This window comes from Pleurodeles waltl, chromosome 1_1 (assembly GCF_031143425.1).
Source record: "Pleurodeles waltl isolate 20211129_DDA chromosome 1_1, aPleWal1.hap1.20221129, whole genome shotgun sequence".
Lineage (NCBI taxonomy): Eukaryota > Metazoa > Chordata > Amphibia > Caudata > Salamandridae > Pleurodeles > Pleurodeles waltl.
This window is the reverse complement of record NC_090436.1, coordinates 498,696,574-498,768,662: the sequence shown is the minus strand read 5'-3', so window position 1 is coordinate 498,768,662 and position 72,089 is coordinate 498,696,574.

Here is a 72,089-nt window from a genome sequence, read left to right as displayed (position 1 = left end):
CATATCAGACCCATGTTCAATCATGGTTAGCCTCAAATCGTCCCTAGATCCTTGACCTCAGTTGTCACGTTGCACTTGCTGGTGCTATATTCTCTCAAATGTTTAAAATAATCATACCTCTGGTTTCCCTTATTAGACTTTTGTTATTTTGGTTGCATTTTATTCAATACATGTTCTCTATGTTTTATAAATTGGAAATAGATTTTTACTGTATTGTGGTTTTGACTTTTTAACTGCTTTGGTACTGCCAAATGCTTTAATCATTTTCTAAAAGTTAGGGGGCCTGATTTAGATATCAGGGATGGGTTACTCCATCACAACAGTGACAGATATCCAGTCCGCCCAAATATAAATCCCATTATTTCCTATCAGATTTATATTTTGGCGAACAGGATATCCTTCACTGTTGTGAAGGAGTAAGACGTCCTCCGATAACAAAATCTGGCTCTAAGCTTCTAAACTAAGCCTGTTTGCTTTGTGCCATAGCTACCACAGTGAGCTCAAGCACTAATTACTGAAACCTTTGAGTGAACCTAACAAGTTAGTGATTACTAATAAATTAGTTTCACACATTGTTCATATGGCTTCCATTGCTCCAGTTGTTCTGTTTTCTTATGCTGACCCTCTATTCTATGTGTTCTTTTGCTATTTAAAAATGTGGTTAGAAAAAACAGTTTTTACAAATTAAATGCCATTGATTTATATGTACCTGATACAGAGTATGCCTTTATTCATAAATTATCAATAATCCATGTTGTTATACTGTATATGCAAATGTTCTAAAATAGAATTTATTCAAACCAACCTTCAGTTACCATAAATATTAATGTAAATTACTCCTTCAGGAACTCTGTCATACATTCTACATATTCATATTCAACTACCTAAGGGATTAACTTATTATTCTTTTGTGTACTATTAACAACTGCCTTCCACATCATCCATTTGCACAGTACGTTACACTACTGCTTTCACAACAAAATGATCTTTAAAAGGAAAAGGCCGGCAAGAGCACTTCATTTCCCATCATCCATCTGCATAGAAAGTGAAATCTCTGGTTTTCTTGTAAAGCCATCATTAAAATAAGAATCAAGATAAGGGGAATAGTTTTCCATTATTCATCTACAGAAGAAGTGACAGCACCACATTTGCCATCATCCATCTGCTTAAGAAGTAACATCATCATGGGGACTTAATTTCTCATCACCTATCTGCACTGGATTTCTCATCAGTGATTTCCCACTAAACACATATGGAAAGGAAGACACCAGGAAAAAGGAGTTGATTCCTCATCACCCATCTGCTTAGGAAGCAACATCACATCCTGTCTTCTTCTGTCAACTCCTCAGGACATCCCACCACTTGGGCATCACAATCAAAGGGCAGATATAGACAAAAGCAATGTCTGTTTGGGCTGGTTAAGGCCAGGAAGGAACTTGGGAGGAAACCACTCCACCACTGAAATCTAGAAGGTAAGAAATAATCATGTGCTTCACCCATCCTGCCACTATTAAACCAAGATAAAAATGACACAAGCACTCACACACATGCTCACAACACATCCAATCAATTTTATTCATCTCTTAATAACTATTTATTTCCACACTCCCTCAAACTACAGAACACAAATTTCAATTCATGCCTGTTAACACTCGCATGACAATACTCTGAGCAAAAACGTCTTCATTGACAACCTAATGCGTTAACTAATTTTTAGTCCTGCCACCTCTAAGTCCAATGCGAGCACCCTTCTAAATGATTTAAATGCTTGCTTGAAAAACTATGTGAACATCCAGGCCAATCAGCAATGAAACCACAGAAGTGCAAGTCACAACCTGGAGCACCCTGATACCCTGAGGTCCTCTTTCACAATAAATGCTCCATCAACCAATCAATCAATCAATCAGTCAATCAGGTATTATTTGTATAGCACGGCTTGTCACCCAAGTGGGTATCCAGGTGCTTGCTGCTGGTGTTTATTCGAAAAGCCAGGTTTTCAGTCTCTTTTTGAAGTGGGCCAGCTTGGGTCTGGTGCTGAGGGGGAGGGTGACCCAGTCTTTAGGGGTGAGGTGGGCGAAGGCGCGTCCTCTGGCACGTCAGTGGTGTATGCGTGGTATCTTTGCGAGGGCGATATGTGCCAATCGGAGGTTCCTGGTTGGTTGTTGGAGGTGTAGCCGGTGGTTCAGATAGGTCGGTCGTTGATATGGAGGGCTTTGTAGGCATGGGTCAGGAGCTTTAAGTGGCATCTTTTCTGGATTGGGAGCCAATGGAGGTCCTTCAGCTGCTGGGTGATGTGGATTCTCTTTATTGGGTTGATGATCAGTCTGGGAGCTGCTTTCTGAATTGTCTGGAGTCTTTGCATGACTTCAGTGGTGGTGCCTGCATAAAGTGCATTGCCATAGTCCATTCAGGTGGTGATGAGGGTGCCACTGTCTTCCTTGTGCCAATAGGGAGCCACTTAAAGATCATTTAGGGCATGCACAGCATGTGGAAGCAGGCTGAGGAAATGCTGTTGACCTATTGTTTCATGGAGAGTTCGCTGTTGAAAATGATTGCTAGGTTGTGGTTGTAATCTTTCAGTGTGTGAGTGGGTCAGAGCTCTGCTGACCACCAGGAGTCATTCCTGAAGGTTGAGTGTCTGCCCAAGATCAGCACCCCAGTTTTGTCCGTGTTGATCTTAAGGCAGTTGTCCTTCATCCAGGGAGATACTTTCTACAGACAGCTGTGGAACTTGGTCATCATCCTTTGGGATCTGTTGAGAGCGAGAGGATGAGCGGTGTGTCGTCAGTGTTAGAGATGAAGGTGATATTGTGTGATCTCACAATGTCTGAGACTGACGTAATGTAGATGTTGAAGGGTGTTAGGCTTACGAAGGATCTCTGAGGGGTGCCCCAGATGGTGTGCTTGACCTGTGAGGTGAAATGGGAAGGTGGACTCTCTGGGTGCATCCCGTGAGCAAGGATGCTATCCATCTGAGCGTATCACCTGTTATCCCGAGCTGGTGTACTCAGTTGATCAGTGTGTGGTAGGACTCGGTATTGAAGGCAGCACAGTTTGTGCAGTATCAAGGTGGCTGCTTCTCCTCTGTCGAGCAAGGTGTGGATGCCATCTTCTGCGGCGATCCAAGCTGTCTCAGTGCTGTGGTTGGCTCTGAAGCCTGATTGGGAGTGGTTTAGATGTTCAGTGAGTTGGAGGTTGATGGCCTTCTCCAGGACTTTGGTGAGGAACGGGAGCAGAGAGATTGGGCAGTAATTCCTGAACTCACTGGAGTCTGCAGAAAAGTGGATCTGATCTCTGTGTGTTTCCAGTCTTTTGGAATTGTGACCATGGTTAACAAAGCATTGAGGATGGTGATGAGATGGTGGCTGATCTAATTTCTTCCACAGTTGAGGGTCGTGGGGGACAGGGGTCGGTGGGTGCTCCCAAGTTGATGGAGCTCATAAGTGTGATCATGTTCCTTGTGCCGAGTTGTTCCATTGTGGTGAGCGGGTGGTCGGCAGTGGAGATTGAAGGGGATGCTGAGGAGTTTGGAGGTCTGGGGATCAAAGTTACTGTAGATGGTTACGATCTTGTTGTGGAAGTGGCCGGCGAGGGCATTGCAGAGTTCTTGTGAGGGGGGATTAATTTTTCGATAGGTGATGGGCAGGCAAACTCTCTGACAATGGTGAAGAGTTCCTTTATTTGGTTGGCGCTGTCCTCAATCTGGCAGGTCATGGCCTTTTTTTCTGGCTTAGATGTGGCAGTGGTAGTCGTTGAGGGCATGGTCTTGCTGTTGTGCCATCTTCTCTCCAGTTGTTTGCACCTGTGTTTTGATTTGCTGAGTTACAGAGTGTTCCAGCTGGCCTTTTGGGTGGTTCTGTGGGTCTTGGCTGGTTTGAAGAGCAAGACCAGGTCAGCGACACTGATGATCCTGTTCTGTAATGCCTGATCCAAGACCTGAGAGAAAAGGTAACAAAACCGAACTTCTGAGGACCTCATGATACTGACAAAACGTCACAAAACACACAGGCAGGTAATCTTATAATCCAAAGCAAAATAATATACTACACTATCAATGAAGCCACTAACAGAAGCAAATATTTTTTAGATAAACAGGCACTGCATAAACCTCCTGCCTTGCCTGCCTATCCCTTGCTCCATAAACAATTGCAATGCTATCAACCTCTCCTTCAGAAAAAAATAAAAGTTCTGACAGCGCCTCAACAGCACCAAGCTTACTTCTTCTCTTATGCCCGAAGTCCACAATGTCCATCATTTAAAGCCATGTCTTTCACAGATCTCACCAACATGGTCAGCTCCCTCAATGCCACTTTCTCTGAAGATGATATCTTATCCTTTGCCTTCATCAAGGCCCTCTTTAGGGAAAGCTCTATGTTCTCTATACACACCATTGTCAATGCCTCCCTCAATAAAGACATATTTCGAAAAGCTCAGCTTCTCCCACCCATAAGGAACCCTACATAAAACCTAGATGACCTCACCAGATAACGACCCATTAATCACCTAACCTACCATTCATTTGCAAAGATCATTGAAAAAGCAGACTATACTCATCTCCAAGTTCACTGCTAACCATCTTCTGCATGACTATCTATTCAGCTGAAGATCACTACTACAATACATATCAATGATGATGCCATCCTGATCACAGAGGAAGATGACCCCTGCCTCCTTATATTGCTGGACCTCCCAGCTGCCGTTAACATAGTCAACTATTCAATCCTGATCTATTCCATGGAGTCAGATTCACTGGCAGTGTCCTTTACTAGTTTGCATCCTACCTTTCCAACCAACACTAGTTTGACCTCTATGACTACCAGGTCCCAAAAGATGACTATCACCTGTGGAGTCTCCCATGGATCCTTAAGGTCTCCTATAGCCTTCAACTTCTACATGAAACCCCATGGGGTTCTACTCACAGGCAATAGCATCACCAAAATACTTACAAAATACAAATCGTCTTGGAAGTCTCTTCCACTCTAGACATCCTATTCATCAAATACTAATTGCACTTCATTTAGACCTCAATGTCCTGTGCCAACCTGATACTCAACCTAATCAAGGCAGAATTCCTGTTAATTGACAAGAACAACAAGCAATAAATAGAGCAATCATGGCTCAATAATAAGAACCTTGATGGCTTTAAACCCCAACTTACACCAATTGCCTTCTGAACGGATCCCATGGGGAAATATTATTAGCCAGACGCTTTTACAAAGAATCCATCACCCGAGCAAAAAAAACCTGGGAAGACACAACTTGGCAGAGTTTAGTGGATGCTACTCAAACTAACAATAATAAATTGTTTTGGGAATTGTTAGGCAAACGAGAGAAAGAGGGTAGGATTGGTGTGAGAAGCCACATACAGCCTGAAAAATGGGTTGACCATTTCTCTGGCTTATATAGGGAAATCGAAACTCCCACAATCTTAATTACAGGGGAAGCAGGCCAAGATTTTCCACCTACCCCCGATGAGTATTGTGGCCCAGCTCCTCTTGTAGGGGGAACACAGGGTCTCAAGAGCCACATCTGCTTTACCATTAAAGAAACAGCCAATGCTATTGGTTCTTTAAAACTTGGGAAAGCCCCAGGCCCAGACAAAATTCCGGGGGATCTCTACTCATCAGAACCAATAGTCTGGACTTGGTATATCAATACACTCTCTAATAAAATTGCCGAAGGGGGGCAGATCCCCATGACATGGAAGGGAGCAGAAATTATCCCCATCCATAAAAAGGGTGACGCAAACCTTCCGACAAATTATAGACCAATCAGTTTAATTGACAACATCCAAAAAATATTTGCCAAACAACTCCTAGGTAGATTAACCAATTGGGCCAAAGACCAGAATATTCTTTCCCCTCTCCAAGCTGGATTTCGTCCAAAGACCAGTACAGTGGACCAGGTTTTTAGACTGGCCATTCTGTACTGGAAGTACACAGCCCTTGCCACACAACCATTATACATTGCCTTTGTCGACCTGAGATCAGCATTTGACCTGGTCCCGAGGGAAAAATTGTGGGAAGTGTTACAAAAAATAGGGACTCCGGCCAATCTAATCCAACTTTTAAAACGGTTGCACGAGGATACATATGCGCAGGTGAGATGGGGGAACCTAGGCGAATTAACGGATAAAATCCCCATAAATAGGGGTGTTCGCCAGGGTTGCGTATTGGCACCATTTTTATTCTCTATTTTTATCAATGAGGTTGTACAGATTTTAATGACGTGCTAGAATGATGCCCCCACCCTATGCGCCCAAAAAATTCCAATCCTTCTCTTTGCCGATGACTCTCTCCTTAATTCCAAATCTCCCATGGGCCTTCAAACTCTTATCAATAGATTTAACTCCTTCTGTTGCGACTACGGCCTAGAGCTAAACCATAAAAAGACTAAGCTAATGGCGTTCCGCTCAGGAGTGCGGAAGAAATGCACTATCCATCTAGAAGGGAACCTCCTGGACAAAGTATCCTCCATTGATTACCTGGGTGTAAGGATTGCTGATAATTTAAATTGGGGAGAACAGATCAATAAAAGTGTGGGTCGTTAGCAGCATGGCGCGGCTTCAATCCTGCGCTTTTACAGGGGCACGACAGCTAAAACTGTCTCCCCGGCAATTAAGATCTACATCGCCAGAGCACAGGGCGCTGCCGCATACGGAGCAGAGGTCTGGGGTTTTTCTGACTGTAACAGGCTCACTATTAGTGAGAATAGTTTTGCAAGGTCTCTGTGTGCTTGTCCTTCTAGTACTCCACTGTTACCTCTGTTCTTAGACTTAGGCCTGAGACGCATAGCCGATCTAATCATCTTAAGACCATTATTATATTGGATACGACTATGGACCAACCCCCAATTAGATGTTTATAAGACCTCACTCCACGACCTGCTAATGTGCCCCAATTCAACTTCTATTCCCTGGGTCAAACATGTATCCAGTTGGTTTAACAAACTCGGCCTCAGCCACTTTTGGGAGGAACCCCATAAACTAGAAAAGGCTCATTCTATTGCGCTAAAACGCATATATTGGTCCTATGTATACAATGACCATATTACTCATAGAACTCATGGCACTTTAACAAATCACTTAACAGATTTTATATGGTATCCACAATTTGAACCCTACCTAGACAATATTCCTGACATCCTTGGCAAAAGCTTATATGCCAGATTCCGTTTCGGGTCGCTGCCATTGAAGACATTGATGTGCAGATGGGGTACAAAAACAGATACAAGTACATGCCCAGCCTGTGACGCAAAATCAGAAACGGTTGAGCACTTTATGTTTTTTTGCCCTGCTTACTCTCTTCCCAGGTCTAAGTGGATCTGTCATATCTGCCGCGATATGGGGATAAGAGATTGTGCCTCTGCTTTGAGGATTTTAAAAAGTCACCATTCCACGGTCTTAATACTTGCTGTCAGTAAATATTTATTAGTAGCATGGCGAATACGAAATTCCATTGTAAAGACTGTGTCTTAAATTAGAGCCTTACTTTTATTTTTTATTCTCTTACTTTTACAAGGATTACAGGAAAGGGGCTGAAATCGCATTATGTGTATTATGTGTACTGAGAATCTTTTAATTATAGTATGCTTAGTAACCTATGTTCCACAAAATTCTATTCTTGTTTTTATAACATTTTTACTATTATTGGTTTTATCCTTATTTATTATTATTGTATTTTTGCTTTGATGATTGACTGATCGAATAAAGCATATGTCAAACACACCAATTGCCAAGTCACATCTTGGATAACCCAAAAGGAGCATACTGCCAGAAAATAAAAGCAGCCTGGTATGAGCTCTCTCTTCTAAAGAAAGTTACACTTTTTTTTCAAGGAGGCAACTTTGGAACTGCTGTTTAAGTCCTTGTACTTTCACAGTTTGATGGTAGTAGTATCCTCCCCATTGTCTCCCTGACTCCACAATGGTACCCCTTAAGGCAAACTAAATGCCTCAGCATGTCTCATTCAGGACCAGCAGAAGTATTATTCTATCATCTACCTCCTGATGTAATTCCATAAGCTGCCCCTGCCAACCCACATCATCCTCAAAACCAGCATATCATTTACAAGCCATCATGACTAGCACACTGCTTATCTTGTGGACAAGCTCACCATCTTTGAAGATTGTTGGCACACCAGCAGCCTGACCACCATCAGCTAAAAAATAAGAAATGTAAAAAAGAAAAAAAAAAAAAGGTAGCAGGCCTTTTCCACCTATGCACCCAGGATCTGGGGCAACATCCCTCTATTATAATGTCAGTTTAGGAAACAATTGAGTACACACCTCTTTGAAAAACAAAACAGCAAGGGGCGCTAACAATCCAATAACCAGCTACCTCTCACATTGCTTCTTGACTGCATGCTTGTCTCTGACGCTGAACAGCACTCAGATAACTTTCCAGCTAGGTTCGCACAACATAGATGTCACATATATAGACCTACATAAATGCACATAAAAGAGAGAAAGCTTACTGGTGCTTGTGTTCTTGATTAATCCCAAAATGTTAATTAATTCATCTTGAAGTTTATTTATTAACTTCAGTGAATGCAAATTATTCTTTCCTGGATGGTGGTAATAAACATTCACAATAGACTTACTGAGAAGAATAATCCAAAAAAGTTTAAAATTACAACTTCACCTTAATGTAATGTTACCCCTTTTTGCTGGCCACATGCTGGTACAAATTGTAATGCTGGAAAGTAACACCAGAGACAGGTTTTCAGGCATCAAATAATGTAAAAAAAATTGACTGGGGCAAGACAGCAACAAACCACACCTACCACTATCACCTAAAGTCTATTCTAACCCGCAAATTGCAACCAAGGCAAAAAAAAGAAAAGGGGAAACAGATGCACGAGTAAGAGGGAACAGCCACTGCAAATCTGCAAATCCTACATATATATATATATATATATATATATATATATATATATATATATATATACATACATATATATCTATATATAACTTAGTGGTCCCACTAGGTAGTTGTAGTTAGGACCATGTTTCCATAAAAAAGCATTTTTTGACTTACCTATTTGACGAATCTTCAAAAAATTTCCCAAATACAGTGTCCAGGTGATTCTTGTTGTGCACAGAAAGTTTCGAGGTGATCTGTCAAGCGGGGCCAAGAAAAAAGGGGTGTCAAAAAAGTTTTGTTTCCCAAGGTAATTCCCATAGGACCTTTAGACGTGGCTACAGCCCAAACCACTGGACGGAATTGCACCAAATTTGACAGAAAGATAACTTTCAGCATGCAGATTGTGCTTTCACTTATATGGTGTAAATCCATTTAGTATTTTTGGAAAGATTTATGGAAATCCAAAATTGGTATCTCTGGCTGTGGCGACTTTGCAATTATTTAGCAAATATTTAGTGAAAACTCACAAATGTTTGTGAATGTGCATGCAAAAAGAAGCACTGTAATGAACTGACTGCAACCTCACTAGAAAGTTGCAGTCACCATTTTATTTCACAGGACACTGTCCCCGAGGGTGGAAATCCTAATAAAAAGTGGCTTAAGGGGTCAGAGTGAAGGTACCCTGAACCTAGGGATGTGATATAGATGTATTTTATGGGCAAATTGTGGGTTTAAAATAATTTTGCATCGCCACGCGATGTATTCACGAATACAAAAACATTTGAAAGAAAAAACAGACTAATTCTTACACTAATTCATTCACCCATGCATGAACACATACATGCACTTAGAGTTTTATGCGCCCACTCACACACCCACTCAGACACTCATGCACCCACTCAGACCCACTCATAGACTCACACACACACTTTCATACCCACTCAGACACTCACACACCCATTCACACATCCACTGATAGAGTCAGGCCCTGTGGCCAACCGGTGCTACGCACGACCAAAGGCCATGTGTGGCATGGGATTGGGTGCTTATAAGGGCTTGGATGCAAGGCCTGGCTGCAGGCCAGGCCTTACGACCAACCCCCACCACACATGGCCAAAGGCCTTGCGCAGCGGGGGTTGGAATAACATATAGTAATTAAAATTAGCTTACATTTTAAAACCATAGTAATTCACTGAAAAAAACAAAGGTTACAGGGACTTTATAGTTAGGTTCTGAATTCACTCGTACAAAACCATAGAAATTCAGCAGTTATAGTATGAGTTCTTTCAAGTAGCCATAACTCGTACCCTAAGTTAACTATAACTCGCGTCTTCACCACGCACAGCTAATTACTCCAAGTATTATATCATTGATGAGAGCTTGCACGGTATCTTTGATATTATCACTGCAACATCTGTAATACAATTATTGATAAGAAAACTATGCATGCCAAGGCCGCGAGTTATAGTTACCTTATGGCACAAATTATAGTTACTCTAACTATAACTGGTGAATTTCCATGGTTTTGTACATTTGAAATGTGAGCATAACTATGAAGTCCCTGTAACCCTTGGTTTATAAGTGAATTTCTATGTTTTATTTAGCTCTATTTCCTAACTATAATGTCTACATCTGAGTGAGTGTCTGAATGGCTGTCACAGAGTGTGCAACAATGAATTTGTGCATATATATTTTCCTTTTATCGTCAGGGTTCACAACTTCATTGCAATGTTGCACCGCGGCTCCCCGGAGCACTGCAATGGAGTCACGACTCTACTATCATAAAAGAAGGCCTTTTTGCCTTTTTAAACTTATAAATAATTTGTCAGCAACATATTCATCCCACCTTTGGGGTCAGGGAACCTCTATTCTGACCCCTTGTATTGTTTTTGCCAATAAATCCATCCTCCAGGACCGTTGCCAGTGGATAAAATGCAAAATTCTGAAAAGCTTGCAGCCAGCCAATCACACTGCTCCGTGTGGCTCACAGCTCTCTGCTTTGGAGTTGCAACAGATCTGTGTCTCTATATATACAAAGTTATTTTCCTAATAATTCCTCAAAAACTACTAAACGAATTTACACCAAAACAAAAATAAAATCGCTTTCTGGATCAGGACCTACCTTTTTTCCGAATTTGGTGTATCCGTCCAGTAGTTTCGGTGCCATTGCTTTTTAAAATCCCTGTGGAAAATGAATGGGGAAAACGTGTTTTGGGACTCCCTTTTTCTGGGCCCCAACGGATGGATCACCCTAAATCTTCCCAGACAGCAGTTCAAGTGAGCACCTTATTTTCTTGGAAAGTTTTGTTAAGATTCGTCAATTGGCGCCAAAGTTACTGGCAAAACAAAAAATCCTATTTCTATTGAAACCTGGTCATAACTATAACTACCTAATCTAATGGAACTCACCACTAGGTAATATATATATATGTCCTACTGGCAGTCACCACTAGGTAGTTATAGCTAGGACCTAGATTCTATAGGAAAATAGTTTTTTTTAGTTGCCTATATCTTTGGCGCTGGTTGATGAATCTTCATGAAATTTTCCCAAAAAAACTAGACGTTCCTAACAGCTGATGGCTAGAAAGTTTTGGGGTGATCCATCAAGCAGGGACCAAGAAAAAAGGGGGGGCCCAAAACATATTTCCCCCATGTTAATTCCCATGAGGTTTTGGAACAGGCCCACAGCCCGAACTGCTGGACGGAATTCCAGCAAATTTGTCAGAAAGCACCCTTTTTGTTATTTGGTTGAAATCCTTTGAGTAGTTTTTGAGATACTAAAGAAAATTCAAGTCCTTGTACATAGGGACAAGAAGGTTCCGCAAACTCTCCCTATCTCGTGCTGAGATCTGATTTTCTGCCAATACTTCAACTAAGTAGTGTTGGCAGCCATTGTGGGACTCGGCTTCAGATGAGTCCCTGAAAAAAGATAAAAAATGAGAAAAGAGGCCAAGGTAGGGACACCCTGACCCCTTAGCTCTGGTTCTGGGGTCCCAGAATGACCCCCCCCAGGGCATTGAATTGTAGTGGACCTCAGGGAACGGGGTCCTCTGGGCCAAAATTGGCCTGGGGAGAGGGACTGTGTGGCCCTCTCCCCAACACTGGCTACTCACCCAACGAGGTAGCACTTACTAACTAACCAGTAGAAAGTGCTCTAGTTGGATAGACATTTTGTGCAAAACTGTGGGCTCTGGATGGATAAACAAGCATGTGAGCTTCCGCTCTGGCCATGTTGCTCATTTCACAGAAATTAAACCTCAACAGGAAGCACTTACAAAAATAAACATAGCAGATACCACAGTTGAAACTTCACTTCTGGAAAGGACAAATGATCATAACTCCTGGGCATGGTGAAGACAAAGCAAGTGTGTTTACTCTGCAATTTCATATTGAAAAATGATCTGAAACCCTTTGTGGAGTTAAATGCATCTTTCATCTATTGGAATGCACTGTCCCACTGACTCTCGCATCCACATGGACCCTCTCACACACACCCAGACATACCTTCTCACAGCCACTGTCACACCCAGAAACACACTCTCACATCTATACCAACACCCAGACTGACAGGCCCTGCGGCCAACTCCTTATGCGCATGGTCAAAGGCCGTGCACAGCGTGGGATTGAGTAGTTGGCTGCAGGGACTTCAGCCGTGCCCTGCATGGTGGTGGTTGGATTAACATATAGTTATGAAAGTTACTTTACGTTAAAAAACATAGAAATTCACTGAAAAAAATAAAGGTCACAGGGACGTTATAGTTAGGAAATAGAATTTTAAAAACCTTAGAAATTCACTTAAAAAGACAAAAGTTACAGGTATTTTAGTTCTGAAATCACTTGCACAAAACCAGAAATATTCAGCAATTATAGTTAGAGTTATTTCAATTAACTATAAATTGTGGCCTAAGGTAACAATAGCTTGTGCCCTCTCCATGCACTGCTACTTACCCCAGATATTGCAGCGCTCACGACAACTTTTATAACATCAATAAAAATATCAATGAAACATCAGAAGTCAAATTATTGAAGAAACAACTTTGCATGGCAGGGGCGCAAGGTTATTGTTACCTCAGGCTGCGAGTTATAGTTACTTGAAATAACTGTAACTATAACTGCTGAAATGCTCTGGCTCTGTGCACGTAAATTCAGAACTTAACTCCAATGTTCTAGTAACCTTTGTTTTTTTAAGTGAATTTTTAACTTGTATTTCCTAACTATACTGTCCCTGTAACCTTTGATTTTTTCAGTGAAAAGATATAGGCCCTCATTACAACATTGGCGGTAAAAGCCGCTTACCGCCGTGCAGAAGACCGCCAACACACCGCCGCGGAATTCCGCCACAGCTATTATGACCCACATCTCTGAATCCGCCAAAATTCAGACACCCACAAAAGTCTGCCACACCAAAGGTCAGTGATAAACTGGCGATAACAAAACCTCCACCATCACGTCAACAGAAATACGCCCACACTATCACAACACACGAATCCACGCAGCGGTCTTTCAACCGCAGTATTCCATTGGCGGTACACACCGCCGCGCTCAAAATACACACACATTTACAAAACACAGCCACATTGGACGATTCAAAATACACACACCTGAGACACAAACACACACCACTCCCACACACCCATTACAATATAAAACACACACCCACATCATCCACAAACCCCACAACAAAAAATACAGAAAGAAGGCCAGAGAGAGACACCACCAGCAAGTACAACAGCATCCACAGGCACATAACACCATCACCCACACAACTTCCACGCACCTCACACAACACACCACTACATATCACCACACTTATCACCACACACTCCACCCCACACATCACCTACACCACCCTATGGCACGGCAAAGACACCCCAGGTTCTCGGAGTAGGAGCTCAGGGTCATGGTGGAGGAAATCGTCCAGGTAGAGCCACAGCTATTCGGATCACAGGTGCAGCACACCTCAATTGCAAGGAAGATGGAGCTATGGCGAAGAATAGTAGACAGGGTCAACGCAGTGGGACAACACCCAAGAAATCGGGAGGACATCAGGAAAAGGTGGAACGACCTACGGGGGAAGGTGCATTCCGTGGTCTCAGGACACCACCTGGCGGTTCAGCGGACTGGCGGCGGACCCCCACCTCCTCTCCCACAACTAACAACATGGGAGGAGCAGGTCTTGGCGATTCTGCATCCTGAGGGCCTCGCAGGAGTAGCTGGAGGAATGAACTCTGGTAAGTCAAAGCTTTACTATTACATCCCCTACCCTACCTGCATGCTATCACATACCCCCACCCTCGCCCTCACCCTCATCACACCAACTCATCACAAATGCACCAATATCACAAACCACCCATCCCAACACCAAGCCCTGCATGCAACAACAAAGCATGGACACCCATCACTAAAGCATGCACACTGCACATAGCCATACAACCCCCTAAACCATCATCACACAAGCTCCCACAGAGGAATGCCAGCACTGGGGTACACGGTCATCCACCCATTGCACACCATGGCACAGACAGATGCAATAATCATGCCTTTCCACCCCTGCAGGACCCCTACCCAAAGGCCCACAGTGATGACAGCAGCTCTGTCCAACTGGATCTAGATGACCAGCCCAGACCATCGGGGACCTCTGGACAGTTGGTTCCCCTCACACAGGCACAGGCCACCACAGACCTTCCCCCCTCTGGAAACACCAGCACAGCACCCACCCCTCGGGCCCATACCTCCGTCCCCAGGACACGTCAATCAGCTGTGTGTCCACCACTACAGGGAACCCAGGCTAACCCACCATCCCAACAACAACAGGGACCTGGGGGCAGTGGCAGTGGGCACACGGTCCAGGGGACGGAGGCCCAAGAACACAGGGGAACTGGGAGGGCTGCTGTGCGACAGGGGGAGGACAGGCCAAGGGAACCCACTCTCCACGAGGTCCTCTCCTCCATCATGGGAGCATACCACCACCCCCAGGAGACGATGGCAACAGTACATGGCCAAGTTTCAGGAGACCCAGCGCATGCAGGAGGAACAGTATTTGGGCTTCAGGGAGGAACTCAGAACCATCAGCTCCATCCTGGGCACCATCGTAGGGGTGCTGAAGGAAGTACTCAACACCAGGAGGGACACTGTGGCAAAACAAGGGGCCCCTGACACTAGCATGGACGATGAACTGCCCACCACTTCCGCCGGCGCTAGTGGACAGGACGCCCCACCACAGGACCACCACACTAGCACCCCACCCCCTGCAGAAGGAGAACCACCCCGCAAACGGTCACTGAGATCCAGGAACAAGACAGCGAATGATGCCAAGACCCCCGCCAAGAAATGAGACTTCCCTGATTGTCATCCTACTGTCCCACTTTGTCACCCTGTCCATAATTAAACTGCCCCAGCTCCACTTCCTATGCCCATATGGGCAATGCACCTGTGAGACTAATAGACTGGACTCTGCCATGGACACTCCTCCTCCATCACCCCTCACCATTTAACTTCCCCCTCCAATATTTTGCATTTAAATAAACACACCTAAAGCACAAAATGATGTGGAGTCTGTCTGTGATTTCAAAATAGTGTATTTGCAATTACAGTGACAAAATGTTTTTGAAATAGTAATGTCAACATACCTATGTCACACAGCTCTAGTCCATGAGGAATTTAAGCAGATGACACACAGTGGGACCCACATCTGTGAAACCGTAAGGGAAAGTGACAACTCAGTGACCATACACTGGGTGAAAATGACAGACAGGATAGAGGTAGTAGTGTAAAAGTACATGTAGTAGGCATGATTGTATTCTCACCTGTGTTTCACTGGAAATATTGCTGGATCACTGAGTCCCTGTTCTTCATGTCTTCTTCCTCTGCTTCATCCTCATCACTGTCCACAGGCTCCACAGCTGCCACAACACCGCCATCTGGACCATCCTCCTGCAGAAAAGGCACCTGTCGTCGCAAAGCCACGTTGTGAAGCATACAGCAGGCCACGATGATCTGGCGCACCTTCTTTGGTGAGTAGAATAGGGATCCACCTGTCATGTGGAGGCACCTGAACCTGGCCTTCAGGAGGCCTAAGGTCCGCTCGATGACCCTCCTAGTTCGCCCATGGGCCTCATTGTAGCATTCCTCTGCCCTGGTCCTGGGATTCCTCACTGGGGTCAGTAGCCATGACAGGTTGTGGTACCCAGAGTCACCTGCAAATGGCGAGGGACAACTGTTAGACACACACTAACCTGTAGGGATAACCCCAGACAACCATTCCCACTGTCTTGCTTCCAGGGGCTCACCTAATAGCCACACATGGTGCCTCTGGAGTTGACCCATCACATAAGGGATGCTGCTATTCCGCAGGATGTAGGCGTCATGCACTGAGCCAGGGAACATGGCATTCACATGGGAGATGTACTGGTCTGCCAAACATACCATCTGTACATTCATAGAATGATAACTCTTCCGGTTTCTGTACACCTGTTCACTCCTGTGGGGGGTGGGGGGGTGGCAAAGCCACATGGGTCCCATCAATGGCACCTATGATGTTGGGGATATGTCCCAGGGCATAGAAATCACCTTTCACTGTAGGCAAATCCTCCACCTGAGGAAAAACGATGTGGCTCCGCATTTGTTTCAGAAGGGCAGACAACACTCTGGACAATACGTTGGAAAACATAGGCTGGGACATCCCTGATGCCATGGCCACAGTTGTTTGAAATGACCCACTTGCAAGGAAATGGAGCACTGACATCATCTGCACTGGAGGGGGGATTCCTGTGGGATGCCGGATTGCTGACATCAGGTCTGGCTCCAACTGGGTACACAGTTCCTGTATTGTGGCACGGTCAAACCTGTAGGTGAATATCAAATGTCGCTCCTCCATTATCGACAGGTCCACCAACGGTCGGTACACCGGAGGATGCTGCCATCTCCTACCATGTCCCAGCGGACGGTGCCTATGAAGGACAAAAGCGAGCACAGAGTCAAACAACTCAGAGGTACATACCCACAGTTTACACAGAACACCAATCATACACAAAAGGTGGCCTGTATGTGTTTTGAGACTAGACCTAGGTATGTGTGACGCAGTTGAAAATGAGTCCATGTGGGCCCCTGAAATGGCGGAGGCCTGACCTCTAAAGCGGGACAATGGGATGTGAGCTAACTGCGCTGGCGTTGTACACCGTTGCGGTAGGCGGTCGGAGACCGTGTCGCAATGCTGCATTGGTTAACAATGGACCCTATGGGTCCCAGGAGCCAATGACGATGTACGCCGGTGGTGATGGTACGCACCGCCGCGGACGTAACCGTCGCGGACGTCACCGCCATTTTCTATCACTTCAATCACTCAAAACCTGATCTTCGACAGGAGAGGACCTACACTGCAAGTGCTGCTGTGACCTCAGTCTGGAAGAGACAATGGCTCATGCGTATGGGGAAAGGGCCTCTGCCTTCACATCGGAGGAGTTGGAGAAGCTCGTTGATTGGGTCCTCCCCCAGTACACGCTACTCTACGGTCCTCCAGACAAACAGGTAAGTACACAGGGAGCATGTTGTATGGGCTATGCCTGTGTGGAGAGGGCTGGATGTAAGAAGGAAGGGGGCAGAGTGCTGCGTGCATGTAAGACGGTGATTGCATGTGCCACATGGCAAGGGTAGGGATGGGGGCCACTCACTTTGACGGTGCAGTTGGTAATGACTTCTCTTCTTCCCCTGTACATTTCATGTAGGTCAGCGCCCACCAGAATAAGAATATTTGGTGTGCCATCGCCAAGGACGTTCGGACCCTGGGGGTCTACCACAGACGGAGCACCCACTGTCGGAAAAGATGGGAGGACATTAGCCGCTGGAGCAAGAAGACGGCGGAGGCTCAGCTGGGGATGGCCTCCCAACGTGGGAGGGGTGCCCGTCGAACCATGACCCCCCTGATGTTCAGGATCCTGGCAGTGGCCTACCCAGAGTTGGATGGGCGCTTGAGGGCATCACAGCAGACACAAAGGGGTTAGTACACTCTCATTCAGCTGACTTTGCGTGCAGTGGAGTCGTCTGGGTTGGGGAGGAGGGCTGTGGGTTGCCCTAGGCCAGGGCGAGTTCCATAGGCTAGGCCCCTCCGTAATGCATGGCTCTGTGGCCCCCCACCCCACGTCTGTAAAGTGCCAAGTACAGCTATTCATGCCCCTGTGTCATCTATGTGTGCAGAGGTAGTCCATAGCCTTGTAGGCCATTTCCCAGGAATTGAACAGTGGAGCCCAAGAGTGCGGCATAGTGCAGGGGGCCTCTGTGTCTGTCTTGTCCGCCAACGGTAGCGGTAATCCATGCACTCAACATGTTTTTCTTCTGTCTCCCCCCCCCCTTTTTTTGGTCTTCCCGTTCTTGTGTGCATTAGCATCATCAGGCAGAGGAGCAGTGACACCGGAGCACGAGGGAGCTGCATCCCACATGGCCCTGGAGGGCGAAACTACGGAGTCGGAATTCACCAGTGGGACGGAGGGCGAGGGGAGCTCCACGGCGTGGACAGGAGCTGAGGCCAGCGGCACGGACTCGTCCTCTGATGGGAGCTCTCTTGTGGGTGCTTGTACCAGCACCGCCCTCCCAGCAGCCCCTCAGCCTTTGCCCCGTGCCCGCTCACCCAGGAGGGTGGGCATCACCTTCGCCCCAGTCACCTCAGGCCCCGCCGCAGTCACCCCTGCTGCCCTTACACCCACTGCTGCCCTTAGTGAAGAGGCCATTGACCTCCTCAGGTCCCTCACTGTTGGTCAGTCTACCATTTTGAATGCCATCCAGGATGTAGAAAGGCAGTTGCAACAAACTAATACATTCCTGGAGGGCATTCATTCTGGTCAGGCGGCCCTTCACCAAGCTTTTCAAACTCTAGCCTCCCCCCTCCAACTTCCTCCACCCAGACCCAATCCCTTGTACCTCTGCCTATCCCAAGCACACCATCAGACCAGCCTGCACACACCTCAACACACAAGGGAAGCTCTGGCAAACATAAGCACCACACATCCCACAGGCACTCACGCAAGCAACACACACATGCAGACACACCAACATCCACTGCCTCCACTGTGTCCCCCTCCTCGTCGTCTCTCTCCTCCTCCGAGTCTCGTCTACACTCACACCTGCATGCACTACCTCTACAGCCACTACGTCCCTCACCAGCACACCCACCAGCACACCCCGCTCACGTGCAGTCACCACTCCCACTACCATTCACACGTCTCCTGTGTCCTCTCCCAGTGTGTCTGTGACGCCCCCTCCCAAGATACACAAGTGCAGGCACACACCCACCCAACAGCCATCCACCTCACGACAGCCTCCAGCGCATGCACCTGCACCCAAATTCACCAAAGTACACCTCCTACTACCAACACCTCTTCCTCCACTCCCACACCCCCTCCAGCTATCCGTCCCAGTGTGTCCAAAAGAATTTTCCTGTCCAGCCTTGACCTTTTTCCCACACCTCCCCCACCCCGTCCATCTCATAGGTCCCGAAGTAGCACCTCAGCCACAACATCTACGGGACCAATGGTGCCTGTTGTCACAGGTATGTGGAGTGCACCGGCCACCAGGACAGCCAGTGTGGCACGGAGCCAAAGCACAGCCAGTCCCACCCCTGTGAAGCATTAGAAGTTGGCCAGTGCCCGGCGGGAGAGGGGGAAGACTCCAGCCACCAAAGCCGCTCCCAGGGGTCCCGGTGAGAGTGTGGAGTCAGCTGTTACACCTCCCAAGGTGGGGAAGGGCCACAAGAAACCCGGCAAGTCTGGGAAGAGCTGCACGGCGGAGAAGACCACCATCATCCCCGCTGCCCAGGAGGCCACCGCCATCCCCATCCCAGCAGCACAGGAGGGCCCTGCCAGCCCCAGCCCAGCCACCCAGGAGGGCCCCACCAGCCCCATCCCAGCTGCCCAGGAGGGCCCCGCCAGCCCCAGCCCAGCTGCACAGGAGGCCACCACCAGCCCCAGCCCAGCTGGCCAGGAGGCCACCGCCAGCACAAGCCCCACTGGGCCATGAAGGACTGCAAGCACAAGCCCAGCTGGGCAATGAAGGACCGCCAGCACAAGCCCCACTGGGCCATGAAGGACCGCTAGCACAAGCCCCGCTGGGCCATGAAGGACCGCCAGCACAAGTCCCGCTGGGCCATGAAGGACTGCCAACTCAAGCACCGCTGGGCCGGCACCGCCAACTCAAGCACTGCTGAACAGGGCACCGCCAAATCAAGCACCGCTGAACAGGGCACCACCAAATCGAGCACCGCTGGGCCGGGCACCGCCAACTCAAGCACCGCTGAACAGGGCACCACCAAATCAAGCACCGCTGAACAGGGCACCGCCAAATCAAGCACCACTGAACAGGGCACCGCCAAATCAAGCACCGCCAAATCAAGCACCTCTGAACAGGGCACCGCTGAGCAGGGCACCGCCAAATCGAGCACCGCTGGGCCGGGCACCGCCAACTCAAGCACCGCTGAACAGGGCACCGCCAAATCAAGCACCGCTGAACAGGGCACCGCCAAATCAAGCACCACTGAACAGGGCACCGCCAAATCAAGCACCGCTGGGCTGGGCACCGCCAAATCAAGCACCGCTGAACAGGGCACCGCTGAGCAGGGCACCGCCAAATCAAGCACCGCTGAACAGGGCACCGCCAAATCAAGCACCGCTGAACAAGGCACCGCCAAATCAAGCACCGCTAGCCCATGAGCGGCAGGTGCACTGACGCAACTGGGTCCGTCACGGGGTGAGTGATGCACTGTGGGCACCAGTTCCCCTCCAGAACCAGTGGAGAGATCCATCCACTACCTCTGTCCTTCACAGGATGAAGCACTCTGGGCACCAGTCCCCCTCCAGAACCAGTGGAGACATGCATCCACTACCTCTGTCCTTCACAGGATGAAGCACTCTGGGCACCAGTCCCCCTCCAGAACCAGTGGAGACTGTTATCCACTTGAAAGACTGTGGCTTCCCCAGGATATGGCAGTGGGCAAACCACCCACTGGAGAGACTTGAGAGACTGTGGCTTTGCACTCCCCAGGATAATGCAGAGGGCAAACCACCCACTGGAGAGACTTGAGAGACTGTGGCTTTGCACTCCCCAGGATAATGCAGTGGGCAAACCACCCACTGGAGAGACATGAGAGACTGTGGCTTTGCACTCCCCAGGAATGAACAGTGGGCATTGAGCCCCCTCGTGGATCTGGCGTAGTGCACTCATCCGGCTGAGGTGCCCCCCTTCCCTTCCCCGTGAGGTGCCTGTTGTATTTCTATCTGATGCCCCTGCAGTGTTCTCTCTGTTTTGATCGGGTATCGCGTGTGGGCCTCGCCCATGCATTTTGGGCCCAGTGGTCCACAGACTATAAATGGTGCAATACCTGGATTTGTATTATTGGTGTATATATTTGTTTATAGTGTATATATATTTTTGCGTACTGGATTTTAATATATTACAATGGTTACACTCATTTCCTTTTGTCTTTGCATTCTTCCAGGGGGTTTGGGGGGTGTAACTGTAATGTATCAACATGTATTAGTGTGTGTGTTGTAGTGGGTGAGGGTGGGGGGTTTGCGTGTGTGTGTCCCTGTTTTTTGCCTTCCCCCTCACTTGTGTCGTAGGTGCAGTACTCACTGTGGTCTTCGCTGCCGGTGTTCGTGCTCCTGGTACAGAAGCAGAAAGACTATCGCAGGTAGAATTTGGAGTTCCGGTTCCATGGTGTCCTCGTTCCTCGTGGGGTGTGTAGAGGTGAGCGTTTTCCCTTCGGAATTCCTGTTTCCGCCGCGTTTTTATCCGCAGTGAATCCCCTGTCATAATAGTGTGGGAGGTACATTGTCTCCCGCCTGTCTGTTGGCGGTGACCGCCAAGCTGTTTGTTTGTACCGCTGTGGCGGTCGGAGTGTTAAAGTGGCTGTCTTTGTTGGCGGTTTCCGCCACGGTTGTAATTGCAATTTTGTTACCGCCGGCCTGTTGGCGGTCTTACCACCGCTTTAACACTGTCCGCCGGGGTTGTAATGACCACCATAGACCCACATACACACATATATTTTTTCCTGGCAGTCACCATTATGACCTAATTCCCATGGATGAAGCATTTTTTGTTTTGCCAATAACTTTAGCACTGTTTGACGAATCTTCACGAAATGTTAAAACAGATATGCATGTTAATTCAGCTGCTGTCTTTAAATTTTCCGGGTAAATCATTAGGTGAGGCAAAAAAAGGGGGCCCCTAAAATGCCTTTTGCCCATGCAGTTTCCCATAGGGATTTTGAACACGATTATAACCTGAACCACTGAACGGTATTACACCAAATTTGGCAGAGGGCTAGCTCTTGGTCCAGAAAGTTCTCTTTTTGTGATTTGGTGTAAATCTGTTCAGTAGTTTTCAAGTTATTGAAGAAAAAGACATGTAAATATCTAGGGACACAGATTCTTCAGGGATCCAAAAGATGTCATGCTGAGATCTGATGGGCTGCCAACACTTCAACCAGGAAGTGTTGGCAGCCATTTTGGGACTCAGATTTGGATCAATCTGAAACTAGTTTCACAAAACTCCTGAAGAGGCATCATGGGTTATTACTTTTAGGTACATCTAGTAACCTAGCTGGAGTATTACCCATTTGGGCAGCTATGCACTATATAAAAACACCTGAACAGAATCGAATAGAATTACTGCAGTTATGCCCACCCCTACCAATTACCTTCTTCATGCTGTCTGACATTCATCTACCATTTGTATCCTTTAATTTTTGCAAATTCTGGCATAATGGCCCTTTTCTTTTTTACATATTTCAAGTATCATTTTTAATAAAACATCCAGGATGATAGGAAAGATGATTATTGCTGCCATGTCCGTAACATCATTTATTGACCGTCGCCATGCATTTGTGAAATCTAAGTGTTATTTTTCACTTTTTTAACCACTAGGGCATTTCTATTCTTGCCTGCTCTCCATAATTTCTACAGAATTTACAGTGTCATTGTTTTAACCATCGCCAAAGTCTCAAACCCAGGTCAAGGTATTTTCCATAGTTTTCACTATTGCAATTGCTTCTATAATATCAGGGTTTTTTGGCTAGTAGTTTATCTTGAAATCTGGGACCACTGGGGTATCTCAGAAGTTGATCTCCAATTAAGGAGTCAGTGAGTGCACTAAAACCACACATATATATTAATGTCCTTCAGGAAGCTACGTTACTACATACTTTCTCATGTTCTCCTTCAGAACTGGATAAAAACATATAGCTTTTCAGAACAATGTTTATCTTAGTGCCAAAATGCCTCTCAAGTATTAATTAAGACATTTCAAATAATTCTCTTTGGTCATCATCAGCCGAACCTACAGTGAACTCATCCAGACTCTCATATATATTCCTGCCTTCCAACCCCAAATTATGCAAACATACTGCTTGCTTCCTAGATGCTGAGAATTTCTCTCCCCCAAGAGCCACTAGATAAGAGTCAGATATTTGTTTCCATGGGGTGACAGGGATAGTAGGTTTCATGGGGCAGGATCCCACAATGTTAATTTGCCCCAGACCCCACAAAATTGTCGCGTAGGCTCTCATTATCCTAATGAGACTACTGGATTTTTGGGTGGCAGGATCGTTCACAGTGTGGGGAACTAAGTCTAACCCACGGCGAAGGACCCTTGTCACCCCAAATCCGGGTTGAGCTCCGGCTAACTAGCAGTGCCTCATCTCTCCCAAAAGGAAGAGACAATTGGGCAGCCGAGCGCATGACATCTTAGTGCTTCCCAGGGAAGTCGTGGTCACTCAGATCCCAACCAGTTCTCTCATACACAGTGTGGTCTCATATATAAATGACAAAGGCAGTTTGAGATTTAAAGATTGGTTTAATAAAACAACTGCATTTTAGATAACAAGGCGTTAGCCGCAATAACCAGAACCATACAACACAGTAGGATTGAAATAGTAACGAGGAGAGTGAAACATAAGAATAACGCTATCATACTGCTACTAGATTACGTTCTCTCTTCTAAGTTCTATTTTGAGCACAGCATGTTAAGCTCTAAGCCTGCCTTTCAGGTTCCCCCGGGAGGACATCAACCGTCATACCTGAGCAAAGGCCTGTGATCGGGATCAGCATCTGCAACAGGGCAGTCAGCGTCTAGTTGTGGTTCCCTGGTCGGAATTTCCCTCTCACGTGTACCAGGACTAGGAAGTGTTTTTATAACTAACAGAACCGGTGTTCTAAGAAACGTCCCTACGTAAGAATGTGTACTTTCTTCGAACCCTAAAGACTAAACTTCTACCACGTCTATCAGCAATGTACCAGACTGTATCCTTGAATGAAGCACAGAGCGAGCAAGAATGTATTGTTTGAGAACTCCGGTGCTGAAGTAAGCTAAACAGTGTGATAGAAGAAAATAAAACAAGACCGTGAAACTGGTTATTGAAAAATAACAGTGCGAGGCTAAATAAAATGCATCTAGAGCAAAGTGCACAGAGGCCTAATGCTTTAAGCAAACGCGCAAAAGCTACATTAAAAACGGCTTCCCTACAAAATGTTCTGGCTAGCCTGAAAGAGAGTCACAGTCAGTGTGAGAAAGAGAGACAGACATTCCACTGCAGAGCAGAAGCAGTGCCGCACATTTTGTTCAATAGTGCTAAAGTGCTTTGAACCGGCATTAAAGTGTACTGAATGTTTGTAGTTGTTCCATGATATCTACAGTAGAACACAAATACTACCATCTCGATTCACAAAGCCCCGTGCATATGTAAGTTCACTTTAAGCAAGCAAATGACCTTTCTGTCAATGAATAAACCATGTTGACGATTCACAATGTGCGGGGTACTGCACAGTTTTCCCAATGCTCCTCACCTTTAGGCGGGCCAGAAGCAGGACAGTAAAGGTGGCAATAGGTGTACAGGTGAAGGATAGTTTCCACAATGGGATACCATGGAATTACGAGATACAAGACAAGAGGGATACACCCTTGGAGAACTCTTCTAGAGTGAATGTTTGAAATAGGAGTCAGTTGAAAACAATATGGATGAAATTAGACTTAGGGGCTCATTATGACATGGGCGGTCCCACCGCGGGACTGCCATTGCCACGGGGAAGACACTGCCGCCATGCCAGCTGCGCCCCTCTCCCATTGTATTATAATGTTCCTGCCAGACTGACCAGTGGGAACATTGTATTACAACATTCCTGCCGGGCTGACCAGCGGGACCAGTGCTATGGTATTATTCATGGCTACCTTAAGGGAGCCGAGGCCAATACTGTAGCACACCAGCACCCTCCTAATGCGCACGTCTGAAAAACATTCCAACGGTGCTGGGCAGGGAGGTCACCGCACTGCCCATTCCATAGGCATGGGCAGTGCAGTGGCCCCCCGTTGCCCCCATCACTCGTTTTCTGCCAGGCTTTCCATGGTGGGGTGAACACCATGGAAAGGCTGGCAGAAAGATGAGTTGTAATCAGCATAGTGATGCTAAGTTCAGCGCGGCCATAGCTGACGACAACTCAGACCGTCGTCTGACCGTTAGGAACCACCTTCCTTACAGAGACAGCAGTCTTGAGGAGATCTAACCGCCAGGGTCATAATTTGGTGGTCAGACTGCCTGGTGTGCGGCGTCTGACTGCCACCATGAGACTGGCGGCCTGAAGACCACCAGCCTCATAATGAGGTCCTTAGTGGTCACTAGAGATGAGTACTCTTGAGTGTGTTCCTGTCTTTGTTGACTAGATGATTGTTTGAGTTACAGAACCTTCTATAAAGTACTCATATTTGTACAAATTGGCCAACATTGCTAGTGTTTTGTTTAATCATGTTGACTAATATAAAATTTAAGATACAGGGGGTCATTACGACTTTAGTGGATGAAAAAGCCCGCCTGCCAAAGTCGAGACTGGTAGGTTGCCACCAGTGCAGCCGCCTCCCCACCGGAAACATTATGAGTTTCCTGCTGGGTCAGCCAGTGGAAACAGAGTTTCTGCCAGCTGGCCCGTGGGAAACAGCCTACAGCATTGTCTCTGGTTCGTAAAAGAGCTAGCTGTAACGGTGTAGTGCATAGGGTGCACCAGTACTGTCTGGAAAGAACAGATAGTAAACATTGAGACAGAGCTGACCGGGGGGCCCACTCACTGCTCATGCCAAGTGCATGGGCAGTGTAGGGGCCCCCCTGGGGACCCATGCAACCCATCTCTGCCAGCCGTTTCATGGCAGTGGTACCGCCATGAAACCACTGGCGGAGAAGGCAGTCGTAATCCCCAGTGCAGCGCTTCCCTGGTGGATTAGTACCGCTGTTACCCTTTTTGCAGGATCATCCCCAGTCTTTTTGCCTCCTGCCTCCTAATTTTTCTGACCTGTTGCTGTTGGCTTTTGAACTCTGAGCACTTTAGCACTGCTAACCAGTGCTAAAGTGCATATGCTCTCTGTGTACAATTGTATGTGATTGGTTTATCCATGATTAGCATATTTGATTTACTAGTAAGTCCCTAGTAAAGTGCACTAGAGGTGCCAGGGCCTGCAAATCAAATGCTACTAGTGGGCCTGAGGCACTGGTTGTGCCACCCACATAAGTAGCTCTGTAATCATGTCTCAGACCTGCCACTGCAGTGTCTGTGTGTGCAGTTTTAACTGTAAATTCGACTTGGCAAGTGTACCCACTTGCCAGGCCTAAACCTTCCCTTTTCTTACATGTAAGGCACCCCTAAGGTAGGCCCTAGGTACCCCCAAGGGCAGGGTGCAGTGTATGGTTACGGTAGGACATATAGGGGGTCATTCCAACCTCGGCGGTAAAAGGCGCTTACCGCCGTGCAGAAGACCGGCATAACACCGCCGCGGCTGCGGTAACCGCCACGGTCATTCTGACCCACAACAGGCAACCCGCCAAAATACAGACATCCACAAAAGTCCGCCACACCAAAGGCCAGAGAGAAACTGGCGATGACCAGACCTCCACCGTCACGCCAGCAGAAATACGCCCACACTATCACGACACACGAATCCACGCGGCGGTCTTTCAAACGCGGTATTCCATTGGCGGTACACACCGCCGGGCTCAAAATACACACACATATACAAAACACAGCCACATTGGACAAATCGAAATATACACACCTGATACACATACAAACAACACTCCCACACACCCAATACATTATAAAAAACACACCCACATCACCCACAAACCCCCACTCCTAGAGATTCGTGAACACGCACAGAGATAAGAGACCCGAGCACCCTGACGCGCAATTCACTGTCACCCAGCATTATTACCACGCACTTCAAATTACACACCAATACACATCACCACACTTAGCACCACACAATCCACCCCACACATCACCCAAACCACCCCATGGCACCGCAAAGACACCCCAGGTTTTCTGAGGCTGAACTCAGGGTCATGGTGGAGGAAATTGTACGGGTAGAGCCACAGCTCTTCGGGACACAGGTGCAGCACACCACCATTGCCAGGAAGATGGAGCTATGGAGCAGAATAGTGGACAGGGTCAACGCTGTGGGACAGCACCCAAGAAATAGGGACGACATCAGGAAGCGGTGGAACGACCTACGGGGAAGGTGCGTTCCATGGTATCCAGGCACAACATCGCGGTGCAGCGGACTGGCGGCGGACCCCCACCTCTTCCCCCAGAATTTACAACATGGGAGGAGCAGGTCTTGGCGATCCTGCATCCTGACGGCCTCGCAGGAGTAGGCGGAGGAATGGACTCTGGTAAGTCTAATCTTAACTACTTCATCCCCCCCACCCCACCAGCATGCCAACTCATACCACCACCCTCACCCCCACCCCCATCACACCTACTCCTTGCAAATGTCTCACCCTCACAACCCACCCATCCCAACACCAAGCCCTGCATGCAACCACAAAGCATGGACACCCATCACCTAAGCATGCCCACTGCACATACCCCCCCCCCCGGCCAAACCACCGTCACAAAAGCCCCCACACAGGAATGCAAGCACAGGGGTACACGGGCACCCACCCATTGCACGCTATGGCACAAACAGAAGCAATAACCATACGTTTATACCCCTGCAGGACCCGAACGCCACGTCACCGCGCAGGATGGTCCACAAATGTCCACTCCACCCCCAGAAGAGGCCCACAGTGATGACAGCAGCTCTGTCTCCCTGGATTTAGATGACCAGCCCGGCCCATCGGGGACCTCTGGACAGTCGGTTCCCCTCAGACAGCCACAGGCCACAGCAGACCTTCCCCCCTCTGGGAACACCAGCATAGCACCAACACAGCGGGCCCATATCTCCGTCCCCAGGACACGTCAATCAGCGGTGTGTCCACCACTACAGGGCACCCAGGTTAACCCACCACCCCAACAACAACAGGGCCCTGGGGGCAGTGGTAGTGGGCACACGGTCCAGGTGACAGAGGCCCAGGGAAACAGGGCAACTGGGAGGGCTGCTGTGCGACAGGGGGGGGACAGGCCCAGGGAACCCACTCTCCACGAGGCCCTCTCCAACATCATGGGAGCATACCACCACTCCCAGGAGACGATGGCCACGGTCCTGGCCAGGTTTCAGGAGATCCAGCTTCTGCAGGAGCAACAGTATATGGGGTTCAGGGAAGAACTAAGAAACATCAGTTCCGCCATGGGCACCATCGTAGTGGCTCTGAATCAGGTAGTCACCACATTGCAGGACACTGTTGCACCACAAAGAGCCCCTGACACTAGCATGGACCAAAAACTGCCTACCACCTCCGCCGGCGCTAGTGGACAGGAGGCGCCGACACAAGACCAGCAGGCCACCAGAACCCCACCCCCTGCAGAAGGAGAACCACCCCGCAAGCGGGCCCTGAGATCCAGGAAGAAGACAGAGTAAGATGCCAAGACCCCAACAAGGAAAGGATACCTCCCTGATTGTCATCCCACTGTCCAACATTGACACCCTGTCCAACCTTACACTGCCCCTGCTCCACTTTCCACTGGCATCTGGACAATGCACCTGTGATACTGATAGTCTGGACTCTGCCATGGACAATCCTCCACCATCACACCTCAACGATTTGCAACCACCCACCAATTTGGAGCACTGTAATAAACACACTTATTGCATAAAACAATCTGGAGTCTGGCTGTGATTTTGTACAAATGTATTAGACATTACCGTGCCAAATGGCATATTCACATTGTGATGCCAACATACCAATGTCACACAGCTGTAGTCCATGGGTAAACAAAGCAGATGTCACACACTGGGGGCCACATTTCTGAAATCGGAAGGGAAAAAACAAATCAGTTACCATACACTGGGGGAAAAGGTCAGACAGTAGAGAGGTAGTAGGGGTTAAGTATAAGTAAAATGCCGTTGTGGATTCTTACCTGTGTGTCATTGAAAATACTGCTGTATTACTGTGTTCCTGTTCTCTATGTCGTCCTCTTCGCCTTCCTCCTCTTCACTCTCCACAGGCTCCACAGCTGCTACAACACCACCATCTTGACCATCCTCCTGCAGAAAAGGCACCTGTCGTCGCAAAGCCAGGTTGTGAAGCATACAGCAGGCCACGATGATCTGGCACACCTTCTTTGGTGAGTACATTAGGGATCCACCAGTCATATGGAGGCACCTAAACCTGGCCTTCAGGAGGCCGAAGGTCCGCTCGATCACCCTCCTAGTTCGCCCATGAGCCTCATTGTACCGTTCCTCTGCCCTTGTCCTGGGATTCCTCACTGGGGTCAGTAGCCATGACAGGTTGGGGTAACCAGAGTCTCCTAATAGCCACACACGGTGCCTCTGGAGTTGACCCATCACGAAAGGGATGCTGCTATTCCGCATGATGTAGGCGTCATGCACTGACCCAGGGAACTTGGCATTAACATGGGAGATGTACTGGTCAGCCAAACACACCATCTGGACATTCATGGAATGATAACTCTTCCTGTCCCTGTACACCTGTTCACTCCTGCTGGGGGCGACCAAAGCAACATGTGTCCCATCAATGGCACCAATGATGTTGGGTATATGTCCAAGTGCATAGAAATCAGCCTTCACTGTAGCCAAATCCCCCACCTCAGGGTAGACGATGTAGCTCCGCATGTGTTTGAGCAGGGCAGACAACACTCTGGACAACACCTTAGAAAACATGGGCTGGGACATCCCTGATGATATGGCCACTGTTGTTTGAAATGACCCACTTGCTAGGAAATGGAGAACTGACAGCACCTGCACTAGAGGGGGGATCCCTGTGGGTTGGCGGATTGGTGACATCAGGTTTCGCTCCAGCTGGGCACACAGTTCCTGTATAGTGTCTCGGTCAAGCCTGTATGTCAGTATGACATGTCTTTCTTCCATTGTCGACAGGTCCACCAGCGGTCTGTACACGGGAAGATTTCTCCATCTCCTTGCATGTCCCAGCGGACGGTGCCTATGAAGGACAACAGCGAGCACAGAGTCAATCTACCCACAGGTATGTAACCACAGCTTGCACATAACACGATTCCCAATGCATTGAATGGCTTGTATGAGTGTCGATGCAAGGCCTAGGTATGTGTGACGCAGTAGAAAATAAGGCATGTGGGCCCTTGAAATGGCAGCTGCCTGACCTGTGAAGTGGGACAATGGGATGTGAGGTCAATGCGCTGTCGTGGCACACCGTGACGGTAGGTGGTCGAAGACCGCGGCGCAAAGCAGCATTGGTTAACATTGAACCCTATGGGTCTCAGGAGCCAATGACGATGTGCGCCGGCGGCCGCGGTACGCACCGCCGCAGGCGTGACCGCCATTTTCTATCTGCTTAATCACTCGATACCTGATCTTCGACAGGAGAGGACCTACACTGCAAGTGCTGCTCTGACCACGGTCTGGAAGAGACAATGGCTCATGCGACTGGGGAAAGGGACCCTGCCTTCACTGCTCAGGAGTTGGAGAAACTCGTGGATGGGGTCCTCCCCCAAGTATGCGCTACTCTACGGTCCTCCAGACCAACAGGTAAATACACTGGGACCATGCTTTGTGGCCAATGCCTGTGTTGAGTGGGGTGGATGAAAGATGGTGGGGAGGGGAGCGATTGAGGCATGCATCAAACGACAGATGAGAGCATGTGCCACATGGCAAGGGTGGGGATGGGGGGGCCACTCACATCGAGCATGCAGAAGGTGATGATTATTCTTCTCTCCCTGTACATGTCACATAGGTCAGCGCCCACCAGAAAATCGATATTTGGCATGCCATCGCCAAGGACGTCCAGACCCTGGGGGTCCACAAGAGACGGGGCACCCACTGCCGGAAGAGATGGGAGGACATCCGACGCTGGAGCAGGAAGACGGCGGAGGCTCAGCTGGGGATGGCCTCCCAACGTGGCAGGGGTGCCCGTCGTACTTTGACCCCCCTGATGTCCCGGATCCTGGCGGTGGCCTACCCCGATTTGGATGGGCGCGTGAGGACATCACAGCAGACACAAGGGGGTGAGTACACTCAAATCCTGGTGACTTTGCGCGCAGTGGAGGGGTCTGGGTGGGGGAGGAGGGCTGTGGGTATCCCTAGGCCAGGGCGATATATGTAGGCTAGGCCCCTCCGTAAGGCATGGCCCTGTGCCCCCGCCCCCCACCTCTGTAGGGTGCCAAGTACAGCTATTCATTGCCCTGTGTCATGTATGTGAGCAGAGGTCGCCCATAGGCTTGTAGGCCATGTCCCACGGATTGCGTAGTCGACCCCAAGTGCGTGGCGTAGTGCAGGGGGCTTCTGCGTCTGTCCTGTCCGCCAACGGTGTCGCCAATGCATGCACTCAACATTTCTTTATTTTTCCCCACCCCCCTTTTTTGTTGTCTTCCTGTTCATTTGTGCATTAGCACCATCAGGCGGAGGAGAAGAGGCATCGGAGCACGAGGGAGCTGCATCTCACATGGCCATGGCGGGCCAGGCAACAGAATCGGAATTCACCAGTGAGATGGAGGGCGAGGGGAGCTCCAGAGCGGGGACTCGTGCGGATGTCAGTGACAGCGACTCGTCCTCTGAAGGGAGCTCCCTTGTGGTGGTGGCAACATCCGTGCCCCCTGCACCAACAGGTACAGCCGCCACCCAGCGCACCAGCACCGCCCTCCCAGCAGCCCCTCAACGTTTGCCCCGTGCCCGCTCACCCAGGAAGGTGGGCATCTCCTTCGCCCCAGGCACCTCAGGCCCTGCCCCAGTCACCCCTGCTGCCCTCAGTGAGGAGATCATTGACCTCCTGAGGACGCTCATTGTTGGGCAGTCTACCCTTTTGAATGCCATCCAGGGTTTAGAAAGGGAGGTGCACCAGAGTAATGCATACCTGGAGGGCATTCATTCTGGTCAGGCTGCCCATCAGCGATCGTTCAACACTCTGGCCTCAGCACTGATGGCAGCAATTGTCCCTGTCTCTAGCCTCCCCCCTCCAACTTCCTCCACCCATACCCAATCCCCTGTACCTCTGCCTATCCCAGACACACCATCAGACCCGCCTGCACACACCTCAACACCCAAGGGAAGCTCAGACAGACATAAGCACCACACATCACACAAGCATTCACACAAGCAACATCCACATGCAGACATACCAACATCCACTGCCTCTACTGTGTCCCCCTCCTCCTCGTCTCCCTCCTCCCTCCCTGTCACGTCTCCACTTACACCTGCATGCACAACATCTTCAGCCACTACGTCCATCACCAGCACACACACCAGAACCCCCCGCACACGTGCAGTCACCACCCCCACTACCATTCACACGTCCCCTGTGTCCTCTCCCAGTGTGTCTGTCACCCCCTCTTCCAAGCTACACAAATGCAGGCAGCCACCCACCAAACAGCCATCCAGCTCACGACAGCCTCCAGCCCAAGCACCTGCACCCAAAGACAGCAGACTTCAAACTCCTACAACCACAACCTCTTCCTCCACTCCCATACCTACTACACCTACCCGTCCCTATCTTTCTAAACTTATTTTCCTATCAAAACTTGACCTCTTTCCAACAACTCCCCCACCCCGTCCATCTAATAGGACTCCAGTCAGCACCTCAGCCACCACAAAAGCGGGCCCTGTGAAGACAGTCTTCCATGGACTGTGGAGTCCCCCACCCTCCCCACCCTCAAGGCCAGCCAGTTCAGTTGGGAGCCAAGGCACGGCCAGCCCACCCCCGCAAAAACATGCGAAGATTGTGAGTGGCCGGCGTGAGAGGCCTGCAACACCTGGAACAAAAATCCCTACCATGGCTCCGGCAGGGAGTGTGGTGCCAACTGGCACACCGCCAAAGGTGGGGAAGGGCCACAGGTGAACAGGGAAGGCAGGGAAGGGCAGCACGCCCGACAAGACCGCCAGCAGCCCAGCTGTGCAGGAGGGCCCCTCATGCCCCATCCCAGGTGGGCAGGAGGACACCAACAGGCCCGGTACTGCAGCCCAGGAGGGCCTCACCAGCCCCATCCCAGGTGGGCAGGAAGGCGCAGCCAGCCACAGGTCAGGTGGCGAATGACCTCCACGCCATGGGCGGATCAGCTGAACTGGGCAGTCATCCGAAGCACCACTGAACTGGGCACCGCCGTCTCAAGCACCGCTGAACTGGGCACCGCCGTCTCAAGCACCGCTGAACTGGGCCCTTCATCTCAAGCACCGCTGAACTGGGCACCGCCGTCTCAAGCACCGCTGAACTGGGCACCGCCGTCTCAAGCACCGCTGAACTGGGCCCTTCATCTCAAGCACCACTGAACTGGGCCCTTCATCTCAAGCACCGCTGAACTGGGCCCTTCATCTCAAGCACTGCTGAACTGGGCACCGCCGTCTCAAGCACCGCTGAACTGGGCACCCTTCATCTCAAGCACCGCTGAACTGGGCACCGCTGTCTCAAGCACCGCTGAACTGGGCCCTTCATCTCAAGCACCGCTGAACTGGGCCCTTCATCTCAAGCACCGCTGAACTGGGCACCGCCGTCTCAAGCACCGCTGCGCTGGGCACCGCCGCGCTGGGCACCGCCGTCTCAAGCACCGCTGAACTGGGCACCGCCGTCTCAAGCACCGCTGAACTGGGCACCGCCGTCTCAAGCACCGCTGAACTGGGCACCGCCGTCTCAAGCACTGCTGAACTGGGCACCCTTCATCTCAAGCACTGCTCCCCTGGGCCCTTCATCTCAAGCACCGCTGAACTGGGCACCACCGTCTCAAGCACCGCTGAACTGGGCACCCTTCATCTCAAGCACCGCTGCGCTGGGCCCTTCCTCTCAAGCACTGCTCCGCTGGGCCCTTCATCTCAAGCACTGCTCCGCTGGGCCCTTCATCTCAAGCACCGCTGCACTGGGCCCTTCATCTCAAGCACTGCTCCACTGGGCCCTTCATCTCAAGCACCGCTGCACTGGGCCCTTCATCTCAAGCACTGCTCCGCTGGGCCCTTCATCTCAAGCACCGCCCTGCTGGGCCCTTCATCTCAAGCACTGCTCCGCTGGGCCCTTCCTCTCAAGCACTGCTCCGCTGGGCCCTTCATCTCAAGCACCTCTGCACTGGGCCCTTCATCTCAAGCACTGCTCCACTGGGCCCTTCATCTCAAACACTGCTCCGCTGGGCCCTTCCTCTCAAGCACTGCTCCGCTGGGCCCTTCATCTCAAGCACCGCTGCACTGGGCCCTTCATCCGAAGCACTGCTCCGCTGGGCCCTTCATCTCAAAAACTGCTCCGCTGGGCCCTTCATCTCAAGCACCGCTGAACTGGGCACCCTTCATCTCAAGCACCGCTGCGCTGGGCCCTTCCTCTCAAGCACTGCTCCGCTGGGCCCTTCATCTCAAGCACTGCTCCGCTGGGCCCTTCATCTCAAGCACCGCTGCACTGGGCCCTTCATCTCAAGCACTGCTCCACTGGGCCCTTCATCTCAAGCACCGCTGCACTGGGCCCTTCATCTCAAGCACTGCTCCGCTGGGCCCTTCATCTCAAGCACCGCCCTGCTGGGCCCTTCATCTCAAGCACTGCTCCGCTGGGCCCTTCCTCTCAAGCACTGCTCCGCTGGGCCCTTCATCTCAAGCACCTCTGCACTGGGCCCTTCATCTCAAGCACTGCTCCACTGGGCCCTTCATCTCAAAACCCTGCTCCGCTGGGCACCTCCTCTCAAGCACTGCTCCGCTGGGCCCTTCATCTCAAGCACCACTGCACTGGGCCCTTCATCCGAAGCACTGCTCCGCTGGGCCCTTCATCTCAAAAACTGCTCCGCTGGGCCCTTCATCTCAAGCACCGCTGCGCTGGGCCCTTCATCTCAAGCACCGCTGAACTGGGCACCGCCGTCTCAAGCACCGCTGAACTGGGCCCTTCATCTCAAGCACTGCTCCGCTGGGCCCTTCATCTCAAGCACTGCTCCGCTGGGCACCGCCATCTCAAGCACCGCTCCGCTGGGCACCGCCGTCTCAAGCACCGCTGGCCCATTGGTGGAAGGGGCAGGCCCGCATCTGTGTCGGGCAGGGCTTCACGAAGCACTCTGGGCACTAGTCCCCCTCCAGTACCAGTGGAGACTGATATTGACTTGAGAGACTGTGGCTTTGCACTCCCCAGGATGGCACAGTGGGCAAGCCACCCACTGATTTTGACTTGAGAGACTGTGGCTTTGCACTCCCCAGGATGGCACAGTGGGCAAGCCACCCACTGTAGAGACTTGAGAGACTGTGGCTTTGCACTCCCCAGGATGGCACAGTGGGCAAGCCACTCACTGATATTGACTTGAGAGACTATGGCTTTGCACTCCTCAGGATGGCACAGTGGCCATGGAGGCCCCTCGTGGATCTGGCGTCGTGGAATCATCTGGCTGAGGTGCCCCCCCTTCCTTTCCCCCTGAGGTGCCTGTAGTTTTTCTATCTGATGCCCCTGCAGTGTTCTCTCCGTTGGAGTCAGGTATCCTGTGTGGGCTTTGCCCATGTGATTTGGGCCCAGTGGCCCGTGAACAATGCCTGATACACATATCGGACTGGACAATTTATGTATATAAAGATTTAGATGTGTGATATATTTTATACTCAGTCATACAATATATTCCATAGTTTATAATCATTTCCTTTTGTCTCTACATTCTTCCGGAGGGTTTGGGGGGGTAACTGTGATGTGTTGCTATGCATTGATGTGTGTGTTGTAGTGGGTGAGGGTGAGGGAGGGTGTGTCGCATATTTGTGTCCACGTAATTTTTTGCCTCCCCCCTCCCCTGTGTCGTAGGTGCAGTACTCACCGTTGTCTTCTGCGCCGGCGTTCGTGCTCCTGGTAGAGGAGCAGGAAGACAATCGCTGGGAGGATGTGGAGTTCGGGTTCCAAGCTGTCCAGATTCCTCGTGGGGTGTATGGAGGTGAGCGTTTTCCATTTGAAATGGCTGTTTCCGCCGTGTTTTTATCGGCGGGGCTACCGCCCCGGAAAAGGTGGCGGATTGGTGGGTTGTGATAGGGTGGGCGGTACATTGTCTCCCGCCTGTCTGTTGGCCGTGACCGCCGCACTGTTTGTTTGTCCCGCCGTGGCGGGCGGTGTGTTGAAGTGGCGGTCTCTGTTGGCGGTTTCCGCCAGGGTCGGGATTGCATTTTTTTTAACGCCAGCCTGTTGGCGGTTTTGCCGCCGCTTTAACACCGACTGCCAGGGTTGGAATGACCCCCATAGTAATGTGTTTTATATGTCCTGATGGTGAAATATTGCTAAATTCACTTTTCACTGTTGCAAGGCCTGTCCATGTCATAGGTTAACATTAGGGACTACCTTATAATCTGATTAAAGTGTAGATTCCCTTTGGGAGCGGATGGACATGTGGAGTTTGGGGTCTCTGAGCTCACAATTTAAAAATACATATTTTAGTAAAGTTGATTTTAAGATTGTGTGTTTGAAAATGACACTTTTAGAAAGTGAGCATTTGCTTGCTTATACCATTTCTGTGACTCTGCCTTTTTGTGGATTCCGTGTCTGGGTCAGTTTGACAGTTGGGCTGGTTGCACCTCACACTATACAGTGATACAAAGGTAGCTGGGGTGTAGTCTGCATTTCCTGATGAGCCATCTGTGCTAGGAGGGAGGGGAGGAGTGGTCACTTACACCTGAAAGGGCTGTGCCTGTCGTCACACAATGCCGTCTTTGACCCCCAGATGAGTGTCTGGGGCCTGGCCTGGGCAAGGCAGGATTTCACATTCAAAAAAGACTTACTTCAAAGGAGAAATTGGGTATAAGAAGGGCACCCAAAACCACAGACTTTAGATCACTTCTGGACATCAAGAGGAACCTCTGCCTGGAGAAGAGCTGAACAGCTGAGGAAGAAGTGCTGCCCTGCCTGTGACTGTGCTTTGTGGAGTTATCCTGCAGTTGCTGCTTCTGCCAGAGTAAGAGGGCAAAGACTGGACTTTGTGTGCCTCCCATCTTGTGAAGAAATCTCCAAGGGCTTGATTTAGAGCTTGCCTCCTGTTGTTTGAAGTCTCAGGGACAGCAAAGACTTCTCGCTGCCAGCACCTGGAGTCTCTGGAGAGACTCCTGCTCTGACAAGTGGTGCCCTATCCAATCCCTGGGCCTTTGAAAGGAAAGCTGGTGGAAATCCAAGGAAATCGACCTCGGACGACTTCGGACCGACGCCGCTGCTGAATCCGGTGACGCCGCCTGCAACGGACTGCGTGATCTTCGCTGGAACACGAAGACCTTTGCAGGCCCGACACCACTGCAGCCCCGCTGAAGTCCGCGACTCCGTGGAAGTCGCCACACCACGCCGCGACTGACGACACTCGAGGGGCGCGGATTCAACGCCTCGCACAGACGCCGCGATCCACAACTTCGCGCATCCACTTGCTTTCACTCTTCACCAAAGTTACTGTACTTGGGGGTCTACGCGACTCCGTGTCCGGTGCCGCTGGTGTCAGCTTTTTGGGAACGACTCCGTCACGTTACCGAGTCAACACCTCATCGAAGCATTTTGTGTTTCTAAGCGCTATTTTTGAGTTTCATCTTTAAAAATTCATAACTTGACTTGTGTATGTCGGATTTTTTCATTTTGGTCTTGTTCTGTTTAGATAAATATTTCCTATTTCTCTAAACCTGTGGTGTGCCATTTTGTAGTGTTTTTATTAAGTTACTGTGTGTGTTGGTACAAATACTTTACACCTAGCACTCTGAAGTTAAGCCTAATGCTCTGGCAAGCTACCAAGGGGGTAAGCAGAGGTTACCTGAGGGTGATTCTCTTTTACCCTGACTAGAGTGAGGGTCCTTGCTTGAACAGGGGGTAACCTGACTGTCAACCAAAGACCCCATTTCTAACAACCGCCAGCACCACCACACCATCGTTTCGATGAAAAGTGGCGCCGTTAGCGGTCTGACTGTGGCGCTACCACTGAAGTCGTAATGTAGCAGTCGGACCACCACCGTGACCCTGGTGTTCATTGCACCGCCTGGGTCATAATAAGGTCCATAATGTTTTTAAAACTTGAAATGTAATCAGGTCTGGAAAATGTAGATATGTGGCATTTTTGTCATGCTAGTGGAAGTCAATAACAATGTTAGGTTATGAATGTGATGTGCCCAGCGCAGCAAATGAAACAGTAATGAGGATGGGGACCCTGGTACAAATTGTTAAAATTAAATCAGAAACCTTGTGAGGAGTCATAATCTTCAAGAGGCAAACAACTCCCACTCCCCTTGTGTGACCATTATATTTAGTTTTAGAAAATGCATTTAAACTTCATTTAGAGCTCTGGTATTATCTGAATATTGGAAACCTGCAGTTTATGTTTTGTGAACCACTCAACAAAATCTGCACATCAAAAAGGTATGCGTTTGACAATGAATATGCAAATATGTCAAAACAGACAGAAGCTTAAATCCATCAATTTACTCTTTACAGTTCTACTATGATGCCGTAACTGAAGTGACTCACCCACGCTAGTAAAGTGTTGATAGGTTTATTTTGATTTTTTGCTTAACAAATACTTTTAAATCTTGCCTTAAAGCACTTTTTTCAAGGATGTCACAACATAATTTAATTAAATTGGATCGGATGCTCACATTATTAATATTTGAAGATGAAATGGGGACATAGTTGTCTTCATTATGCTTAAACATAAAACAATGTGTCTTGCAGAAATACATCTACACTTAAAAATCTCCCACCGCCCCCTCCATTGTTTTTCTATAAAAGAGTAACCTGTGCAGATATTTTTCAGATCATGAACTAAAAATATGAAATATAAAATTCAAAATGTGATGAAGGGAATGCTGAAATACAGTTAATTGCTCTTGGCCCATAGGTAAAGTCTAGCATGAACTACAATCAATCAATCAATCAGTATTCGTAAAGCGCGGCTACTCACCAGTGATGGTCTCAAGGCTCTGGGGGGGGGGCCTCATCCGAAAAACCACGTCTTGAGGTTCTTCCTAAAGATGGTGAGTGACGGGCTTTGTCTGAGGTGCAGGGGGAGGTTGTTCCAGCTCTTCGCTGCAGTGTAGGTAAAATATCGTCCTCCGGCGGTGGTTTTGCGGATGCGAGGGGTGGTGGCCAGGGCCATCTGGGTGGAGCGGAGGGATCTGACGAGGGTGTGGAAGGAGATGCGGTGGTTCAGGTAGGCTTGTCCTGTGTTGTGTATGGCCTTGTACGTGTGGGTGAGAAGCTTGAAGGTGATTCGCTTCTTGACCCGTAGCCTGTGGAGTATCCTCAGGTGTTGGGAGATGTGTTCTCAGTGAGGGAGGTCCAGAATGAGTCTGGTGGCAGCGTTCTGGAAGAGTTTAAGTTTTTGGATGTTCCTAATTGAGGTGCCAGCATAGAGGGCGTTGCCTTAGCCGAGCTTGCTCGTGACTAAGGTGTGGGTGACTGTCCTGCGACAGTCTGCTGGAATTTATCTGAAGATCTTCTGGAATTTGCAGAGTGTGTGCCAGCAGAAGGAGGTGACAAAGTTTACGTGGTGGGTCATGGATAGGGAGGAGTTGAGGATGATCCCTAAGTTGCGGGTGTGCTCGGTCGGCACGGTGGGGGGGGCTGAGGGATGTGGGCCATCATGAGTCCTCCCAAGCTGAGGTGGTGTTTCCAAAGATGATGAGCTCCATCTTTTCGGAGTTGAGTTTGAGGCAGCTTTCTCTCATCCAGGGGGTGACGGCTTCCATTCCTGCATGAAAGCTCCTTTTGGTCGTGTCCGGGTCTTCGGTGAGGGAAATGATAAGGTGTGTGTCATTGGCATATGACACAATGTTCATACCGTGGCGTCTGATGATGGCAGCAAGAGGGGCCATGTACACTGAACAATGTGGGACTCAGTGCGGATCCTTGGTGGACTCGTCAGGTGACTCGTGTGGGTCTGGAGGTGTAGGGTGAGAGTCCTCCCAGAGAGGAAGGAGTGTATCCATTCCAGGGCTCTTCCTCGGATTCCTATGTCATGGAGTCTGGTGCGCAGAGTGCTGTGGGAGACCGTGTCGAAAGCTGCTGAGAAGTCAAGGAGTGTGAGTGCTGTGGTGTGGCCACAGTCTAGGAGTAATCAGATGTTGTTGTTGGCTGCCAGGAATGCTGTCTCTGTGCTGTGATTGCTGCGGAAGCCAGACTGAGAACTGTCAAGGAAGTTGTTCACCTTGATGAAATTCCGTAGTTGTGCGTTGATTGCTTTCTCTAGTAATTTGGCAGGGTAGGGTAGCCGCTCATGGGCTCGTGGTGCGGGTAGGGGCCCGATGGAGCTCTAGAGTGGGTGTTGTTCATGATGTTTCCTCTGTGGGGAGTGTGGACCAGTTGTGGATGGTCTGGACGGGTTCTCGGGGGTGGGTGGGTTGCAGGTTCCGGTGTCAGGTGACAGAAAGCTGTCATAAATGTCCTGGATCATGTGGTGGAAAAAGGAGGCAAATTTGTTGGAGAGGTCCTGTGACGGGGGGATGCTGGTGGCTTCGCAGAGGGGGGTCTGTGAACTCATTGATGACTGAGAAAACTTCCTTCAACTTGTGCGGAGGAGTTGGTGGGCTCCCAGATTGTGTCCTTCGTTGCGTTCTTGATTTTTCATCGGTGGGCGGCGGTTGCCGATCTGAATGAGGCGAGGTCTTCGCTGGATTGGCTGTTCCTCAATTTTTTCTCCAAACGTCTGCGGGTACGCTTTGATTCTTGGAGTTCAGTGGTGAACTAGCTTTCTTTCTTAGGTACGCGCTTGGGCGATGTCAGACGGAGAGGGGCTAGAGTGTTGGCACATTCGATGATCCATGCGTTGAAGTTGTGCGCTGCTGTGTTGGCATCATCAGAGAGGGAGGGAGGAATTTGGCGAGCAATGACCTGAGTTTCTCGTTGGTAATTTTGTTCCATTTCTTGTGGGTAGTACTGGAGGTGTGGGTAATTGTGAAGTGTATGCAGGGGTGGTCAGTCCAATCTGGGGTGGAGATGGTCTTGATGGTGATCCGGTCGCTTGAGGTGAAGATGGAGTCCAGTGTGTGTCCTACGATATGTGTTGGTGTGGCAACCAACTCTCTGACGGTGGCAAAGTTGTTGAGTAGAGCGGTGGTGTTTGGGTCAGTGCGGTCCTCAAAGTGGAAGTTCAGGTCACCATGGAGGAGATAGTTGACTGATGCCATGGCCTGGGGGCTAGCAATGTCCATGAAGTCATCTATGAAAGCTGGGCGTGGGCAGGTGGCCGGTATATCAGGGTGCCACGGATGGAGGAGTTGTGGTTGGAGTAGACCAGGAAGTTAAGGTGTCCCATGATGGTGCAGTGATCTTCTTGGACTGCCTTGACAAATAGTGATGACTTGTGTACGATGGCAAGTCCTCCACCTGGGCGGGAGGGCTGGATGCTGTAATCATCAATCATCATGGCAATGGCGATGTCTGGACCTGAGGTGGGGTTGGTCCAGGTCTCAGTGAGGAAGGCTATGTCCAGTCGGGTTGTGTGGAACAGGTCCCAGAGTTCAGTGGCATGTTTGTGGAGGGAGCGGATGTTCAGGAGCAGGCAGTTGATGGAGTTGTGGACGTTGTTGGTATCTTTGTGAGAGGAGAGTACCTTCGGTTTGTTGAAGTTGCCGCTATAGTTGCAGTTCCTGCAGGTGAAAGCTCTGTGGGTGTCTTTGGGGGAGATGGTGCAGCAGTTGTTGAGACGTTCGGTGTTGAGGTGGAGGAGGGTCTCAGAGTCATAATGGAGGCAGTCCAAGGGGTGGTTTAACAGAGATCCAGGGTTCCTGGCACTGGGCACGGTCCAGGCGTGGACAGGCACAGATGGGCTTGCATTTGGCATGCCTTTGGCGCGCCAGTGGTGCTGCTGTGCTGAGGCCGCCATTAAGAAGGGACAGGGGGGAGGGGGAACAATCAGCTGGGAGGGCAGGAAGGGCGCTTCACAGGGGGAGGGGGCAGAGGATGAGGGGAGAAATGAAAAAGCACTAGTAAAAAATGATGGGTGATAGAAGAACAAGGCAGAAAATGCAAGAGTGAAAGAGCGACAGAGAGAAAAAAAGAAAAGCAAAATACTTATTTGTGATGGCCTCTAGACCACCAAGGATGAGGTGCCAGTGGAGGAGGGCCTCGAACTGAGAGTCAGGAGACTATCAGTTCGTCCCAGGCAAGAGGCAGAGGGAGCGACAGCAGCAGCAGCCTGAGGAGCTGGGGAGGGCAGCAGACACTGACCAGGAGGTCAGTGCAGTCTCCCTCTCACAGCGCTGCAGCCGCCATTAAGAAGGGCAGAGGGGAGTAGTCAGCTGGGAGGCGGGAGGGCTGGAGAGGTGCTTCATGGGGGAGGGGAGCAGAGGAAGAGGGGAGAAAGGAAAAAGCACTAGGGAAAAATGAAGGGTGATAGAAGAAAAAGGCAGAAAATGCAAGAGTTAAAGCGACAGAAAAGAAAAGGCAAATGATAGAAAAAAATGCAGAAAATGCAAGAGTGAAAGAGCGACAGAGAGAAGAAAAGGAAAATACTTACTTGTGATGGCCACTAGACACCAGGGATGAGGCACAGGGACAAGTCTGCGGGTGGAGGAGGGCCTCGAACTGAGAGTCAAGAGACTCTCAGTTCATCCCAAGTAAGAGGCAGAGGTAGCAGCAGCAGCCAGAGGAGGTGGGGAAGGCAGCAGATGCTGACCAGGAGGCCAGGTACCCTCAAGCTGACAATGTGGAATACCCTCCCCAATCAGGCATGTTCCATGTTTACCCAACTTAAAGAATTACTAAAATCCTAATCAACAAGAAGTACTTAGACGTGTTAACTTGATCAATCAATCAGCTGACTTGTGGAGCATGACTTGTCACCTGTGAGAGTATCCAGAATTTCCAGGGTCTAGGGTCTCAGTCAAAGAGTCAGGTTTTCCATATCCGATGGAACTCCAGCAGAGTAGGGAAGGCCCTGAGGTACACAGGAGGACGTAACAGGCTTCAGCTTCAAGGTAGGAGAAGGTGCTTTCCCCTGCTCTGCTGCTTTGTGTGTGGGAGTTCTTGGCCAGTACAAGGGAGGCAGAGCGGTTGTGTCTTGAGGGTTTGTGGAAACTCAGGCGGTGGGTGATGTAGGTGAGTCTCAAGTCATGCAGGACCTTGAACGCATGGGTGACGAGCTTGAACTTGTATCTCTTCTTAACAGGGAATCAGTGGAGTTTTTTGAGGTGGGGGTCATGTGGGTGTGACGAAGGAGATCCACAATGAGTCTTGCTGTGGTGTTCTGGATGATCTTTGAACTAGATGGATGTAGTCTTTGAAGTAGATGGGCCTCAATTCCCACATACAGGTTGTTTCTGTAGCCCAATCGACAGGTGCCAAGAGCTTGAGTGATGGTACATCTTGCGTTTTAGGAAAGCCACTTCAAAATCATATGTAACGTGCAGGATGAGAAGGCAGGAGGATGATACTGCGTAGACTTGGGATCTCATGCTGAGTTTGCTGTCCAGGATGGTACAGAGATTCCTGGTGTGCTCAGCTGGAGTTGGAGTGGACCCCAGTTCTGTGGGCCACCAGGAGGCATCCCAGGGTTAGTGGTCACTGCTGAAGACCCAGAGTTCTATCTTGTCTGAGTTGATCTTGAGACAGTTATTCCTCATCTGAATGGTGACCCTGGACATACATTGCTTGAAGTTGGTTCTGGAGCTGGTGGAATCTTTTGAGAGGGGGAAGATGGGTTGTGAGGCATCAGCATAGGATATAATGTTGAGTTTGTAGAATCAAACTATGTTGGCAGGGGGACATGTAGATGTCAGGCGGAGTGATAAGCTTTGAGGGACTCCACAGATGATTTGTTTGAGTTTGGAGGTGTAGGATGGAAGGTGGACTTGTTGTGTTCTGTCAGTGAGGAAGGAGGTGATCCATCTGAGGGCGGCTTCTTGGATGCCTGTGTCATGAAGAGTGGTGATGAGAGTGTGGGGGGAGCTGGTGTCAAAGGCTTAAGAGAAACCGAGGAGGATAAAGGCGGTTGTCTCTCTGTTGTTGAGGAGGTCCCAGATGTCATCTGTGATTAGGGCTGTCTAGGGATGGGGTTGCTGCAGAATCCAGATTGGGAGACATCTTGGTGGTGATTGTGTTAAAGGTACAAGGTGACTTGTTGGTTGATGTCTTTTTCAGTGACTTTGTCCAGGAAAGGGAGCAGGAAGATGAGTCTGAAGTTGCTGAGTTTGTTGGGGTCTGCTGAAGGTTTCTTCAGCAGGGGTGTGCTTCCAAATTCTGGGAAGGTGGTAGAATCCAGTAAGGAGTTGAGTAGGATGGAAAGTTTGAGGTCGATCCTGGATGCTCCTAGGTTGAGGAAGTCATGAGGCATGGGTGGTATGGGGCCCCTGATGGGATGGATTTTATGACAGTCATGATGTCCTGAATGGTGAGGTGGTTCCAGGTAGTTAGTCTTGGAATGGTTGTGTGTGTCTGTCAATCGTGGTGATTCTGCTGTGGAAGATATCTGTGAAGCTGGTACATAGATCCTGAGGGGGAGACACTTTGCTTGTTGCTCTTGCAGGGTTGGTAAATTCCTTGACTGTGCAGAAGCGTGCCTTACTGTCATGGAGGTTAGCATTAATGCATGATGTCAGGGCTTATTTTCATCTAATGTAGTTGGAGGTCATATAAGTTGAGGGCTGATTTGTAGGCAGTTCTGTCAGCTGGGTCTTTGTTGGTGCACCACCTTCTCTCAAGGTGCTTGCAGTGGTGCTTGGCTGTTCTGACATCCTCCATTTACCAGCTAGCTTGCTGGGTGGATCTTCTGTGTTTCTTGTTCTTCATGGGGGAAATGATTTCAGACCAGTCAGTTATCCAGGTGTTGAAACCTTGTTCACGTTGTTGTAGTGGTGTTTGGGCAAGTTTAAGGTAAGAGTCTTGGTCAGTTTGGTCTCTGAGGCCTTGTTTCAGTTGTGACGGTTGGCATTTGGTTGCGTCAGGAGGATGGCATGGAGGTCATGATGATCAGGTGGATGATTGAGTGGTCGGTCCATGTGAGTAAGGTAGTGTGGCTATATTTGATGAGGTCGAGGAGGTGAAACTGTGGTCAAGGTTGTGTCCTGTGATGTGCATGGGGTTTAGTACAAGTTGGGTGCAGCTGGTGTTGTTCAGGCTGTCATAGAGGTTGGATAAGTTAGGATCAGTTTTGTCATCGGGGTGGAAGTCAAGGTCGCCACGGAACATGTAGTCCTTCGAAACAATGGTGAGGGGGGTCACGGAAATATATGATGAGGTTGCAGAAGGTGGTTTGAGGTCCTGGTGGACGGTATGTGAGGGTTCCACTAATGGCAGATTTGTCACCCAATTGGAAAGTGAAGTTGAAGTGCTCCATTGCTGGGAAGGTGTGGCCCATGGAAATGGTGAATTTGTGGAGTCTCCGTGGATGATGGTGATTCCTCCCCCTGGTTTGTTGATGCAGTCACAGTAGGCGATTCTGTATCCTACTGGTATGCTGGTGGTGATGATGGGTGGCTGTCTCAGGGTTGAGCCAGGTCTTGCAAGGAAGAGTGTTGATAAGGTCCCAGACCTCTGTGGCAGGATTGCTGAGTGAGCAAGTGTTGAGGAGGGTGCATGCAAGCTGGTGTTGGGTAGCTGGTGTTGCACGTCGAGTGGACTAGGTGCTGCATAGATTGATTGGTCATGTGTGTTGTGGCAGGTGAAGTGACAGAGAGTGCAGGTGAAAGGTCCTACCGAAAAGTGTGGTGCATGGAGTGGCAGTGCTCGTGGCATGATCCAGGGCCAAGGTAGCAGAGGACAGTAGAAGTGTAGCTGTGGGTGGTGGTTGGATTAGGGTTCCTGCAGTCCAGGCTCAGAGGGGTACGGATGGGCTTGCCTTTGGCATGCCATCAGCTTGCTTGCAGCCAGCACCCTCTGTTAATTAGGTCCTGGAAGGTGGGCTGGACACTAGGATGTTGTGAGTGGTGCTGGCAGAGAGTCAGGAAAGAGTGAGGGGTGGAAGGAGGCACTAGAGGAGTAGGAGGAATTGGCACCGGATGAGGGAGACAGGGCCAGGAAAAGGGCAAAAAGGAGCAGCAGCAAAAGAGGAATAAAAGGGCCCAAAAAAGGCAGAAAAAACAAACAGAGAGCAAAAAAGAATGAAGGAATATGGTGAGAAAGAACGAATAGGGAGAAGACTGAAGTGAAGCGTAAGAAAAACAGGCAGGAAATGGGCTGGAGCAACAGCAAAAAGGGCAAGAAAGAGAGCAGGAGCAGTATAGTATATTGGGCAGGAAAAAGAGCAGGAAAATGCCTGAGAAGAGACTGGTGCAGAAGATGGAAGAGGAAGAAGAATGCAGCGGAGGAGAGAGGCCCTGGAAAGAAATGGGGAAACTCATCCGGAGCAACGCGTAGCGTAGCCATGCAAGCATTACTACTCTAGCCTGAACCACGCAGGTGCCTGAAACACGCAAATGCACGGTTAAGGTATCATGCATATGCGTGGTTCAGGCACACATCAGGAACAGCCGGCAGAGGAACAGGGTGGCCAAATAAGTGGGGCTAGGGTGGGTGGGGGATTTTTAAGAACAAGGCGGGTAGGTTTTAGAGTTCAGGGTGGGGGCAGGGGAGTTGGGTTAGTTTTTAGGACAGGATGTTTAGGTTTTAGGGTTCAGGGCAGGGGTGGGTTGTCGGGGTAGATTTTAGGACGGGGAGGTTTTAGGGTTCAGGGTGAGGGTGGAGGGGTCAGGGTTCTTTTTAGAACAGGGTGGGGTAGTTTTAGGACAGGGTGGGGCAGGCTTTAGGGCAGGGGTGGGGGTCAGGGTAGTTTTTAGAACAGGGCAGAGTAGGTTTTGGGGTTTAGGGTGGGGGTGGGATGTCAGGGTAGTTTTTAGGACAGGGTTGGGTAGTTTTTAGGAAATGGTAGATTTTGCTGGTTTAAGGCGGGGCAGAGTTAGGGGTAGTTTTTAGGATAGGGTAGGTTTTAGGACAGGGCAGGGTAACTATTAGGGTTGGGGGTGTGGGGTAAGGGTAGATTTTAGGACAGGGCAGGGTAGGTTTTAGGGTTTAGAGTGGAGGGTCTGGGTAGTTTTTAGGACTTGGTGAGGTCGTTTTTAGGACAGGGTAGATTTTAGGGTTTAGGGCAGGGGTGGAGGGTTGGGGTAGTTTTTAGGGCAGGGTTAGGACAGGGTAGGTTTTAGGATTTAAAGCAGGAGATCAGGTAGTTTTTAGGACAGGGTGGGGTGGTTTTTAGGACAGGTCAGGGTAGGTTTTAGGACAGGGCAGGGTTTGAGGGTTAAGGGTGGGGTGGGGGGTCAGGGTAATTTTTAAGTCATGGGGGTAGGTTTAAGGACAGAGTAGGGTAACTTTTGGGATTTAGGACGGGGCGGCAGGTCAGGGTAGTTTTTAGGACAGGGCAGAGTAGGGTTTAGGGTTTAGGGTGGGGGCAGGGAGTCGGGTAGTTTTTATGACAGGTGGGGTAGTTTTTAGGACAGGGGAGGTTTTAGGGGTTAGGGAGAGGGGTAGGGTGGAGGGGGTTGTATCACTCAACCACGCATGGCGTTACCACATATACCTTTAGTAGTCATGCTTTTACAACTACATTTGTTGTATAGGCATGCGTGGTAAAGACATGCATGGTAAAGACATGGTCGTGGCTCCGACCACGTTGTCTAACAATGCGTGGTTCTGTCATGCTTGTTTTCCAACCAGGAAACGGATCCTGGAGCTAGCTGGGGTTCACAGAGGTGAGTGGAGAGCAGAGCCTGTATGGACACTCTAGTATAAACCACTTCTATAATTCTGTTTACAACGTTTAAGAAGTCTTCCTGCTCAGTATGAACTGTCCCTCTCTTGTAATGTAGGTTTTCATTACGCTCTTCCATACTTTGCCATTGAGTTTTACATGTTAATGTGTCCATATAATGAATGCCCATTAGCGCATCTTTATGTTTTTACATAATGATAATACTACCTGATCTGCATGGACCACTATTTCCACTTCAGGTCTTCACATGCTGCACAGCGTTATAGCTTCTGCTAGACCTAACTCTGAATCTTGCTTAAGGTTCATGCTTTGGTTGTATTTAAAACTGCCAAAAGCTATGTAACTTTTGTTTATATATATAAATATATATATTAGAAACTCTCTCTCTCTCTCTATATATATATATATATAGGCCCTGATTTATACTATTTGACGCAAACCTACATTAGCGCAGGTTTGCGTCAAAACGTTTACAGACGGCTAGCACCATTCCTGGACAGCAGCCGGGCGTCATATTTGAGGAATGACACTAGCTGGTGATAAGGCCCGATTAGCATCAAAATAAATGATGCTAACCGGGTGGGGGAGGCGTAGGGGAAAGGTTGGCCGTCAAAGAATGGTGCTAGTCAGGTTAGAGTCAGAAAAATTATGCTAACCTGACTAGCGTAATTTTTTGAGGCACAACCCCCATAGACATGACGCCTGTCTTGGTAAAGACAGGAGTCATGCCCCCTTGCCCACTGGCCATGCCCAGAGGACTTATGTCCCATAGGCTTGGCCATTGGGCACAGTGCCATGTAGGGGGCCCCAAGTTAGGCCCCCCTATGGCATTTTTAAAATAAAATTTAAAAAAACTTACTTGTACTTACCTGGGATGGGTCCCCCCATCCTTAGGTGTCCTCCAGGTGTGGGTGGGGGGGTGTCCCGGGGTGCAGGGAAGGGCACCTGTGGGCTGTTTCCATGGCCTCTGACCATGGAAAATAGCCCACAGGTCCTCTAACGCCTGCCCTGACCAAGGCTTTAAATAACGGCTCTAAACAGGCTTAGCGCCATTATTTAAGGCACTCCTCCTCCCATTTGTTATTTTACAATGGGAGGATAAATAAGGCGCAAAGGCCTTAGAGTAATTTTTTGCCCGCAAACACCTACCTTGCATCTCATTGATGCAAGGTAGTTTTCCTCAAGCAAAAAATGACGTTAACTCCAATATTTTGACGCTATAAGGGTCTAGCGTCAAAATACTAATATGGAGTTAAGTTTGCGCCAGATTTGCATGAAAAAATGACGCAAATCCGGAGCAAACAGAGTATAAATATGCCCCCTAGTGTGCCTCTACGTCTCTACTACCAGCAGGACTGTTGCTCGGGCAACAAAAAGGATTCAATTCTGCTTCATTTATTAATGTGAAGTGAACATGGAGTGTGCAACACCTACCGTGTTTTGGACCTTGATTATGGAATAAAGTGCACAGACCTTCATCTCTGTTTATGATATTCTCATACAGTGTTCAAGAGTTCCGCTTTCTTCTCTGTAGCTACTGGGAATTGATGTTCTTACTGCAGCGGTTTAAACTTTTACATTGAGGCCCATATTTATACTTTTTGACGCAAAACTGCGCTAACGCAGTTTTGCGTCAAAAAAATTAGCGCCGGCTAACGCCATTCTGAAGCGCCATGCGGGCGCCGTATTTATTGAATGACGTTAGCCGGCGTTAGCCGCCGGCGCCGTCTGGTGTGCGTTAAAAAAAACGACGTACACCAGGCAGCGCCGGCGTAGGGGGATATGGGGCTTGGGTGTCAAGAAATGGGGCAAGTCAGGTTGAGGCAATTTTTTCGCCTCAACCCGATTTGCGCCATTTTTTTTCACTCCCAACCCCCATAGAAATGACTCCTGTCTTAGCAAAGACAGGAGTCATGCCCCCTTGCCCAATGGCCATGCCCAGGGGACTTCAGTCCCCTGGGCATGGTCATTGGGCATAGTGGCATGTAGGGGGGCACAAATCAGGCCCCCCTATGCCACAAAAAAAACAAAAAAAAAACACTTACCTGAACTTGCCTTAATGTCCCTGGGATGGGTCCCTCCAGCCTTGGGTGTCCTCCTGGGGTGGGCAAGGGTGACAGGGGGTGTCCCTGGGGGCATGGGAGGGCACCTCTGGGCTCCTTCAGAGCCCACAGGTCCCTTACCGCCTGCCTTTTGCAGGCGCTAAAAAACGGCGAAAAAGCGGCCGTACGTCATTTTTTTGGACCTGCCCACTCCCGGGCGTGAATTTTGCCCGGGAGTATAAATCCGATGCACATGCCTCGGAGTCGATTTTTTAGACGGGAACGCCTACCTTGCATATAATTAACGCAAAGTAGGTGTCCACGCAAAAAAATTACGCTAACTCCATGGACTTTGGCGCTAGACGCGTCTAACGCCAAAGTATAAATATGGAGTTAGTTTTGCGTCGGAATTGCGTCAAAAAAAACAACGCAATTCCGGCGCAAACGGAGTATAAATATGCCCCTAAGTGCCCACTGTGCCTTGCACAAAAAACGTTAAAAAAAAAAAATAGGTGCGAGTGCTGGTACAATTGCATTTTTGTTCTTGTATCAGGTTGTTGATAACTTTAGTCCGCAAACATGCAATCATGCTTCTTTACATCAGTTTTTCTGTTCTCGTCAGCCTGTTTGTCACCATGTGGCTTCTCTTTTTATTATTGGCCACATTCTTTTCCTTTTTGTGGGGTGTTCAAGATATCCTAGTTTTCCTTGGCTTCTAGTGCACAGACGTATTTGTAGTGTCCCAAATGTGCACTGTTTTTTATTATCTCTCATTTTATTTCTTGCACTCTTTTAGATTTTGCATATATCAGTTCTCTTGTCCTGCAGTGGGCTTACTCTGGGGCTGTTAACACAATAATTACTCATGTGAGATTTCCCACTGATGGACGTACTCCGTTTAGTTTCCTTTGTGCTCCTACATTGAAATCAACACCAAAGGAACTTGATAATGAATAATTAATAACACCCAGTAGACACAGTTTTCAGAAGCAAAGAAACATAAGGAATAATAGAAACGATGTGTAAAAGTAAAAAAAACAACAAAAGTAAACAATTAACCCCTTCGCTGCCAGGCCTTTTCCCCCTCCTGTGCCAGGCCTTTTTTTGCCTATTTGGGGCAGTTCGCGCTTAGGCCCTCATAACTTTTTGTCCACATAAGCTAACCAAGCCAAATTTGCGTCCTTTTTTTCCAACATCCTAGGGATTCTAGTGGTACCCAGACTTTGTGGGTTCCCCTGAAGGAGGCCAAGAAATTAGCCAAAATACAGTGAAAATTTCGTTTTTTTTTAAAAAATGGGAAAAAGTGGCTACAGAAGAAGGCTTGTGGTTTTTCCCCTGAAAATGGCATCAACAAAAGGTTTGCGGTGCTAAACTCAGCAGCCTCCCAGCTTTCAGGAACAGGCAGACTTGAATCAGAAAACCCAATTTTTCAACACAATTTTGGCATTTTACTGGGACATACCCCATTTTTGCAATTTTTTGTGCTTTCAGCCTCCTTCCAGTCAGTGACAGAAATGGGCATGAAACCAATGCTGGATCCCAGAAACCTAAACATTGCTGAAATGTAGACAAAATTCTTAATTCAGCAAGGGGTCATTTGTGTAGATCCTACAAGGGTTTAATACAGAAAATAACAACTGAAAAAGAAAAATATTGAAATTGAGGTGAAAAAAACATCAATTTTTCTCTATGTTTTACTCTGTAACTTTTTCCTGCAATGTCAGATTATCGAAAGCAATATCTTGTTACGTCTGCTGGACTCCTCTGGTTGCGGGGATATATAGGGCTTGTAGGTTCATCAAGAACCCTAGGTACCCAGAGCAAATAAATGATCTGCACCCTGCAGTGCGTTTTCATTCTATACCGGGTATACAGCAATTCATTTGCTGAAATATAAAGAGTAAAAAATAGCTATCAAGAAAACCTTTGTATTTCCAAAAAGGGCACAAGATAAGGTGTTGAGGAGCAGTGGTTATTTGCACATCTATGAATTCCGGGGTGACCATACTAGCATGTGAATTACAGGGCATTTCTCAAATACATGTCTTTTTTACACACTCTCCTATATTTGGAAGGAAAAATGTAGAGAAAGACAAGGGGCAATAACACTTGTTTTGCTAATCTATGTTCCCCCAAGTCTTCCGATAAAAATGATACCTCACTTGTGTGGGTAGGCCTAGCGCCCACGACAGGAAACGCCCCAAAACGCAACGTGGACACATCCCATTTTTTTTAAAGAAAACAGAGGTGTTTTTTGCAAAGTGCCTACCTGTAGATTTTGGCCTCTAGCTCAGCCGGCACCTAGAGAAACCTACCAAACCTGTGCATTTTTTAATACTAGAGACCTAGGGGAATCCAAGATGGGGTGACTTGTGGGGCTCTGACCAGGTTCTGTTACCCAGAATCCTTTGCAAACCTCAAAATTTGGATAAAAAACCACACGTTCCTCACATTTCTGTGGCAGAAAGTTCTGGAATCTGAGAGGAGGCACTAATTTCCTTCCACCCAGAGTTCCCCCAAGTCTCTCGATAAAAATGATACCTCACTTGTGTGGGTAGGCCTAGCACCCGCGACAGGAAATGCCCCAAAGCACAACGTGGACACATCCCATTTTTTGACAGAAAACAGAGCTGTATTTTGCAAAGTGCCTACCTGTAGATTTTGGCCTCTAACTCACCCGGACCTAGGGAAACCTACCAAATCTGTGCATTTCTGAAAACTAGAGACCTAGGGGAATCCAAGATGGGGTGACTTGTGAGGCTCTGACCAGGTTCTGTTACCCAGAATCCTTTGCAAACCTCAAAATTTGGCTAAAAAAACAAATTTTCCTCACATTTCGGTGACAGAAAGTTCTGGAATCAGAGAGGAGCCACAAATTTCCTTCCACCCAGCGTTCCCCCAACTCTCCCGATAAGAATGATACCTCACTTGTGTGGGTAGGCCTAGCGCCCGCGACAGGAAATGCCCTAAAACGCAACATGGACACATCCCATTTTTTGAAAGAAAACAGAGGTGTTTTTTGCAAAGTGCCTGCCTGTGGATTTTGGCCTCTAGCTCAACCGGCACCTAGGGAAACCTACCAAACCTGTGCATTTTTGAAAACTAGAGACCTAGGGGAATTCAAGATGGGGTGACTTGTTTGGCTCTGACCAGGTTCTGTTACCCAGAATCATTTGCAAACCTCAAAATTTGGCTAAAAAAACACATGCGCCTCACATTTCTGTGGCAGAAAGTTCTGGAATCTGAGAGGAGGCACAAATTTCCTTCCACCCAGCGTTCCCCCAAGTCTCCCGATAAAAATGATACCTCACTTGTGTGGGTAGGCCTAGCGCCTGCGACAGGAAATGCCCCAAAGCACAACGTGGACACATCCCATTTTTTGACAGAAAACAGAGCTGTATTTTGCAAAGTGCCTACCTGTAGATTTTGGCCTCTAGCTCAGCCGGCACCTAGGGAAACCTACCGAACCTGTGCATTTCTGAAAACTAGAGACCTAGGGGAATCCAAGATGGGGTGACTTGTGGGGCTCTGACCAGGTTCTGTTACCCAGAATCATTTGCAAACCTCAAACTTTTGATAAAAAAACACATGTTCCTCACATTTCTGTGGCAGAAAGTTCTGGAATCTGAGAGGAGGCACAAATTTCCTACCACCCAGCGTTCCCCCAAGTCTCCCGATAAAAATGATACTTCACTTGTGTGGGTAGGCCTAGCGCCCGCGAAAGGAAATGCCCCAAAGCACAACGTGAGCACATCCCATTTTTTGACAGAAAACAGAGCTGTTTTTTGCAAAATGCCTACCTGTAGATTTTGGCCTCTAGCTCAGCCGGCACCTAGGGAAACCTACCAAACCTGTGCATTTCTGAAAACTAGGGACCTAGGGGAATCCAAGATGGGGTGACTTGTGGGGCTCTGACCAGGTTCTGTTACCCAGAATCCTTTGCAAACTTCAAAATTTGGCTAAAAAAACACATGTTCCTCACATTTCTGTGGCAGAAAGTTCTTGAATCTGAGAGGAGGCACAAGTTTCCTTCCACCCAGCGTTCCCCCAAGTCTCCTGATAAAAATGATACTTCACTTGTGTGGGTAGGCCTAGCGCCCGCAACAGGAAATGCCCCAAAGCACAACGTGGACACATCCCATTTTTTGACAGAAAACAGAGCTGTTTTTTGCAAAGTGACTACCTGTAGATTTTGGCCTCTAGCTCAGCCGGCACCTAGGGAAACCTACCAAACCTGTGCATTTCTGAAAACTAGAGACCTAGGGGAACCAAGATGGGGTGACTTGTGGGGCTCTGACCAGGTTCTGTTACCCAGAATCCTTTGCAAACCTCAAAATTTGGCTAAAAAAACACATGTTCCTCACATTTCTGTGGCAGAAAGTTCTTGAATCTGAGAGGAGGCACAAGTTTCCTTCCACCCAGCGTTCCCCCAAGTCTCCTGATAAAAATGATACCTCACTTGTGTGGGTAGGCCTAGCGCCTGCGACAGGAAATGCCCCAAAACGCAACGTGCACACATCACATTTTTTTTTTTAAAAACAGAGGTGTTTTTTGCAAAGTGCCTACCTGTGGATTTTGGCCTCTAGCTCAGCCGGCACCTAGGGAAACCAAACCTACCAAACCTGTGCATTTTTGAAAACTAGAGACCTAGGGGAATCCAAGATGGGGTGACTTGTGGGGCTCTGACCAGGTTCTGTTACCCAGAATCCTTTGCAAACCTCAAAATTTGGCTAAAAAAACACATGTTCCTCACATTTTGGTGTCAGAAAGTTCTGGAATCTGAGAGGAGGCACAAATTTCCTTCCACCCATCGTTCCCACAAGTCTCCCGATAAAAATGATACCTCACTTGTGTGGTTAGGCCTAGCGCCCACTAAAGGAAATGGCCCAAAACACAACATGGACACATCACATTTTTTCATAGAAAACAGTGCCTACCTTTGGATTTTGGCCTGTAGCTCAGCCGGCACCTAGGGAAACCTAGCAAACCAGCGCATTTTTGAAAACTACAAACCCAGGGGAATCCAAGATGGGGTGACTTGTGGGGCTCTGACCAGGTTTTGTTACCCAGACTCCTTTGCAAACCTCAAAATTAGGCTAAAAAAACACATTTTCCTCACATTTTGGTGACAGAAAGTTCTGGAATCTGAGAGGAGCCACAAATTTCCTTCCACCCAGCGTTCCCCTAAGTCTCTCGATAACAATGGTACCTCACTTCTGTGGGTAGGCCTAGCGCCCACGAAAGGAAATGGCCCAAAACACAACGTGGACACAACATATTCTTTCACAGAAAACAGAGGTGTTTTTTGCAAAGTGCCTACCTGTGGATTTTGGCCTCTAGCTCAGCCGGCCCCAGGGGGGTGGGGCAGAAATGCCCTAAAATAAATTTGACCCCCCACACCCCCCCAAACCCCCCTGCCCGGGAGCGACCCTTGCCTACGGGGTCGCTCCCCCTGCGTGACATTGGCGCCAAAAAACAAATCCCGGTGCCTAGTGGTTTCTGCCCCCTTGGGGGCAGATTGACCTAAAATCGCCCAATCTGCCCCCAAGGGGGGCAGAAATGGTCTAAATACAATTTGCCCCCCAGGGCAGCGACCATTGCCTGATGGGTCGCTCCCCATCTCTAAAAAACCAAACAAACCCAAAAAAAACACACAAAAAAAAAATTGCCCTGGCGCCTAGAGGTTTCTGCCCCCCCTGGGGGCAGATCGGCCTAATAATAGGCCGATCTGACTCTGGGGTGGGGAGAAATGGCCTAAAATAAATTTGCCCCCTTGCCTACGGGGTTGCTCCCCCTGCGTGACATGGGCGCCAAAAAACAAATCCCCGGTGCCTAGTGGTTTCTGCCCCCTTGGGGGCAGATTGACCTAAAATCGGCCAATCTGCCCCCAAGGGGGGCAGAAATGGTCTAAGTACAATTTGCCCCCCAGGGCAGCGACCCTTGCCTGATGGGTCGCTCCCCATCTCTAAAAAAACAAACAAACAAAAAAAAAACACAAAAAAAATATTTGCCCTGCCGCCTAGAGGTTTCTGCCCCCGGGGGGGCAGAAATGGCCTAAAATAATCCCCCCCCCCCCAGGGAGCGACCCTTGCCTAAGGGGTGGCTCCCCTTGCGTGAAATTCACGCAAAGAAAACACTCCCTGGTGTCTAGTGGTTTCTGCCCTCATCAAAATAGGCCAATCTGCCCCCAAGGGGGGCAGAAATGGCCTAAATATAATTTGCCCCCTAGGGGAGCGACCCTTGCCTAAGGGGTCGCTCCCCACCTAAAAAAAAAAAATTACATAAAAAAAAAAAAATGATCCCTGGTGCCTAGAGGTTTCTGCCCCCCCCCCCCCTGGGGGCAGAAAAGGCCTTCCCAAAAAATGCCCCCTCCTGGGAGCGACCCTTACCCTTATGTCAATTTCTGAAAAAAATAAAAAAATCCCTGGTGTCTAGTGTGGTTTCAAAAGCCGGATTGCAAGCAATCCGGCTTTTGAAACCCTGGGAGAGACTTGAAAGGGAAGGAAATAGGCCCCTGTGACAAATCATCGCGCGCTCGTGCGCTGACGTCACGGGGGGGGGGTCGGGGTGGAAAGGGAAGGTCTTCCCCTTCCTTCCCCGCCTTGGGGGGGAGGGGGTGCACAGGGGGGCGCGCTACCGCTCCCCCAAGTTCCCATGTGCCTTGGACTAGGTGACCTCCTCCAAGGCACACGGCAACTATAGCCTTGGACGAGGTCACCTCGTCCAAGGCACAGAACAGGTTAATTAAAAAATCAACAGCAGAATCTGATCAAATGAAAGAAGAATAACTTCTGTGCAATCACAGCCTATAAGCAGGCACCCAATTAAATAGGCAAACCAGTCCAATGGTGCAGACAAATTGTACATGATGTGGGATAAAAAACAACATACAAATGCAACTTTCAAAATTAAAGTAAAATCAAAGCAGCTAAATGGACTAAGGCCATCACTGAGATTTTTTTTTCTAAACTGCAAAGAATTCCACAATCCAGGTGAACTCCCACAGGATCAAAAAGAAATGGCAGGTGAGTTGCATTTATTATGTATAAAGCCCGGGGAGCTCACCCCTAGGGTTGTATTAATAAAGGGAAGGGAGGCTGTGTGACCCTCCTCCCTGAGCCTCCAGAGGCGAATGGGGGGCCAATCCCTGTGGCTGAAATTTGTTTATATGGGGAGAGGAGCATGCTGCCACCTCCCCAAGCTTCCAGAGGCCTGAGGGAGCCCTCCTAGGGGGGCCAAATAGATTATATGGGAAGGGGGGGGGCAGTGTTCCCCCTTCCAGAGCCTCCAGAGGGCATGGGGATTTCGCCCCAAGGCCAAAATTAATTTGTATGGGGAGGAGGGCACACGGCCTTCCTCCCCAAGCCACAAAAGGTCCAGGGGAGCCCACCCCTAGGGCTGAAATGTAACTAAATGGGGAGTGGGGGCACATGGCCCTCCTCCCTGAGCCCATCACCAGAGCCAATTACTTCAAGAGTAGGGGAACCCACTCTGAGCCATTAATGGCAGAGGGGTTACTCTGTCACAACTGTGAGAGATACCTCATCCACTGAAATCTAAATCCCATTGTTTCCTATTGGATTTAGAGTTTGGCGGATGGGACATCCATCACCAATGTGATGGAGTAACCCCTCTGCCGAGATCTAAATCAGGCCCTTTGTCCCAGAGAGCCCTCCCCTGAACATATTGGTTTCCCTGCCCACAGTGGGGCAGGAAGGGAAACCTGTGTTTGCTCTCGCTTGAAGAGGACCTTTTTTGAATTTCTCTCCAAGTGGGAGGAAACACCCACACCACATATATATGTACATATTTACATACATGCACACAAACACACACACACGACACACACACGTATACAAAACCCATGACATGCTTTTTTGTATTGCTAATACGTTTTGCGCTCTTTGACGAATTTTCATGAAACATTCCAAAAAAGTGCACATTTTTGCCTATTTTTCACATGGAAAGTTTCGGGGTGATCTGTCAAGCGGGGACTGAGAAAAAAAAGGGGGGCCCCACAATGCGTTTTACCCATTACATTTGATATTTTTTTTTTTTCATGTGAGATTATCATGGAGTGGTATTTTGTACAAAAAGGTACACCAATATTCCAAAATATACACAAACCAACATGAAACTCTCTTTTATAAAATATGTCTGTATAATAGTCCTTTGTATATTTTGGAATATTGGTGTTCCTTTTTGTACAAGATAGCTATCCATGTTAATCTCGCGTGAGACAAAATATTAAACATAATGACGAGATTTTAAACTGCTAGTATAGTATATGATGTTTTCTCCTTTTTGCTCTTCATTGGAAAACAATGGTTATATTTTGAGACACACCCCTCATTAGGTTTAAAGACTTTCAGTGGGTTTGAACCAGTGTAGTGCTTTGTACACCCCTAACTCATTCATATTGAAATTGCGTTTTACCAATTCATTTTCTCATCCGTACTTTAGACAGAGATGCAGCCTAAACCGGTGAACGGGTTCACACCAAATTTGGCAGAAAACAAGATCTAAGTTCATATAGACTGTTTTTTGTGTCGTGCTGTAAATTGTTTAAGCAATTATTGATAAAATAACTTTGTATATATAGGAATACAGAAGCTCTGCGGATCCCCGTAGATCTCAAACTGAGATCTGATTGGCTGTCACCACCTCAACCATGACATGGTGGCAGCCATCTTAGGACTCTGTCCCTACCCCCAAAAGTAGTAATAATTAGAGAAATGGGGGTAGATTGACGGTGGGATCCCAGTGTGACCGAATATGGGGCCAAAAACATTTTTTTTAAATGTTGCCACAACTTCAGAGAGGATCTGTGAATCCATGACATTTTAAGTATAATACATGGGATTCTGTGATCCATTTTTATAAACTCTCTTGAGTTCTGACATCACCATTCCTGCTGAGGTGAAAGTCAGGTCAGGTCATGTAGCATAGTTGAAGCACCTGGAACATTGCTTTTCTGTCTTCTGATCTTTTTTTAGCATGCAATGCCAAGCAGAGAGAATATTTTTTATTTTCGCATTTATTAGACAGTAGAAATCTAGAATGTTTCTGGATGTTTCAACAAATTCTGAGCTATTGCAGCTTTTTTTTAAATGACATAATGAACTGTTTATAATATTTGGTAACAACAAATAACAATTTTAGATGTGTTTAATTTAGTATTGGGGTTTTCTTTTTTATTCTTCATGTTTGCAAACATGCTAGCTCTTTCATGCAAAAAAGCTATGTAACAAGGTTGGTGGGAAAGCTGATGGTGTGACCATGGATTTTATGGGATGAAGTAGCCCCGGGCGTACACGATAAAGATATTTCAAGTCGTCTCGGAGTTGCATTACCTTATAAAGGAAATCATTTATATATGGGTATGGAACTCCTTTGTGACTTGCAATGCCCTTACTATGTACAGCAGGGGGTACTTTACCCCTTATATAATATCAGTCAAATGTTCAGACCTTCCTCTAACCATCTAAATTGTATATAGGTATGTCTCCATGCTCCCTTCTAGGTTGCACAGCATTACATGCAACACAAAGGGCATGTTTGTTCCACATAAAACATTGATAAATGAAAATACAATGATTTGGTCCCCTCCTTTCATCTTATGATAAGCTACCTGATTTCACTCTAAAGTGGTAGATGGAATGCTTGAATTAATCTCAGCCACTGTTAATTACTCAGGGCAGCATCCCAAGCCATCATAATTTTGTGTACCACATCACCTCAACTTGGATGTAGTCATGTGCAAATCAGTCTTGATCCTGCTCCAGTCAGAATAGTCCAGCCCAAACTGCCAAGCCAAGTCCTCTCTGAACCGGAACACAAACAATCCAGGGCCAATTTCGCCCTAATTATTGTCTCATCAGCTCGGTACAACTTAGTTCCAGGAACACAGTACACCCGGGACCCACGTCTGGGCATATCCATCCCAGTAAAGGCAACACTCCAAAGTATACAAAAAAGTATACGGAATTCAGTCACTTCAACTCTCTGTTTCTTCACTGTAGCTGTCTCTGCCTGTGAGTATTATATTGTCAGTGATGAGTTAGAGCTTATACTGCACGCCATCAGAGAACTGTAAATGACTCCATTTATGAGGTGTGATTGTCATTAACACTTGAAAGAAAGCTATCTTACAGGCATGAAACAATGCAGCCTAAAGTCAGTCCCGCATTTTAGGAATACGAATTATGGAATCTAATAATTCTGTTCAATTACAAGCCTATGGCCCTCATTACAACCCTGGCAGTTGGTGATAAAGTGGCAGTAATACCGCCAACAAGCTGGCAGTAAATATCGCAAAATTATGACCATGCCAGAAAGAGCTCAGACAGACAGCCACTTTAACACACTGACCGCCAGGGCGGAATCAACAGGCACCACAATGGTACCTGCCTACAGCCAGGCGGAAGACAATGTTCTGCCCACTGTATTATGACAGTACAATCCGCAGCTTTTCCAGGGAAAAACCCCGCCACCATGGAGCTGCACATATTCCCAATGTTAATTTACGTCCTGCTCCACTACGAACACCAACGACGGCGAAGACGACCACGGTGAGTACAACCACCTAGCACACAGGGGAAGGAGGGAGGAAAAAGAGAATGACACACAACTCTAGACACAAAAGCAGATGCAGCAACATAACATGTTTACCCCATACTTCTCAGGAATAATGCAAGAACAATTCCAATAGATAAAAGTGAGTATAATAAGATAAATATAGTAGAAATACGTGCATCCAAATCAAAAGTATATACATATTTACAAATCAAGGGACACTGCCCAGTCCTCAATGTTCATGGGCCACAGGGCCACATTACAAAGTCCAAGGCCCCACCTTACTCCTGCAACAACATGGAGAGAACACTGCAGGAGCATCAGGTCGAAAATAGGCAGGCTCCTCAGGGGGGGCGGAAAACGGGGGGCACCTCAGCCGGCAGATGGTGCAACGCCCTGTGCTTGGTCATGGGGAGTGCAAGGCCACAGTCTCTCAAGTGGGTAGCTTGCCCACATACTCTGGAGGGGGCTACATGCCCATTACTCTGTCCTGGGGAGTGCAAGGCCACAGTCTCTCAAGTGGGTGACTTGCCCACTGGCTCTGGAGGGGGCTACATGCCCTGTGCTTGGTCCTGGGGAGTGCAAGGCCACAGTCTCTCAAGTGGGTGACTTGCCCACTGGGTCTGGAGGGGGCAATATGCCCATTACTCTGTTCTGGGGAGTGCAAGGCCACAGTCTCTCAAGTGGGTGACTTGCCCACTGGTTCTGGAGGGGGCATCGTGCCCAGTGATCTTCATCCTGGGGAGGATGGGGTGAGTGGATGGCTTCCCCACTGGTTCTGGAGGGGGCATCATGCCTAGTGATCTTCATCCTGGGGTGGATGGGGTGAGTGTATGGCGTCTCCACTGATTCTGGAGGGGGCATCGTGCCATGTGATGTAGATCTTGGGGAGTGCAAGGTCACAATCTCTCAGGTGGGTGTCATACCCACAGGATTTGCAGGGGGCAGGCCGAACAACAGCCCATGGAGACAGGTGTACAGAATGTCAGCCAGCAGTGACGGCTATTCAGTGGTGGCAGTTTTGGTGCTGCTGCTGGTAGTGGTGGGGGGAGGCTCCGGCCCATCCTCTGCAGCCTCGGATGGCTGCCCACTGGTGCTGCTGCTGGTAGTTGTGGGGGGTGGCCCCAGCCCATCCCCTGCAGCCTTGGACAGCTGCCCACTGGTGCTGCTGGTGGTAGTGGTGGGGCGAGGCTCCAGCCCATTCCCTGCAGCCGCGGACGGCTGCCCACTGGTGCTGATGCTGCTGGTGGTGGTGCAGGTGGCGGTGCTGCTGGCGGAGCTGCTAGTAGTGGAGGGGGGAGGCTCCGGCCCATCCCCTGCAGCCTCGGACAGCTGCCCACTGGTACTGCTGCTGCTGGTGGTGGTGCAGGTGGCTGTGCTGCTGGCGGAGCTGGTGGTGGTGGTGGGGGGAGGCTCCATTCTATCCCCTGCAGCCTCGAACGGCTGCCCACTGGTGCTGCTACTGCTACTGCTGGTGGTGGAGCTGCTGGCAGAGCTGGTGGTGGGGTGAGGCTCCATCCCATCCCCTGCAGCATCAGACAGCTGCATCACAATGGTTGGTGGTGTGGGCTTGAACAGAGTCCCAGCAACAGGCCCCTTGGCCTTACTGCCTGCTGGTGCAGGCCCCTTGCCCTTCCTGCCAGCAGCTGGGGATAGCTCCTTGCTTTTTGCTCCTTTTGGCAGCAGCTGGGGGTGGATCGATGCCCTTCCTTGCTGCAGCTGGAGGTGGCTCCTTGTCCTTCATTGCTGCAGCTGGGGGTGGCTCCTTGCCCTTCCTTGAAGCACTTGGGGCAGACACCCTTTCCGTCTGGTTGGCTGGTGCGGGAATCTTTCCCACCTGGAGTTGCTGGGGACACTACTGTGCCCGGGGAATGGGTGGCTGAGGTGCTTGCCTGGGTTTTGACCACCCTGGTCAGACGTGTAGGACGGGGGTAGAAGGGATAGGGAAGAGGTCAATGGTGAAGAGGAAAAGCTTCTTAGAGACATTGGGGTGGGAAGAAGGAGAAGGTTTGGGACTGGAGGAAGAGGGAGTAGTTGTAGGAGGTGTCAGTCTGCTGTGTTTGGGTGCAGGTGCATGGGCTGGATTCTGTTGTGAGGTGGATGGGTGTTGGGTGTCTGAGTGCTTGCTATTGTATACTTTGGGAGGAGGTGGCACAGACACAGTGGGAGAGGACACAGTGGACGTGTGCATAGATGAAGGGGTGGTGACTGCCAATGAGGTGTGTGTTCTGATAGGTGTGCTGGTGATGGTGGTGGTGGATGAGGATGTAGTGCATGCAGGTGTGAGTGGAGACGCAACTGGGAGGAGGTGGATGATGAGGAGGGGGGCCACAGTGGAGGTAGTGGATGTTGGTATGTCTGCATCTGGATGGTGTTTGTGTGAGTGCCTGTGGGATGATGTGTGGTGCTTATGTTTGCCATGTCCACTCTTGTGTCCTATGGGCATGCTTGTCTGCCTGTGTGCTTGGGATAGGTTGGGGTTGAGGGGAATGGGACTGGGAAGAGGAAGTTGGAGGGGGAGGGTGGAAACAGGGACAATGGCTGCCATCAGAGAGGAGGCCAGAGCCTGGCTTGATTTCTGTTGGGCCGCCAAGCCAGTGTGAACGCCATGCAGAAATATGTTGAACTGTTGAATTTGGGCTGCCAGCCCCTGAATGGCATTCACAATGGTTGACTCTCCTACAGAGATCAATAGCCTCCTATTGGAGGCAGGGCCTCAGGTACCTGGAATGAAGGAGATGCCCACCCTCCTGGGTGAGTAGGCACGGGAAACTCGCTGAGGAGCTGCTGGGAGGGTGGTGCTGGTAAAGGGGGTGGCGGCTGTACCTGTAGCTGGGGTCAGTACAGAGGTGTCCGCCACCACCAGGGAGCTTGATTTGGGGGAGGTATCTGTGTCCAAACTGTCCCCTCAAATCTCCGCCGCGGTGCTTCCCAGGCCCTCTGTCCCACTGGTGCCCTCACTGTCGGTAGACTCTGCCTCCTGGGTCCTGTGGGATGCAGCTCCCTCCGTCGCCGGTGCCTCTGCTCCTCCACCAGCTGATGCTAATGCTCATAATGACAGGGTGACAATACAAAAAGGGGGGAGAGACAAAGGATACACTTGGTCAATGGCAGCACCAACAACATTGTTGGCGTATATAACACACTCACACACAGGGAACAGCCCTATGCACTAGGCAATGCACTAACAGTTACAATGCTAGTTGCCAGGCCATGGGTAGGGACACATACCGCCAACTGCAGCATGCCTGGGACCCACACACCCCTGCCCAGTACTGGATGCCTAGTGGCTAGGTTGGAGGAATACTACATCAGAACCCTGCCCACCATGGGACCTACTCTGTAATGTCAGGCCTGGCCTAGGGGCACCCACAGGCCCACATCCCTCACCCGGATACCACCCCACCAGGCGTATGTAGGAATGAAGGGCACTGTACTCACCCCCTTGTTGCTGCTGTGATGCCTCCAAGCATCCATCCAGCTCTGGATAGGCCACAGCCAGTATGCAGGCCATCAGGGGGGTCAGGGTTCGACGGGCACCCATTCCTCGTTGGGAGGCCATCCCCAGCTGGGTCTCTGTCGTCTTCTGTGCCCAACGTCTCAGGTCCTCCCACCATTTTTGACAGTGGGTGCTCCGTCTGCCGTAGGCCCCCAGGGTCCGCATGTCCTTGGCGATGGCATGCCATATACCTTTCTTTTGATGGCCACTGACCTGCAGAGAAAATACACATAGGGAAAGGTATTAGTCAGACCGTCCAGCCTGTTACACTCATGGCCCACCATGCCCCTTCCCATCCCCATTTGCACAGACATGGCCCTGCATACATGCTGCACCCTGCCCAGGGCCCATCCACCAATCCCCCCTACACGAGGCCTTCACACACACCACTCTATGCATTCATGCCCCATACATCGTACTCACAGTGTACTCACCTGTTGGTCTGGAGGCCAATACAGCAGTCGGTGCTGGGGTAGGACCCCATCCACCAGTCTCTCCAACTCCATCAAGGTGAAGGCAGGGGCACTTTCCCCAGTAACACGAGCCATGGTAGGTTCCAGACACAGGTCACAGCAGCACATGCTGTGTAGGTCCTCTCCTGTTGAAGGTCAGGTAGCAGGTGAGTGAACAGATAGAAAATGGCGGTCACGTCCATGGTGGTGCATACCGTCACTGCTGGCGTACATCACCATTGGCCATTGTACCCCATAGGGCCCCATGATAATCATTAAGGAGTTGCACGGCAGTTTCCGACCGCCTCCTGCAACGGCACACATCGTCAGCGGAATTACCTCATTTCCACCTGTCCCTCCATAATGGACAGGTGGACAACATTCCAGCGGGGGTAGGCCATGGATCCTAACTGTGTCACAGTTCACAATTTCACTTTCTGGACATATGTCAGCAATAAATTGTAACAATCACAATATGCATTGAACTGTAGTGGTCACATAGAATGTACAGATTATGACCAGCTGCTCACTCTTTTGCCGCAGAGATTGCAACTGCTGCAGATGAATAGGAGATGGAGACATCCCCCGTGTACAGACCCCTTGTAGACTTGGCAAGAATGGAGGACAGGCACATTATCCTCACATACAGACTTGACAGGACCACAATCACAGAGCTGTGTGCCCAATTGGAGCCTGACCTGATATCTACTATTCGTTACCTCACTGGGATCCCCCCTCTTGTGCAAGTGCTATCAGTGCTCCATTTTTTGGCAACAGGTTCTTTCCAAGTGACAGTGGGCTTGGCAGCAGGTATGTCACAGCCAATGTTCTCAATAGTGCTGACCAGAGTGTTGTCTGCCCTTATTAAACACATGTGCAGTTACATCGTTTTCCCCTTGGTGGAGGATTTGTCCACAGTGAAGACTGACTTCTATGCAATAGGACATACCCCTCAACATCATTTGGTGCGAATGATGGGACACATATTGCATTTGTCCCACCCCCCTGGCAAAATAAACAGGTCTTCAGAAATCGAAAAAGTTATCACTCGATGAATGTGCAGATGGTGTGTTTGTCAGACCAGTACATCTGCCATGTCACTGCTAAGTATCCAGGCTCGGGTGCATGATGCTTTTATCCTGAGGAATAGCAGCATCCCAAATGTGATGGTCCAACTCCAGAGGCACAGGGTGTGGCTAATAGATGAGCCCTGGTTCCGACCCAGTGGATGTTGGTGCATTGGTATGGTGTCGGCCATAAGTGCTAGTGTGTGGCTAACAGTTGTCCCTCGATATTTGCAGGTGACTCAGGTTACCCAAACCTATTATGGCTACTGACCCCTGTGAGGAATCCCAGGACAAGGGCTGAAGAACATTACAATGAGGCAAATTGGCAAACAAGAAGTATTATTAAACGTACCTTTGGCCTCCTGAAAGCCGGGTTTTGGTGCCTCCATCTAACAGGTGGATCCCTGTGCTGTTCACTCAAGAAGGTCTGCCAGATCATCATGACATGCTGTATGTTGCACAACCTTGCCTTGAAATGCATGTGCCTTTTCTGCAGGAGGAGAAAGCTGCAGATGGCCGTGTGGCAGCAGTGGACCCTGTGGAGGGTGAAGATGAAGAGGATGAGGATGAGGACAACAGAAGTGCAGTCATTCGTCAATACTTCCAATGACACACAGGTAAGATAGTGTTAATTCACATTTCATTGACAGTTTGATGTTTGACATTGTCACTGGCAGGCTGTGAATTCCTACTTCTATGCCCACTCACTGTACCCATTGGCATCTCTTTTTGCATATGTTGGTGCCCCACTATTGCTCCTGGTGTGTTCACTGCAGCCAAATACAGGTCTTTCCTATGTTAACATTACTGTACAGTTGAATTGCAATGTTTAAACCTTGTTAAACAAATACATACATACATCATTTGACATACTCTATACTTGTATTTTTTCAAAGTGTGCTTATTGCAGTGCTCTGACGAAAAGGGGGAAGTGCAATGGGCTGAGTGATGATGGAGGAAGGTCCAGGTTAGAGTCCAGTCTATTTGCAGCACAGTTGCATTGTCCAAGGGTGCATAGGAAGGGGAGCAATGGCAGTTCAAGGTGGACAGGGTGACAGAGTGGGACACAAGGGTGACAATCAGGAGAGTCTTATTTCCTGGCGGGGGTCTTGGCAATATTCTCTGGCTTCTGCCTATATCACAGGGAACGTTTGTGGGGTGGTTCTCCTTCTGCAGGGGGAGGGGTGCTGGTGGCTTGTTGGTCCTGTGGTGGGTGCCTCCTATCCACTAGTGGCAGCGGAGGTGGAGGGCTGTTCAGTAGTCTGGCTAGTGTCAGGGGCCCTCTGGTGTGGCACTGCCTCCCTCATACTGTTGGCCTTGTCTGCCAGCACACCTGTAATGGAGACCAGGGTGGTGTTAATGGACTTCAATTCCTCCATGAGCCACAGGTACTGTCCTTCCTGCAGCAGCATGTTCTCCTGCATCTTGTCCATGATCTGGCACAGCATATCCTGGGAATGTTGGTATGCTCCCAGGATCACGGTGAGTGCCTCCTGGAGAGTCGGTTCCCTGGGCCTGTCCTCCCCCTGGCGCACAGCAGTCCTCCCAGCTTCCCTGTTGTCCTGTGCCCACTGCCACTGACCCCAGGTCCCTGGTTGTCCTGGGTTTGTGGGGTGGCCTGGGGTCCCTGTAGTGGTGGACACACTGCTGATTGACGTGTCCTGGGAACAGAGGTATGGGCCCACTGGATGGGTGCTGTGGTGGTGTTTCCTGAGGGGGGATGCTCTGTGGTGGTGTGAGACTGTGCCTGGGTAACCGATATTCCGGAGGTCCCTGGTGGGCCAGGTTGGTCATCCAGTTCCAGGTGACCAGAGCTGCTGTCATCAATGTGGGCCTCTTCTGTGGGGCAACTGGCTTTGGCTGACACCTCTTCTCTGGTGACATTGGCTGGCATACATGTGGGGATGTAAATGCAGTGTTATTGTTTCTGTGTGTGACATATTGTGCATGGGTGGGTTGCCCTCTATGGTTGTTATTGCCCGGGCAACATTGCCTTGTGTGAGTTGTTATTTGGTGGGCTAGCTGATTCTCTCTAGTGTGTATGCTGTAGTGATAGGTATCCATGCAGGGCTGTGAGTGGTCTCCATGCACTGGTAGAGCATGCAGTGCTTGGCATTGGGGTGAGTGGGTTGTGATGGTAGGGTGTGTGGGAAGTGGTGGAGTGATGGGAGTGAGGGTAAGGGTGGGGTATGTGAAGGCATGCGGTTGGGGGGTGATAGTAATAGAGAGTTGACTTACCAGAGTCCAGTCCTCCTGCTACTCCTGTCAGGCCCTCAGGATGCATGATTGCCAAGACTTGTCTCTCCCATGTTGTTAGTTGTGGGGGAGGAAGTGGGGGTCCACTGCCAGTCCTCTGTACTGTGGGCTGGTGTCTTGCTGCAATGGAACACACCTTCCCCCGTAGGTCGTTCCACCTCTTCCTGATGTCATCCTTTGTTCTGGGCTACTGTCCCACAGCATTGACCCTGTCCACAATTCTCCTCCATTGCTCCATCTTCTTAGCAAAGGATATCTGCTGCACCTGTGATCCAAATAGCTACCCAGATGATTTCCGTCACCATGACCCTTAGCTCCTCCTCAGAGAATATGGGGTGGTGTTGTGGAGCCATGGGTGTAGTGTGAGTGGTGTTGGTGAGGATATGTAGAGTAATGTGTTGGGGTGTGTGATGTAAGGTGCGTGGGTGGTGTATAGTTGATGGTGAGATGTGGCTCTGGTTGTGTGGGTGCTCTTGCTGTCTCTCTCTGATGGCAATTGTTTGTAGTCGTAAAAGGTTGTGGGTGATAAGGGTGTGTGTTTTATATTGGTGTGGGTGTGGTGTGTGTATGGGTGTCAGGTGTGTGTTATTCAAATTGTCCAATGTGGTGTTGTTTTGTGTGTGTGTGTGTATTTTGAGCACAGCGGTATGTACCGCCAATGGTTTACCACCATTAAATGTCTGACGTGGTGATTTGTGGGTCATAATGTTGTGGGAGTAGTTCTGTTGGCATAACGGTGTGGGTTTGGGTACCACCAATTAATCACTGACCTTTCGGCTGGTGGATTTGTGTGTGTGACTGAATAGTGACGGATTGGTGTGTGTGTGTCATAATATGGTTAGCAGATATCCGCCGCCGCCGTGGTATGTTGGTGGCAGTCAGCATGGCGGTATGTGGGATTTACCGCCAATGTCATAATGAGGGCCTATAACTTTCAATACCTCTCCACGAATTCTTAAGTACATTTATGCATTCCAGACAAGCAATATAGATAAACATCAACTGTATATCCATTTGATTTTATTGATTATTAAAATATGCATAAAATGCAGAGTAGCACCATAAATAAAATATCTTTTTTGGAGGGCATCACAATATTATATGCACCATTCCAGTTTTTACTGAGCACCTTAAAGTATAAATATCCTTATCCATATGATTATGTTGTTCTCTGAGGGCTGTTCATCAATGCTTAAATAATGTGAGTTACCTACCATTACATCCAGAAGGATGGTTTTAAGTTACTAACTGGAACACATTTTATTTCCCCTGGGCGAATCACATTTTCTTTGCTCTGTCCTTGTGGCACATGGGTTGACAGAAATACCACATCAACAAATGCTGAACCCTCTGAGCTACCTTAATAAAATTCATGTGTTAGAAATTGGGCTATAAGTTCAGATGGGTGGAAGCCCCACTGAAATAATAAACACAATCTTTGTCAGGGTGAACCACAAAAGTCACTGAATAAGCCTGTGCTTAACACTCCAGTAAATTTGTCACAAAATCACCAGGCTTAACATGGAGACAATGTGTCAAGTATTTATGCAGCACTCAAACAGTAATAAGTGGAAAACACAGCACATTAAAAAGTCCCAAACCAACTTAGAACAAAAGAGAAAATATTAATAAATCAAGTGACACAAAAGTTACTGAAAATCAAATCACTATAACCAGAGCTGTGATTTTTTAAAGTTTAAAAGTTTTAATGTTCTATGTGAGAACAGAGCCAAAAAGCACAAAGTACCACTCAGGGTAGCTAGTTGCACTGGACGAGATCAAAGCCACAAGTTCAGGCTGACCATGAAAGAGCATGGGCCCGATACAGGGACCAGGTTTGTGCTGGTAAAGAGTTATCATTTTCACAGTCCAAGTCCACATAGGAAGGCTTCAGTTGGGTGTTTGCATTGACAGTGGTGTCAGGAAGTCGGTTGTTGGTGTGAGGCGCACGCTGCCATTGAAGATTTGTGATGGTAGTGACAAAGGCTGCAATTGTTTGACAGGCCAGCCATGACAAATACCAGGTCATGGCTGGGCTGGAGCTTCATGTTGGTGGGAGATGCAGTGAATGTTTCTAATGTGGATAGCCGTAACTGATGTAAAGAGCAGGTTCTCACAGAAGCTTTGTTTTACTGGGCATTGTGGACTTTCATTTCTTGGTATGAACAGCCCACTCACAGTTATTTGAGGCAGGAGGAGTATGCTCTGAGGCAAGCCAAAGGTCCAAGACCTGGTGGGTACCTATAGGAATCCAGGACTCAATCCAAAAGAGACCAGTCACAGAACTCAGGCAGGTCCTGGTCAGCTAGGCAGTTGCAGGGAGGCCTCTAGAATCTTGTTGTAACCCTGTGGCTCATATAAGAGGTCAGCCAACAGACCGTTGGAGTCACGTCTGGGGAACTTGGGTTCAAGACAAGCAGATCCAGTCTTCCTTCTTCGGACAGCATGGCAGTCCTTCTTCTGAAGCTTCCACAGATCCAAGAGGGTTCTTATGAAACATTCTGAAGGTGCTATTGTTATGCTCAGTGCCAGACTGGGTGTGGGGATGATCTCTTTGTCTAATCTTCATCCTTTCCTGGGTTTGGCTCCAATCTGTCTTGCCAGGCTAAGGCAGGCAGACCCAGGTGTGGGCTGCCTTTGCCAGTGACAGGGCAGGTTTAGTAATGTAAAGTAGTGTTACTCTTTCAGAGAAATAGCTTCATAACTGTGAAAAACGACTGTCCTAGTTTTTACTGCCAGGGCATGTAAAAAATGTATGTACATGTCCTGTTTTTTAAGTCAAGCACAGCAGCGTGCAGGCACTGCTTTTCCAACGTGTTGGTATGTATTTGGGCTTTTAACCCTGCCCATCTTATGCCCATTACTATCACTTATTCATGAGCTTGCCTTTAAAAAATCCTTTGTTTTCGTTGGTAACTGCTTTATGTTTGTCCCTCCTTCAGGTGGTTTTGTTACCTCCTTGGCCATCAACCCTGTTACATGGATAACTGCACTTTTGCCAATAACTTTTAATGCTAGCAAACTTCTTTTTTCTTTTGTCTCTCTCTTCACGGTGACGTTTTGATTCGTCTCACTTATGTCAACTGTTTTTCTTTTTTCTTTTCAGTTTGTTTTGCAAGAAAAGTCCAGTGAGGAATTTACAGCGCTGTTAGCTCTTCCTCGAGCAAACACGAGCCCTAGTGCATTGCAAATACTTGTAATTACTATGCACCTGGACCTAGGAGTAGCTAGGTCCTTCTTTAGGAGTGACCTGTAAGTATTAACAAGCATTGGCAATGCCAATAGGTCTAGCTTTAATGTAAGTAAGTACATTTTATTATGATACAGAATGCCTATGGAGGTCCACCTGACATAATACAGTAGTAGACAAAGATACAAAAATACATAATACAATTAAAAAACAAATGAAAAAAGGAGAAATAATAGAAACCTCCAAGGATTTACAAACATCATCTACAAATGACAGTAAGAATCATGTGTAAAAGAAAAACATATACAACATCGCAAGATAATAAAATATATACCTGCAGCTATGTGCATGCAAGCACAAGATTATCTTGTCAAGCAACACAATAGAAATAATATAAATGATAAATTAAACATCACACTACACCAAAAGAGCAATATGCACACAATTATGCGCAACCACACGAAGGAGGCACAACAATAAGAATAATATAAACAATAAATTACAAATCACACAACATTAAAAGCAAAATGCATAACACTTTTCCACAACCACACAAATTAGGGGAAGAACACCAAAAAAGAATTAAAAGAACTATATCCTACTAGACGGCTAAATGATAACTTCTTTTTTAAGTCTCTAAAAAGTGCAACATGCATAGTGGAATACGTAGAGTGCAAATGGTGCTAAATTCACTCTAATTTGAACAACCTCAGTGTGCAATATTGACAAAGCAGCATACTTAAACAAAGTTAGGATACCAGTAATTACATGGTTATTGCACAGATTCATCCCCAGATTGGATTATTCCAAAGAAACATTGCATTAGCTTTATGCACCCACATATGCTACTTGGAGCCCAAAGGGAAATTCCTCAAAAAGTGTGACCTCATAGATATTTTAAAAAGATCGAAAAAATTGATAAAGTTCATTGCATATCATTTCATTCGGAGAAGACAGTACAAAATTGCAAGCTACCGAAGTGGAATGTACATTATATTTAGTAAACATGGGCCTTTAAAATTGACAACGGACATTCAACAACCCAGGACACATGAATAATACGTGGTTGAGATCCTGAATATAACTGACACAACTCACATTTTATATCCTTTTAAGGAATTTTATACCAGATGCAGGTAACAAACTGTAAGGGGATCAGATTCAATCCCA